The sequence below is a fragment of the Cenococcum geophilum genome (genome assembly GCF_001692895.1).
Source record: "Cenococcum geophilum 1.58 unplaced genomic scaffold K441scaffold_6, whole genome shotgun sequence".
Taxonomy (NCBI): domain Eukaryota; kingdom Fungi; phylum Ascomycota; class Dothideomycetes; order Gloniales; family Gloniaceae; genus Cenococcum; species Cenococcum geophilum.
Genome location: NW_027137564.1, coordinates 766,973 through 835,862, shown reverse-complemented (window position 1 = coordinate 835,862; position 68,890 = coordinate 766,973). Strand labels below are relative to the sequence as shown.

Below are 68,890 nucleotides of genomic sequence, written 5' to 3'. Positions count from 1 at the left end.
ATATAGGAGCCGCAAGAGTATCTATAGTAGGAGAACCTTAAGTTTAAGCTCTTTAGTAGCTTAATAGCTCTATTTAGATTAACTAATTAACAGTAAGCTAATATACGATTTGCTTTAGTAAAGGTACTATAATCTCTTTTAGTATAATTAGGGTCTAAACCCCCTTAGGATATATTACTTTCTATATTATTCTTACAAATACTCTATTTCTATTTTATATTAAAGATATAGATAAATTAAGTATTAGGCTTAATAACCTTAAGAATATACTTATTTAGGGAGATAATTAGGTACCTATTATGCGTAAGTAGGGTTACCCCTAGTTACTCCTTTATTAACTAGAAAAGAGTATTACTTAAAGCTACTTAACTAAGTTAGAATTACGCCAACTATACCGTCGTTTTAGCTACCTATCCATTTATTAATTACTTAGGGTTCTTTAGTAAGTAGGCTATAAAGTTAAGGTTAAGGTAATTAAGTATCTTATAAAGTACTACTATTACTACTAAATAAACTAAAAGTCCCCTAGCCGATTTAAGTTTACCTTTAAAAATAACTATAACTTTAACTTCTATATTATTATTAACGTTATATATCTTAGCGGTAAGCTAGTACTCTAAGTTATTAACTTCTTAACCTCCTTCTAAGCCGCGCGTTTTTTAAAAGATATATTAGCTAAAAACGTATAGGATACCCTTTAGTTATACTAGATTAATATCTATTTAGGACCCCTTAATTAAATTATCTATAATATAAAAAAGAACTTCTTATCTATAGAGTTCCAATAGTAGATAAAGGTAATAGTAATTAAGGTTAAGGAAGTCCCTATTAAGGTATATAATAGTATTAAAAAAGTAAAGTAATATTACGCGCCATTACGCCGTGTATATAAGATTATCTCTTTAGAACTAAAGGACGCTAGTAAAGAACTTACCTTATAAATAGCTATTAAAGCTATTAACGATTCCGCTGGCCCGGATAGACTTATACTAATATTACTAGTCTTTAGCGCCTACCCTTAAATAACTAATAATTCTTTACTATCTCCCTTTATTATATAATAAGCTAAGGCTATTTATAAGGCAATAAAGGAGGTATAACGTCTCTATGCTATATACTAGGTTAATAACGTACTAGAAATAAGAAATAGTCTAAATACCTTAACTATACTTAATCTGCCACTCTAGTCTAAAGTACGCGTATAGCGTAAAAAGGGAGGATAGTTAGGCCTATACTAACTTATTATAATTAATGGCTAAACTTATACTATTTAGATGCCTTACGGACCTATTTAATTCTATTTAACTGTTATTAAGCCTTACTATAAAAATAACAATTCCGAGCCTTTATAGGATACCCTAAAAAATGCCCTAAAGGAGAACTATAATTAACGTACTCTAAAAGGCAACTATAATCCTAATATAATTATAATAAATACGCTATAACTATAACGCGGTAGAGGTCGCCTAAAGGGATTACAAAATCGCTAATATCTTATTAATTTTAAAGAATAATTTGTTGCCGCCATTAAGAATAGAGTTAAGTTATTAATGGCCTTTATAACAGCTAAGGAAAAGGCTAACTTTAAGCTTGCAAAATAGCTTTAAAAGGAAGGTTATATTATAACTTTAGGAGCTCCTTTATAAGCATCTAATAAGTAAGAGATTAACGGTCTTATTATAAGAGAAGTCTTTAAATTTAAGAAGTATAACCCTACTAAGTTTAATAAAGTTNGNATCTTTAAGTTAAGGATANTTAATAANATTAAGGGCAAAGCTACTAANNCCCTATTTAAGAAATTAANGCTTATTATCTAAGGTTATAATAATAATAGTAAAGAGATAATTCTTATATAATCTTCTATAATTTAACAAGCTAGTTAGCAAGTTATTATTATATTAGCTCCCTCCTTAATAAAGAATAGAATAGCGGTTTATTTATAAAATATTACTTAAGCCTATACCTAATTAGAGACGCACCTTTAGCGCTTAATATTAGCATACCTTTTTGTCGGTATACTTGCATTATTAACGTGCACGAATATCACTTGTAGTGGTACGTATACGGTGTTGAAGTTAGTAGTTAATTAATTAATGTTTAGAAATAGGGGTTTGCTCCAAGGTTAGATTAGCTAGTCTCGCTTTGTGGTCTTATAACTACGTTATATAACTAATATTCCGACACTAGAGCAACTCTAAAAAGAAGGCTAATCTGCACTCTAAAGCCAAGTCTGTTTCTAGACTATTTATAGTATATACGCAATAGCTAAAGATCTAATTAATACGTAATAGTTTCCACGCTCCTCTTATAGGTCCGTAATTATATAACTAGTGTTATAGCTTATACCAATACCTCTAAACTAAAGCTTATAGAATGCTGTGTTATAGGGACACTAAGCTAAGAAAAAGAAGGAGAAGAATTGTTAGGGGTAGCAGGTTAATATATCGCGAGGGCCGCTAAGGCGCTAGTAGTAAGCGAGCTAATAGTAATTTTCTATCCCAGGAATGGAAAATCCTAATTAGCTAGTTAAATTTAGGGTCCGTAGAATATGGTAGGTAGTATACCCTAGTACCATTATAACCCGTAAACTACCTTTTATTACTCCTTATACTCCACCTAACCTACAGCCTATATATTAACTTAGTTTATATTAATAAGTCGCTATAGGGTAATGCAAGGCTTCCCCTTAGTTATTACGTCCGTAGGGTTAGCTTCACTATTAATTTATTTAACCTTTATAATCTGCCGACGTTTATAGGCTTATTATAGGCACATTATATTAATTATTAATCGCTTCTCTTATATAGTTCCGAGTTATATAAGATAGTTATATAGTAACTTAGAATTAGTGTAAAGCATAAGCGGGAGGTTAATTTGTAGGACCTTATCTACCGTAGACTTAATGGCAACAGCGATATTAAAGCCGTAAGCTATTCTGTAGAGTTTAGAAGCCAGAACACTTTTAGTAACCCTTTTATACTTAATTAAGCTCTAATAGATGATGTTGGCCTTCTTAGTTATATTAGCTAGTATAATAATATAGCTAATTTATAAAGAGAGGTTCTTATTATTGGTAAAGAAAGCGTTTATAAAAACTAAGAGTTATAGGGTCTTAGCCTCTAATTTAATAAACTTAAGACCTTTATATAAGTTCTAAATCTACTAACTTAGGCGTTTATTTAACTCCTTTACGTCTGCCTCTTTAGGATTAGTTACCTAGGCAGCAAAGGATAAGTTAAATAAAGCCTCTAGTTAACAGACTAAGGCGATATAGGCTTCTCTGGCGCGTTAAGCAATATATTAGTCCTTTAGCGTAAGTAGGCCGCGCGTAATTCCTCTGGAGCTAGTGCTGTCTACTAGCATAGTATTAACCACACTAAGGTTCTTACACTGGCGCTTTTGCGTTAGCGTAATACTCTTATCTTATACTAATTAAATAAGTCCTCCATTAAACTTAACTGGTGTATTAGTGGTTAGTTACTCTTGCTTCTTAGCTATAAATTTAGCCTTATATAGTTCGCTTTATTTAGCCTCTATAAAGGTATCATCTATAAGGAATAGTGTATTATTAGTCTATAAGCCGACGATTCTAAAAGGTTTATTGCTGTAAAGTAAGCAAGGGTTATACGTAGACTGGTCCATTCGCAGCTAATTAACGTAGTATAAATAGTAGGTCTTAAATTAGTGGTTTTTAGCTTTAGGCACTCTATAGAGTGGCTTTATAACCTTTAGAACGAAGTCCTTATTAATTCCTAATTGTTTATTTAGCTCGTGTAGTGGTCATACATAGAACTCGCGGTTTAGGTTTATAGTAGACTAGATATAGGCTTATAAGATATCTTAGAGGTAAAGTTATATCTATAGTAGCATAGCAGCAATATAGAGAATTAGCTACTAGCTAACTTATTAAATTGTTAGTAACTAAGTAAGGACTAGCTCTTTCTCTAAATCATTATAGGCCTATATAATAAATCGTGATTTCTTAAAGGCTTTATTAGTTCCCTTATTCTTAATCTTATTAACAAACTATAAATTAAAGAGTCTAACCCCCTTTAGTATATTATATAGCTTAATAATCTTAAAGACGCCTTTCTTAAGTAGGCCTATAACCTCCTTTTGCCGTAAAGCGCTAAACTGGGTATTACCATCGTTCTATAAGCAAATAGTAGTGTTAGCTATATCTGCGGTATCATTATCCTATAAATAGATAGCAATGTCGGCTATATCTACAATATCACCCGTAAGAGCATCTATATCTATTATAGCATCTATAATAGTTGTATCTGCGACGGCTATAAGTAATAGGTATTTATAGGGGCGACCTCTACCTTGCTTTAGCGGTAGCTATAGTTTAGCCTTAGGTAATGATTGAGGTTCGGCTGGTAAAGGTACTAGTTTATCTAATTTAGCAGACTTTTGTGGTTTAACTGGGTCTTATAGATCTAGTAGGTAAGGTTTTACAACTGTAAAGTAGAAGGTTATAGGCCTATTTAGTAGCTTTACGGTATAGGTCTCGCTGTTAATGGCAAGTAGTATATATAGTCCGTCCCAATAACTACTTTAGCTAGTATTACCTTCTCTCCAGACTAAAACAGGCGAACTAGGTAGAAGGCTATAAATAGCGTTAGTTTGTGGTCCATTTCGCATATTAAGAGCGTTAGCGATCTATCGTTTAGCTTATAGCTTCTAAATTTCCACCATTGCTTTCTTAATGGCCGCAGCTTATTATGTAACTAAAAGTAATAATATATCCAATTTAACCATTTAGGGGTAGGCTCTAAAGACTAGGAGTGTAGGAACTAGGCTTTCTAGGCCGGCCGTATTATTAATAGCTTTAAAGGCCATTTATAGGGCTATCTCCTTACTAATTTTAGGGATTTCAGTCGTAATGATTTGGTAGGCTCGTTATAGCGGACCATAATAGCGTTCTACCATTTCAATAGAATTGTGTAATTTAACTAGAACCGACTTTATAGTTACTCCCATAGTAGTAGCGTAGTGCTTAAACTCCTTACTAATAAAGTTCTTTCCAGCGTCTATAGTAATTAAGTCTGGTAGTCCTAAATAGCTATTAATCTAGCATATTTAAAGAATATCCTAAGTATACTTGGCGCTAATATCTTATAGCCATCTACTAGCTTAAAATTAAGTTGCTTCGTCAACTATATATAGTAGGGGGGAGCCGCTAATATATATAATGTCGATAATAATATTATAGTTAAAATTAATATCGTCTTATAAGGTGAAGCGAAATCTACTTAGAGATCTGCTAAACTTCTAGTAGTAGTGGCAGAGTCTTATTAGCTCTTTAATAGCAGATCTATTAGTATTATAGCTATAGCCAGTCTTATTAAGAAGCTTTTACAGTCTATTAACTAACGGGTAACCAAATCAACAGTATAGACGTTGTAGCTCTACGTTAGTTAAGTAGTAAGGGCTTACATTAAAAGACTTAACTAAATAAGATTGTAAGGAGGAGCTCTATACGAGAAACGGGTGGCTAAATCGTCTAACTACTGGTACCTTTTTAGTACGAGTAATAATGATGTCCTTTAGGTTATTGTATTTAATATAGAGTCTATCTATATCTGCTAAGTAAAGTAGAAAAGGAGTATCTGCTTTAACGATATAGAATTATACCTTGCCTATAGGGCTGTTAATGTCTATAGTTCCGATAAACGTAGAGGCTCCGATCCCAAATTAGACAGTTACTTAGCCCTTAGTTAACGTGTTAAGACTTACAGACTTATCTACAGCCTATAGGGCTTGGAACTAGCCGTAGCCAGCTATAGACTTGCGCGAAGTACCCGTATTAATTATAATTCCCATAAAGACCGTTAAGGTATATTATAACGCTATAGTTGTGGCCATATTATAGGCGAATGGGTTAGTCTCCGTGTAAGGTTCTATAGTAGGCTCCGTAGTAAGTTCTAAAGCTATAAGCAGGTATATATAAGCCTTATTAGCTAGCTCTACGCTTATAGAGGTTGCTTCCTCTATAGTAAGTGTTCTAAAGGTAGTGATATAGGCAGAACTGTCGTTAGGTTCTCTAGTATTGCTCCTAGAGCGGTTAGCGTCGTATATATAGGCTTTAAAGTCTAAGTTATTATCTTTATCTCTTTCGCAAGCAGCGACGTATTACTCAAAGTAGTTATTAAAATTACCCTTATTGCGGCCTTTAATATTAATAAAGCGTCTCTTATAGTCGTCTCTGGACCAATTACATTCCTCCTCTGTATATTTCTATAAGCGGCAGTCCTCCTTCTTATAGACGTAGCATTTAGCCTTTAGTCTGCCGTTAGTTCTATAAAAGCGATTACTACTATAGCGATTGATGTTTTAGTCTTAATTCTAGTTGTTCCGGTAATAGTATCAGTCTATAAAAAAAGCTTAGTAGGACGGTCTTATTAAAGCCTATAAGGGGTATTCTTTTTCCTACGTAATAATAGAGGATTGTAGCTTACTAATTAATTAAGAGAAGTCTTCTAAAGGGTTGGAGATAGTAATACGGCATGCTAGCACTCCCTGGCAAGCAGTAACCAACTTATTTATAAGGATGTAGTTTATATAGAAGTCTAGGTATAGTCTATAATGTTGCTTTAGCAGTTTATCTATAAGCAGTTAGAAGTTCTAATAGGTTAACTTATTAGGGTTCTTATCTATAATACCTTAGAGGGTTATACTGTTCCACTCTATAAGGTTCCTATAGTAGTATTTTAGTCCTTTAAAGAACTGTTATATATAGTTATAGGTTTTAGTAAAAGGTCTTAACTTAAGGTTGCTATTATAGTAGTGGTCCTAAGTAAGTCCCTTTAGCATATTAGGGAATGCCACTCTATAGCCTTCTAGTGGTAAGCCAGATCTCTTACAGATATTATAAAAAATAGTTAGCTTAAAGTTAAAGCTGTCGCTAACTCTATTATACTTTTAGTTATCTGTGTAGATCTTTACAATTATAGCTACCTTTTTACTGTATCTAGGTCCTTACCTAGGTCTTTACTCTATACTAAACACGACCGGTTTGGGTAGTATATATATATATAGCTGCTGCAATTATTGCGGCTGCTATGGTTGCTGCTCCCTTAACTATAGCAATTAGTTAATAAGAGTGTGAATTTAGTTGTAATTGGAGGATTAAAAACCGGGAAGGGTAGTAGGGGTAGCGGGGGCAGCAATTAGGGTAGCTGGCGGTGCAGCGATTAGGGTAGCTAGTGGAATTAGTGGGGTAGCTAGTGGGGGACTATAGAAAGGTGTTAACGCCGGTGGAACTATAGCGAGCTTATCTAAGGTTAGATTGAGTCGATCTTATAAGGTTGTTGTAATTATTAGCTTTACCTCTATAAGGGCTGCGGTAAGCTCCTTATCTGTTTACTAATACTACTCTTCCCATTACATAACCTTAAATAATAGTTTAGATACGGTAACTCTATTAGTATATTTGCCTACGTAAATACCTCTTTTAAGGAGGTGTCTTCGCAGCTTAGATCTAATATCTATGCGTATCTTCTTAAAGCTCTCCACTATAAATCCTTTAAACTGCTCTTAAAAAACAACCTATAAGTCGGTATCTGTAAGTTCTTATATCTTATAAAGATATATTATCGTTTATACGAACTCTACCAGTTCGTCCTTTGTAGCCTTATCTGCGTTAATTCCGTATCCATATTTACTGGCCTTTATAGCCCATTCTTCCTCCATTAGTACCATAGTTGTAATAATATAGAGGTAAGGGTATAAAGGAGGGTATAGAGGGTGTAGAGGTAGGAGTGTAAAGGTGTGTACGTGTCCTATTAACAGATCTACAGTTTTAAAGACTAAAGACGATTTTTAGTAAAGATATAATTCTCTAGGCAATCTAACGCATTAACGGTTAAGCTGATGCGTAGTCTTAAGCTTTAAGGGTAGCGTAGCTTTCTCTTTTAACTGGACGGTTCTTAGCAAAGATATAATTCTCTAGGCAATCTAACGCGTTAGCAGTTAAGCTAATACGTTTGTCTCAAGCTTTAAGGGTAGCATAGCTTTCTTCTTCAACTAAAATAGGGCGATAACTCTACAATCATTAAACACTAGGTAAGTAGTGCTGTTTCTTAAGCTTTGCTATTACGTATTTCCTAATCTATACGTCTACTAATTAGTGTCGGTATACTTACATTATTAACGTGCACGAATATTACTTATAGTGGTACGTATGCGGTGTTAAAGTTAGTAGTTAATTAATTGATGTCTAGAAATAGGGGTTTGCTCCAAGGTCAGATTAGCTAGTCTCGCTTCATGGTCTTATAACCACGTCACATGACTAATATTCCAACACTTTTAGAGTAAATTCGCTACTAGTATTCTAAAGATATAATTATAGTTATGCTTAAGCCATTATATAGAATTGTAGAGGCAGGAACTTACTAGTAGGCTACCTATAGTAAGCACTATAAAGAGAAGCTTTTAATAACTACTTCTATATTTAATCCCTACTTCCTTATTATAACNANNGGAACCCTATTNNGAATTNTTNGTATATAAACTAATAATATAATTATCTTAGGAGACNACCAATTCTTAGCTCTTAAAGAGGATAAGCTAGTAAAGGCAAATCTTATAGTAAAGCTAAAGGAAAAGCTTAATTTAACAACACTATTACTTTTTAATGGATATATCTTCTCCCTAAATAAGAATTTTATTACTTTACGCCAGAAGGGTTAAGGTAAGAAGATTAACGTTATTAACGTTAATTTCCTAAAGTAAGGATACGTAGAGCAACGCGCTTATAAAGCTTATATTACTTCTATCTATTAACCTAAGGCTTTATTTAATCTCTCTATTACCGCCTAATACTAGAAACTAACTAAGGACGACGTTCTTGCCCTAAATAAANNTCTTTNCTNGCAAATAAACCATCTNNATTNGGGACTACTCTATATNCCTATTANTCTTCCTACCGCTAAGCTCTTTATATTTGTTAATAGATCGTTTATAAATAATAAAGATTTTAGCTCCTAGTTAGGATATAAGATTATTATTATAAATAAATTTACTAAAGAGAATAACTTTATAATCTATAGCAATCTTATTTATTAGAGCTTAACTAAGAGTAAGCGCGTTATCTAAAGTATTTTAGCGTTAGAGATATATGGAATAGTTAGCGGAGTTAATATAATAATTACAATTAGAACTACCCTAAAGATAATTATAAATTAACTTAAACTTCCTATTATCCCTATAATCGTATANACNNACTNATATTCCCTCTATAAGTNTTTANTTAANCTTNGTACTATAAAGGAGAAGCGCCTTATAATTAATATTATAGCACTTTAGCAATCCTATAAGCGTTAAGAACTCTTTAAGATTTAATAGATTAATAGCTAAGATAACCTAGTAGATACGATAATAAAGGCAAACCTAAATAAAGCACTAGAGACGTTTGTTAATATAAATACTCTATATATATAAGTTAAAGGTTAGGTTAAAAGGGAGTCCCTAGAAATTTCTTAGTTATATAAGGTCTTAAGATATCTAGGAACTTTAACCGGCGGTTAAAGTTATCTAATTAGTTAGATTCTATAGACCCTAACTTAACCTAGCTAATTAGAATTTTCCATCCCCAGGATAGAAAATCGCTGTTGGCCCGCTTATTACTAGCGCCTTAGCGGCCCTCCGAACACGATATCTATTTACAACTCCTAAGTAAGAAAGCACTACGTGCTAAGAGGCAAATTTTAGAACAGCGAGACTTATATTATAATAGTAATAGTAAGTAAGGAGGATTAATATTTATTACGCTAGTCAAGCGGTATATATATATAGATAGTAACTATAAAAGAAGAGTTGCCAGTGTTGGGAATAAAGGCAAGCAGTCACTATATAAGGCATATTGCCATTACGTGTAGCAAGTTGCCGTTACGTGCGGCAAGTTGCCGTCACATGCCGCCGCGGCACTAGCGTGGTAAGGAACCTTAAGTTCCTTACCCCTTTCTTTAAGATCAAAAACAGAACAACTATTATACTATCTACGAACCGTAGCTACGTGATATTACCTTGTATAACTAATAGGTATTATTCTATAATCGTATTCGCAATTTCAGTTTAACCGTTTATCTTTAGATAAAATATAGTTAAGAGTTATATTTATATACTTAATCGTTTATATAGGGCTTACTAGAAGTCTAAAATAAACTAGCTTCTACGGTTAGATATTATCAAATTAGGAAGTCCGTGTAGCTTAAAGACGTACTTAATAAAATATTTAGCTACTAATATTATATTAATTAAGTCTATAGGAATTATGTGTTACATTTTTATAAGATAGTTAATAACTACTATAATATTCGTAAACCTATTACTATTAGGCAGGTTAACTATAAAGTTAATTAAGATATCTTGCCATCTTTATATTAGAATTGGCAACGGTTAAAGTACTCCTTACTTCTTTATATAAGAGGTCTTTCCATACATGCATATTCTATATACTTAACCGTATTTTCGTATATAGTTATATATTATAGGCTAGTAATAAGCTTATTAAATAATCTTATAGGTCTTTATATAGCTAGGATGCCCTACTATAGGGGAATCGTATATAAATTTAAGTATTTTAAATTATAAGGGTTTGGAATTCGGGACTACTATCTTCTATTAATAGTATAACCGATTATTACAGATTTCGCATTTAGCGAGTGTAATATCCTTATATTACCGTTTTTCTATTTAAATTATTTTTATTATATCTTCTATCTAGGGATTGTTCTTATATTCGTGCTCTATTAATTTATTAATTTCTATATCCCACTTATTAATTTCTAATTTATTCCTATTAAGCTCCGCATTTAGAAACATAGAGTGTAGTTTTTTAAAGCGTTTAGGGGGCAGTAGAATTTGTAATTAATTTATAATCCGTTTATTAATAATAATTTATTGCTTAACGTCCGATTTGGATCCCTATTGGGCCCACGCGGACTACTCCTTATGTATATATAAGGAGAAAACTCTATTTAAGAAAAACCCGTAATCCATCTCCCCGCCTTTTAGGACTTGCCTATAAGGCGCCTATAGGGCGCCTGCGAGTCACCTATAGTGCTCCTACTACCTTACTTTTTAACCTCCTTAGGAACCACTGCTGCCGTAATAAGCCTACGGACGCGCTAGTATTGTATACTTTACTCTACTACTGTAGAGTTATTAGGGGGCGCCCGTTACTTGCCCCCCCGCCCTCTATTACTATTTCCCTTATAACCTAGAACTGGTTTAGTATATTTTAGCTAATAAGCTACTAGGTAACCGCCTTAAGGCCTTTTTATATTAAGAGCAGTATATTATAGTTCTCTATACTAGCTACTAAGAGCATTACTTTTTAGTTAGTGCGTAAGGGGCATAACAGTATTACGTGTTTTGGTGTCTATCTTAGCCAGCTATATTTACATCTTGGGCTACCTACTAGGATACCTACCCAGTAGAGCCAGTCTTTTAGTCCTATTATTTCTATTCTTAAGAGTATTGCTATTGTATTTTCTGCCTTTATTAGGCCTTCTTGGAGCCCTAGAGTATTTACCCCCTATAGCGTTAACTATGCTATAGCTTAGGTTCCTCTTGCCTTAGTTAGCCTCTATACCTTTAACTTCTATATACCTCTTTAGCGTTAGTCCAACCAGTATTATATTGCGGTAGATAGTTTCCTAGCATTCTTTTATACTCTACTTTGGCTCCTTTCCCTCTCTTACTATTATCTTTACTGGCTTCTTACGCGTCTCCCTTCCTCCTTTATATAGGCCTGGGCCCTAAAGTAGCACCATTCTTCTTCTACTTTCTTTACTTGTTTCTCTAATATATCTTCCCTACTTTAGGGTTGTTAGTTTATTCTTCTACGGGGCGCCCTAGGGTTCCTCTATAGTTTATTTAGGCGTGTCTTAATATACTTTATAATATTAGAGTTACGTTTATTTTACGCCCTTTATATTATAGCGGCTTTAATATATAGTTATAGGGGGGGAATATTGGCTTCCTTCTTAAGCAGTGCTGTGGCCGTTTACTTATATACGCCTATTATACTCCAAAGGCAGGCTATTTAGACCTTTTAGAGTGGTTTAAGGAGCGACTTAGGGGGGCCTTTCTTAGATTCTCTAATGGCTTAAATACTAGACCCGTATGTTATGGTTGGCCGGACAACTACTATATATAGTAGGCGTGACCTCTAGAAGTATAGACCCTATATAGAATTAATAATCCTAGATAATGCGATGTACTATGCTTAGCCCTTACGGGCCGCTTGCGCCGCATATGCGCCCCACTAGAGCTTACTGTCTACCCATACTCCTAATACCCTTAGGCCCTAAACTGGTTAACCCCTAAAGCCTTAAATGCGAATTATATGCTAGAGATCTGTAGATTGGTTGCATTTTCTTATAAAATAGATTAGCTAGTATTTCTCTGGTGAGAATTAGACTCTATATTGTCTTGCCCATTCTATATAGGTGTTATAAGCTTTCTCTAGTATTCTACAATTCTCTGCGGCTGTTAGCCCGTATAATCCGTTTATTAGAGGTGTTTATAGGTAAGTTCTATAATTATTATATTAATAAGTTAGGCTTCTAATTAAGTTTACTAGGTTAGTATATAACCTTAAAGTTAAATTATAAAAGGTATTTGGCCTAACAAATTTAGCGCTATATTAATTACTTTATAGTTATAAAGTACTATAGGTTTTTATAGTCTATTAATACACGTATTAGAAATAACAATCCTTTAAGTTTTAGATACTATTATTTAAAGCATCTAATAATTATAAGCAGTTCCTTATTATATATCTTATAGTTTAATTTAATAGGGGTAAGTTTCCGGGAGAGAAAGGCTACTAGGCGCAGCTCGCCGTTCTTATTATATTGCGATAACACTCCTCCTAGTATATCATTAGACGAGTCTGTTTTAATAATATATTTAAGGTCCGGATTAAAGTAGGCAAGAATTAAAGTAGTCGTAAAATGATATTTTAGGTCGTTAAAAGCTTATTTATATTTAGTAGTCTATTTAAATCTTATATTTTTCCTTATTAAGTTTACTAATAGCTAAAAAAATTTTAAGAAGTAATTAATAAATTAATAGTAGAAATTTGCGAATTTTAGAAATCTTTAGATATCTTATATACTACTAGGACTTTCCTAGTTTATAATTACAGCAATTTTCTTAGGGTCTATTTTAATTCCGTTACGGGATATAATTAGGCCTAAGTATATAACTTTGGACGTATAAAACTTGCATTTCTTAATATCGCATTATAGGCCCGCGTCTTATAGGTGTTTAAGGACCATTTAGATGTGCTTCTAATACTTAAAAAGCGAAGATAAATAGATTAAAATATTATTAATATACGCGGTAATAAATATATTAAGGAATTCGCGAAGCGTATTATTAATATATTGCTAAAACGTATTAGGACCATTTTTTATACTAAACGGCATTATTAGGTATTTAAAAAGTCCCTATTATATACAGAAAGTTATATACTTCTTATCTCCTTCATAAACACGGATTTAATTAAAGGCAGTGACTATATTAAGCTTTGTAAAGTATTATACTTTTACTAAGTAGTTAAGCGTTTCTTAAAGTAGAGGAATTGGATATTGGTTTTAAATTATAATTATATTTAGGGCTTAATAATTAATATAGAACCTTAAGCCTCTTTTAGGTTTCTTAATAAATAGTATAAATAAAATAAATAGTAATTAACTAGGGCGAATAAATCCTTTCTCTAGGTATTCTTTAAGGTATTATTATATTATAAGCAGCTCTTCTCGCGACATACCGTATAATAGGCCAAACTTTGGCGTTATACTAGGTTTAAGTTCTATTTTAAAATCGTACTTATCTTAATACGGGGGTAGTTACTTTGCAAATTATTTCTTAAACATATTAATTAGATTGTAATATTCTTTAGGTATAAGGGGTTAGAGGTTAATATATTACTTTAGTTCTAACGCCTTTTTAATATCTTTTAGTATTATAGTAAAGATCTTATAGTTTTATTTTCTTGCTAATAAATAAAAGGGCGTGGCCTGTACTATATGAATTTTAAGGGGTTTTAATATATTATCTTCGCATTCTTTACCGCGATTAGTAGTTATAACTTTATTATATTAGTTTAAGGTTTATAGTAAGGGCAATTTATATTATATTAAATTTAAATAGTTATATACATGTTTATAAGGTAAGTAGTATTTTAAGTAATAACTTTAGCAGTAGGTTATACGGAATTTTAGTATTTCTTTAACCCAGCTAATTAAAGGGTTGTGTTATTTCAGCTATCTATATCTAAGTATTACCTTATAATGCTTTAAGGGTGTTATAAATAGGGAAATATATTTAAGGTATTCGCCTATCCGTATCTTTATAAGAGTGTAGTATATTAGTTTACTATATATTAACGGCTTGCTATTAAAGCCTTATAGGCCTTAGGGCTTATTAAGTTTCTTTAAATTTAAGCATTAAGTTTTCGCGTAGTTTGTATTAATAAAGCCTATACTAGTAGCTTTACTATCTATAAGGATTTATACTTCCTTCTATTTTCTAAATATTTAAATTTCGCTAAGTATATTAAGGGAGTCGTGTTATATATTAGCGCTAGAAGAGCCTAGATACTTATACTCTTCCACTTCTTATCTTAAGGCGCGACTTAGTCTTAGAATAATTTATTTTCTAAATTAACTAAAGGTAAGACGCTTCGTAACGACCGAGTATAATTTATAGAATAAGTATAATTTATAGAATGAGTGCGACTTAAAGACTAAAAGGAGCTACGGCGGACCTTTTTAAAAGGGTAAGTTTAGCAATCCCTTTAAATATATCCCTTTTTTTCTATATCTAAAATATTCTCTATTTACGGCTTATATTCTTTATTTATTGGTTCCTAAGGGTATATAGGATTAAGTGGCATTAAGGTCTATAGGGTTATATATAGGGCTTTTAGGTCTTAAAGACGGATCGTGCTTTAAAGTATATATTAGTTTTATAAAGTTTTAAACGTGAGGTATAGTTAGCTTTAGGGAACGAGTTTATTTATTATATTAAAGGTCCTTATTAATTTGTTAATATATTATAGCAAATTTAGGTAAGTCCTTTAGCAGTTCTCTACCTACTAACTATACTCTAATTTTATCCAAAATAGCTTGGTAGAGGGTAATAACTTTAGCGGCTTTATTCTAATCTAGTTTACTAATAAGGCCTAAAAATTCTAAAAAGAAGCTAGTAAAGTCTCGGTTCCATTATTATAGGTTTTTAAGTTTAGTAATAGCTATATATTTACGGCTGGCGTTATTATATATTTATTCTAGTAAAGAGATAAAGATTTTAAAATTAATAAAGGTGCCGTTATAGAAGAATAGGTCTATAGTTTATATAGCATTTTTACTTAAATAAGATATTCTATAGCTAATCTTACTAGCTTTAGTAGGGTATTAGTTATAGTTTATTAAAAGTTTAAAACGAAGCTTAGTTATAAAGAAACGTAGGTTATTTTAATTTCTATTAAATATTAAAGGGTTAGGAAGCTTTTTAGATTTTATGGTAAGTATTAGGTTTATTATAGGTACGGGTTAAGCTACTATTACTAGTTTAGGGTTTATATGTAATAGGTTAAGTTTATATACAGTTATTTTAATTTCGTTTATAGGTGTTACTATTAAGGTCTCTAACGCGAGTACTTTAGCGTTATAGAGTTCTTTATATATTGCTTTAATTAATTATTAATACTAAGCTTCTAGTATAGTTCGTTATTAGGCTAAGGCATCTATAAAGGACTATTATATTATAGTTATTTATTCCCTTATTAGGGCCATAATAGTTATCGTGGCGGATTTAAGTTTGTTTACTATTTTAAGGGTATTAGTATTAACGTAACGTAATATAAGGGCGTAGAGAGACTTTAGGGAAGATTTAAAGGAATAATATAAATTCTATCTAAATCTAAGGGTATATAGCTCTTGCTAAGAATAAGACATTATATAAAGAAGAGAAAGGAATAATAAGAGAATCATATAATTAAATAGTTAGGGACTTAGTGGTCGATGCGTGCGTATATACGCACGCGGTCTTTAACAGACTTCGGTAATTTAATTAATCTGGCAGAATTCAGTCAAAGCGTCAGAATTCGTCTATCGAGTGTTTTACCGAGACATTCCTACTGTAACTGGGCTAGTCCCGTTATAGACTACGTTTAATATTCGCGAATATTATAGGAGGTCTTAGTATTATATATTACTAAGGTAAATACTACTAAGTAATATATAGACGCTAGTATCTATCTATCGCAGTTACGTAAGGGGATATTTAATTTTTATATAATTAGGAGGTATAGGGCTATAAGGTTGCTCTAGGGCTAGTTTTTAGCAGTTTTACTAGTTTCTAGCACTTAAATCTACTAAGGATTTGCCCTAAAGCGGCTAGATATCCCTAAGCGAAGCTTCTACACCTAATAAGACATTACTGCATTCTGCTATATTCTGCTATATTATTATATTCTGCCAAATTCTGCCACCTTATCGCATTCTACTAAATTCTGCTATATTGTCTTATTCTGCTAAATTCTACCATATTATTATATTCTGCTATATTCTATTAACTCTAAGTTATAAGCTAGCTAATTAGGATTTTCTATACCCGGCATAGAAAATCGTTATTAGCTCGCTTACTATTAGCGCCTTAGTAGCCCTTTTAATATCTTAACCTGCTACCTAGTAATCCTTACGCTAAGAGCAGTACACTACGCTAAAAGTAAGAGTTAAGGTAATAGAGGTTAGTAGTCTTAGTTTTAATATATAGACGAAAGGCTTCTAATAACTACTAACCTAGCTGCTAAATTTGCTAATATAAACACCCTAAATCTTTAGCAAACTAGGTAGCGCCCTAGTGGAAGAAGTAGTTTAAGTAACTACTTAGGTTAATCCCAGTAGCTACTAAATAGGAGGAAAGAATTTTACAAACCCCTAAAGAGGTAAAGGGTTTACCATTAAGACTAAATAAGGGAGAGTTAAGGGGTTAAGGGTCCCTATTAAACAGCTCCACTACAGTAGCAACTAGGTATAATAGGCCGCCTACCACCGTAATAGCAATGTTAACACCCTAGTGTTACTTATTAGCTTTACTCTATTTAAGGCAGAATGTTATTCTACTAGGCGTAAAGGTAATATTATATTAGGTAGCTTTTTTTACTAAAAAGGTTGTGTTAACCTAAATTAGGTTATCTACCCCTTATTTCTATTACTACCCCCTTACCCCCTTCTCGTTCTTATTTCCTATACCTTTCCTATATATATATATAGAGGCTCTAAAGCCACTATTTAATAAATAGAGTTATTATTCTTTTCTTATAATTGGTGCACGGATTACTAATTAATAGTTATAAGCCCGGGTTGCTTGCCGTATTACCCTTATTTAACTATTTAATTTAATTAATCTATTTAATTAATATACCCCTTATTAAATTACTACTTACTACTATATCCTTCGACCTTTCTGCAAGCACCTTTTTAAAATAACTTCTTAACTACCTACCTAAGCTATTACCACGACGGTAATATTATCGAGCTAAGCTGATTGGGACGAATAGATTAACTTTATTAGGCTCCGAGCCTAAATAGGAGACGTATAAGAATACGTTAACCCCTTAACTAAACAGGATAAGTTGCCCTAATTAATTAAACCAGTCTTTTCTAGGCCTTAAGACGTGAAGTTAAAAACAATATCCTATACAGCTCTCTCTAAGGACAAGAAGGACGAGCTTTAAATTCTCCGTAAGAGGTATAAAATAGTAAAAAAGGAGTATAAGAAGTAGAAGGCGGCCTTAACTTCTCTATAAAGCTATACCACTGGTGTAGTAGCCAGACATCTAAACACCTATATACTAGGTATTAACTCAGTATACAACGTACTAGTGACTCTTAAGGAGAGGGTTGCCCCTACTAATACTGCATATTAGCTCTACCTATCCACTTAATACGCTAAGGTTAAAAAGGGCCCAAAAAACTAGAAGTTTAAGGCCTAGTTACAGCAGTAGGAGAAGACGTATAACAATTATAAAAAGATTAAATTAATAGACGTAGACGGCGACTAAGCGATTAAAGACTTTCTACTAGTAATAGAGCCAGTATTACCAAATTAGGCCTTAATGTAGAGGGTTAAATTTAATAAATATAACTGGGCTAAGGACCACGTAATATTTATATATTAACTAGTTAATATATATTAAAACTATTAATAATTAAAGACTGCTTAGCAGAAGAATAAAGCTTAGCTTAGTGCTAATAGAGTAAGCTTTTAGAGCAAGCCAATTAATAAGGCTCCTAAGGACGAAGCTTCTAAGGATAAGGCCCTAACTACCCCTTCCAGGACAGTATGGAAGAAAGATACCCTAATATGCTACTGCGGAGCTATTTACTAGTTCTAGGACTGTCCTTATATTAACAAAACGGTTTAATTAAAGGACTGGAAATTAGATAAAGCTATGGCTAAGAAGGTTAAGGAAAAGATTACTAACGCCCTAAAATGGCATAAGTAAATACTAGAGAAGGTTAGGAAGCAGTCTTTAAAAAAGGAAGCTCTACAAAACCTAGATAAAAAAAAAGACAATAGTACCTTTTATATATATTAAATAGGCGCCTATAAAGCAGGTACTAACTATAAGCTATATAATAGCGTAATCCTTAATAACGGAACTACTATATATGTTATTAATAATTAATTAAGGTTTGTCGATAAGCTCTAACTAAGTAATAACTTTATATATACTAGGACGGGTATAGATCCAGTTAAGGGTATAGGGACGGCGGTAATTACTATCCGGACGCCATTAGGTTTTAGAAAGATCTTCTTAGCTAATATAGCTTATATACTAGGTTTTTATATAAATTTAGCCTACCTAAGAAAGTTTAATAATAAGGACATATAGTAGGATAATAAAAAGAACCTACTATATAAAAATGATTATAAGACGTTTATATATTGCGAGCGCTATTATAATTAATTAACCCTAGAGTATAACGAGCTATAACTAAGGACTCTAAGTAAGGCCTTATTTGCAATCTAACGCAAGACCCCCTTCTAGATTAGGAAGTAGATGGCAGACTCTAGTATAAGAGATTAGGCTATATAGAACCCGACATAATTAAGCATTTACCCTAAAAAGTAGGTGGTGTGAAACTTTGAGGTCTAGCGACGATTAACTGCGAGACCTGTACTATCAGCAAGGCTTACGAGATTGTATTAAGAAGACTATCTACCAGTAAGGTAACTAGACCCTTCTACTAAGTGTATATCGACTTATTTCCAAAGATTGTGGCGTATAATAGTTATAACCTAAAGATCGCAATAATTTAAATTAATAGCGAAACGTCTTTAGGTAGCGAGTTTAACACCTAGAGGACCTAAAAAGGAATATTACTAGAGCAGTCGGCCCTATATATAAAGTCTTAGAATAGTTTTACCAAACGTTCTAGGGGGGTAATTATTATTAAGTCTTAATATATATGGATTAAAGCTTAATTACTAAAAGAGCTCTAGCTAGAAATTACTAGGGCTATAGCGTATTTAATTAATCGGATACTAAGCGCCCAGTTTAGCTAGATAACACCTTTTAAAAAGCTTTAGTTAGCACTAGGGCTCTTACTATTAAAGCTAAATATAGCTTACCTATAAATATATAGCTATAGAGCTTACCCACTTAAATATAATATCCTATATATATGAAAGCTTAAGCTAAGGGCTTATATTAGATACCTAGTAGGTACTAGTTAATAAATATCTTTAGGGTTTATATACCTAGTAAAAAGAAGGTAATTTAAATAAAAGATGTGACGTTTAATAAGCAATTACTCTATAATAACAGTTAGCTAGATCTTGTGAATCTACTCTAAAAACGCGCGGATTAAATTTTAGAGGTAATTAATGTGTTAAATATTAATAGGACGCTTTAGGAAGAGCTTGACGAGACGTTAGATAAGATGTTAGATAAGGAGGACAAGGTGGATATTAGTAAAAGTTAATAGGTAGATGCTAATGAAAATTAAGATTAAGCAACAGATTAGGATAATAACGTAATTAGCCTATAAGCCTCTAAGGATAACTCTATACTAGGCCTCTCTACCCTAGCTAAGACGCCAAAACCTTAATTAGATACTATCAATATAGAGCCGTTAAGTACCTCAATTAAGCGAAAACTCCAATTTAAACTCGTTCCTAAAGAATAAGCCTACCTAAGATAGAAGATCCGCGGCAATATAGGCGATATTAATATTATAATAAGTAGAAGAACTAAGAAGCCCTTAATGTGTTAAAAAGCTTACCTTATAGATATTAAGCAATTAAATACCCTTCCTACCTTTTATAGAGCTTTTGCTACTAAAATTAAATATTACTAGAAGCGATTATACCGTAATAAGCTTTTATTACTACCTTATAGCTAAAAGGAGCTTTAAGCTTACCTATATAAAGATAGCTTTGCGGAAGCCGCTAATAAGGAATTTAGTAATCTTAAGCAGCGAGGGACATTTAAGACCGTTAAATAGATAGTGTCGCTTAATGTCTTACCCGTTACCTAGGTATTTACTTATAAGTTTAACACTAATAGATATCTAGTTAAATTTAAAGCCTATCTTTATATATAAGGTGACTTATAACAATTTAGCGAAAAGGATATATATATAGCAACCCTTATAGCAAAAATATTCAGGGCTATAATGGTGATTGTCGCTATATACAATCTGGAGATTTAGTAGTATAACGCAGTTAACGCCTTTGCTAATAGCCTTATTAATAAGACAGTCTATATTAAGTTTCCAAATGGCTTTTAATAGAAGGGTAGGTGTCTACTCCTTTAAAGAGCCTTGTACGGCCTTAGATGATTACTACTACTTTAGCTTAATAAGTTCTTAACTACCCTAACGACCCTAGGTCTAACGGCAGTTAATAGAGAATCGTACCTATTTTATAACGACTGGCTAATTATGTTCTTTTACGTTAATGATATTGTGGTAGCCTACCGTATAGAAGACCTACTAAAGCTTTAACTCTTTAAGGAAGAGCTAATAAAGAAGTATAAGATTAAGAACCTAGGAGAACTAACCTAGTTCTTAGGAATTAGAATTTTTTATAATTGACCTTAACAGAAGCTTTAGCTTTATTAAGATTCCTATATTAATAAAATCGTCAGTACCTTCTATTTAAAAGATTATCGTCTAATATATACGCTAATAAGTACGGATAATCTCCTGCCTAATCTAGAGTAGGCCTCTAAGTAGCAGGTCTATATATATTAGAAGAAGGTCGGCTTACTACTCTACGCTACCTGTATTATATAACCTAATATTGCTTAAGCCTTAAGCAAGCTTATAAAATTCCTTTGTAATCCGTCGCCCCTATATAAAGCTGTAGTCAATTAAGCGATTGTATACCTCTATTAAACGAGAACCCTGGCAATTAAATACTTAAATAGGAATATTAGAAGTTAGATCGTCGTCTATATAAGTAATACTATATTTAGTAATAATTCTATTAGTTAGAAGAGCACCAAAGGCTTTATATTTTCACTATTTGGGGGAGTAATTAACTAGCGCTCTACTAAGTAGAAGATAGTTATAACATTAAGTATTAAAGCTAAACTTAAGGCTCTATTAAATACAGCTACTAAATTAATTTAGTAGCAGCGCTTCTTTTAAGCTATGCGACTTTACACAAATAAGGAGTATATAATTAGCTATAATAACCTATAGATAATTTAACTGCTTACTAAAAACGGACCCTAATTAAATATAAAGCTTTATTACGTAGATATCTACTAGCACTAGCTTCGCTAAAAGGTTTAGAAAGGGTTAATTGTGATTAAGTGGGTTCCTACTACTAATATGACGGCTAATGGTCTTACGAAGGCCCTATTAAGGTAGAAGTATAAAAGTTTTATTTAATAACTAAATCTAATTAATATTAAGACCCTATTATAGTTAGATTTAACTATATTATTTAACCTATTTATACGATTTCCTTATTAAGTTATTGCTTTTAGATGGTTTCTATTTAGTTTAACACTATGGATATTTCCTATTTAGGTATATCCAGCTAATCACCTACTAGTTAATTAGCTGGGGGGGTATGTCAACCTAAATTAGGTTATCTTATCACCAACTTAATAACCTCCCGTTGACTTAGTCATTGACTTAATTATTAACTCAATCATTAACTTGGTTATTAACTCGGTCACCTACCCCTTATTTTTATTACCACCCCCCTACCCCCTTCTCATTCTTATTTCTTATACCTTTCATATATATATATAGAGGCTTTAGAGCCACCATTTAATAGATAGAGATATTATTCTTTTCTTATAATTGGTGCACGGACTACCAATTAACAGGTTGTTTAGTTCTTAAGCTCTGCTATAGTATATATAATCTTACCTATCTATAGAAATCTAGCAAATACGAGGGTAAATATAGCATTAGTGTTAACATCTAGTAGTAATAGGCCGTGTATTACTACCTAGGCTAGAATATCCCTAGTAATAGGTTGCTTATCCTTTTTTACTAAGGAAGAGATAGCGGCTACTTTAGTAAGTAATCGGTGTACTATAGGATCCTTAAATACTATAATTAAGATACTATAATCTATATAGCGTAAGCAAATTACGAAGATATAGGCTTATAAGGTTTCGGCCTTAAGCCTACCTATCTATAGCTAAGAGGTACCAAACGCGTGGCGGGTAATCTATTCGCCTAGTTTACGCGGCTTAGCTAGGTAAAGAGAGACTCTTTTAAGTACGTAGTATAACTCCTAGCTATTAACTGCTAAAAAAATAGTTCCTACGGGTTACTAGCGTAAGGCCGTTCTAAAGAAGGAGTGCGTAGAGGTTAAATAGCGCGTTAATATTATCTTTAAAGTTTATAGGCAGTTATAAGTAGTCCGTTAGGTTTACAGCACCTATTAAAAACTTATTGGCTTTAGTAGTAATAAATTAAGAGCCTAGTATAGGCAGAACTAATAAATAGCCGCGGCCTAGAATTAAGATAGTATATTAACTAAGCTATTTAAATTACCTAGGATCTACTTCGCGGATATTATAATATTATAAGCTATAGCAGCTAGCATAATCTTATGGAGTAATTCGTTTACTACGCCATAGATAATAGTCTTCTTAATGCCCTAGTAAACTACTATACTATTAGTGTAAATAAATAGCGCGCTATACTACTAGTTAGTAAACTATAGATTAAATACATAAGCAATAGCATGTACCTCTTTTAGATTAATATAGTCTACTTATTAACTAGGCTTAGGCAATATACTAAACGCCTAAAATTAAGGGAGGTTGGCTATATACCACTACTAATTATCCTTATATTTAAGTTCTTTAAAAAAGTAAAAGCCGCTAAACCTAAACTAAGTAGAGGCGTTAGCAAAGAGATAAATATAGGTATACTTAACGTTATTAAAGAATAATACCCTATTACTTATAGTAAGTAGGTTAAGCCAGATATATAAGTCACTTCGCAACTTAGTGCTAAATCGCCTAGGTTTATACTTATTTGCTAAAGTCTCTAGCTAAATAGTAATAAAGATTTAAAGGAATCTAGAGTAAGATTAACTAAGTTTAATTACGTAGGCGTACTATATAAGGTAGCCCGCAAGCTACTAAGCTTAAAGGAACAATAATAAGCTGTATTAAAGTACGGTAATAACTTTCTTAATAGTATATAATTGTTTCTATGGTAATAATTACATTTATATTTATATAGTATTAATAGTATATTCTAGGACTTTAATAATAGTTTCTACTATATCTTTAGAGCTATTTTAAGGGATACCTAAGGAGTTAGTAATAGAGATATAAGTCTAGGTAATAGCCGCTAAGTTATTTAGGTTAGTAAGGATAAAAATAAAGTTATCTAGGTAGTATTCTACCTTATAAGGCAGTTATAAATAGAGTATCTAGTACAGGCCTTCCGCGAAGAGGTTAAATATAAGCGGCGCAGTTTAAAAACTAAAGGATAAGCAGTATTCCTAGTAGGTAACACCTTCCTAGGAGAAGCCTATTAATATTCTTACCCTATAAGATAGGGGGACTATATAGAACGCATCTTTAATATATCTTTTAAGCAGTAGACATCTATATTCTTCTAGGATTGTGTTATTAACTTAAAATGCTAGTAAAAAGGAGAGATCGTAAATTTAGCGGTATCCTCCATCTAATTTTAGCACTAGGCTAAGAGGTAAGACTATAATAGGCCCTATCGCGATTCTAATATATCCTTTTTTAAGGTCTAATATTATCTTCTTAGAAATAAGGTCGGCGTTATTTTAAAAGGAGTTATAGTTTTTATAAGATCTTAGGGTAGGAATAGATTTGGCTCCTATTTTATAGCTATAGGTTAGGATGCCTACTAAAATAGCTAGTAGATTGCCTAGGTAGTTAGATAGAAGGGAGTACTATACTAAGATCCTTAGGGGTAATAAAAAGTAGTAGAGAGCCTTTGCCTCTATAAAGGTAGGGAATACAGTAAAATCTCCTTAATACAATATGGGGTATATAACGATAACCTCTACATTACGATCTACACCCCTTAATTAAGCCTTTTTTTGTGTAATATTACGATAATCTAACTTTTGGCAATATCGTTAAGCACCTACTACCAATATCGGTATAACCAGTAGAGAATTTATATGGGAGAGGGCCTTATTTAGCCCGCGAGGTAGACATACTAAGCCTTTTTAGGTATTAAGCTCCTCTTTTTCCTACTTATTTACCTAACACGTGACTCTTAATATAATAATACTATTGGTATTATAATACGCCTGGCCGAACAAACGGTATCGTACTAAAGAGATTTTACTATAATAGTAATATATTAGGCCTAGGTCCTAGGCGTATAATTAAAGTTAATATTATTATTAGGCTAGACCCTACTTTATAAAGTTTGCCTTATTATTCCTAGGCGTAAGCTTTAGATAATATAGTATAGTCTTTACTATACTTTAAGCACTTATACGGGTATTTATAAGCTATATTATCGCAGCCTCTGCTATTAAACTTATAGTAGGTATTAAAGGTATAGAAGGTATTTAACCTAGGTCTCTTTAAGGCGGCAAAGCTGATAGTACTAGATATTATAAGGTATGGCGCTATATATTAGGCTAGTATTTACCAATTAGTAGGCTCTAGTTGGTCATTAGTTATTATAAAGGTGTAGTAGTTAAGTACTAAATTAAGTATATAATCTACCTAAATATACTAGGTTAATAAAGTACGAATTATATTTATTTAGAGAAGTATACTAGCGATAAGGTCCAGCGGGCATATATAAAGGGTGCTAGTAATAACTATATAGTTAGTAAACCCTTTAAACCAGACACCTTTATCTATAAATAGCTTCCTATTTACCTTTACCTTCCTTATAACTAGAGTACTATTCTTAATCTATATCTTATTAGCAATCTTAATTTAAGCGGTATAGACTTAAAGATAGGCGAGGTTTACTAGATTAAAGGTACCCTTAAAAATGTCTAGGTAATCCCTTTTTATAACACTAGAAAGGCGAAGTTTAAGCGACTTTATACTAAAAAGGAGAGGCTTACTAAGGATATTAGCTATAGTAGCTATTATAGTAGCCTATAAGGCCGAAGCGGCTAAGCCTAACTATAATTAAGCCATTTAAGCTAGGTGGTATTTATACTAGTAAGCCTCCTCTACTAGGCGGGCTTTACGCTCTTCCTTATACTTCTAAATCTCCCTTTTATCTTAGGCTTGTTTCCTTTACTCTTTAGTAATTTCGCGCTCTTCTACGGCAGTAGCGCGTATATTAGCCTTAGACAGCATTATAGGACTAATAGAGGAGGGTATAGTGGTTGTAGACGATGGTATAGTTAAGGTAGGTTATCTAGGTAGGTTTATGTAGCTAGAATATATTGCATTGCAATAGGAGGCAAATTGCCACCACGTGTGGCAAGTTGCCGTTACGTGAGGCAAGTTGCCGTCACGTGTCACCGCGGCACTAGCGTGGTAAGGAACCTTAAGTTCCTCACCCTTCTTCGTATTGAAAGACAACATCTATCTACAACACCATATAATACATATTATTGTAATATATGTATTCTACACGTTGTTAAAGCATACCAACAGTTTACTTATTAGGATTATATACGCGTATAAATCTCCTAGTTAGTTATAAGCGGTAATAGTATTATAAAATAATTCTTAAATAAATAAATAATAAATAATAATAAGTTTAGTAATATTAAAAGCGAACTAGCCACGTAGTGACTGCGTTCGATATTCGCGAATATTGTAAGAGGTCTCAGCATTTTGCGTTACTAAGGTGGATGCTGCTAAGTAATATATAGATGCTAGTATATTTTTTAAAGCTACTTAATAGATTATTTTTTAAATTTAATAAGAGGTTTAAAATAGGTATAAAGGGCTAATTATTAAACTTTGGAATTTATTATTAAGCCATTATTAAGATATTAAGGTGCAGTTTTTCCAATTTTTGGTAGTTTTTGGGGTGTTTTACTAACTAGGGTGTCCTACTGACTGGTAAAACACGTTATGGCTAAATCAGCGGCTGAGTCACAATTACGCAGGTTAGGAGGCCCGTGCGTTCAGCGACTATAGATGTTACCCCATATCTATAGTCGATCTTTAATTGCCAGCGACGCCGCGCTCTTAACACCCATTAAGCGCTATGCGTAGAGCCTACTAAGCGCTTTTTACTTATACTAGAATAGTAAGAATCGGCTACGGGTTAATAAAGTTATTTATATTTTAAGTTACGCGCTACTATTGTATAAGCACCCTAAAGCACCCTATTAAACTTATACCGTACTAAAATAAGCCCCTAAGGGGCTATAAATAAAGGCTTTAATAGGGCCCTTTATATAGATAATATATATAACTATTTTAAAGCTTTTTTACCCGCTTAAAGCCGTTTATAAAGCTAATTTAGTAAGTACTATATCTACTCCTACTATAGATTAACTTACTATATAGCTGCTTTCTCGCCAACCTTTTAGGCCTATATAACCTGCTTAATCTCCTTAATAACCTTAAGCCGTAGGGAGTATTATTAGACCTCCTTTTACTAGCTAGCCTACTATCTACTACTCTATTTAGAATTAAGTGCTATAGTAAAATCTCTTTAGTACGATACCGTTTATTCGGCCAGGCGTATCGTAATACTAATAGTATTGTTATATTAAGAGTCACGTGTTAGGTAAATAAGTAGGAAAAAGAGGAGCTTAATACCTAAAAAGGCTTAGGATGTCTACCTCGCGGGCTAAATAGGGCCCTCCCCCATATAAATTCTCTACTGGTTATACCGATATTGGTAGTAGGTGCTTAATAATATTGCCAAAAGTCAGATTATCGTAATATTACACCAAAAAAGGCTTAATTAAGGGGTGTAGATCGTAATGTAGAGGTTATCGTTATATACCCCATATCGTATTAAGGAGATTTTACTGTACTATAAAAGGATTACTTTATAGCCCTTTAGTCTACTTATACTAAAGGGCCTATATAAAGTTTACCGCGTGGCTTATATAGTATATAGGTAAAGGCCTAGACCCTAGCTCTAGCTAGGACTACGGCTCTAGCTATAGCTACGGCTATAATAGTAGTGGCGGTAATAGTGGCGGTAGTAAAGCTATCCCTTGCACTGTTGGATTCGTCCAATAACTTGTGGCCCGTGCGCAACCAATTAATCAACTGCATTCGTAGGCGGTCAGGCGTCATGAAATTGATTTTCCTAAGCGTCGCGCACGGGCCACAGTTTATTGAACACCAGCAGTGCAAGGGATACGGAAAGGAGAGCATATAGCGCTTACCTAGATAGATATATATCTACTAAATCCTATAATAGATAGAGCTAAAGGGGCCGCTTTTATAGGCAAATATAGGGGGTTAGTGGACCGGCCCTAAGGCTATATAGCTACCACTACCGCTATTACCGCCGCCGTAGTTAAAGGGGCTTTTAGTTAAAATATAAGGCCGCTAGATATTAGTAATTAAAGCTATAAAGATTAGGCCCGCTAGAACTTGTCTAAATAGTCTAATAAGCCCTTAACCTTACTGGCTATTTACTTATTTTTAGTATATAGAGCCTTTAGTTAGTTAGTAAGAAGTAGTATAGCCTAATAAAGAATTAATAGCTAGTTTAGGCTTCCCTTCTTTTTCTATATATAGGGCTCTAGCTCCTATATAAAGGCCTTATATACCTTATACTAAAAAATAGGGTAAGTAGAAAAGGTGGGAAAGAGATACCAGTTTTAAGTCGACCTCTATATATTTTCGCACCAAAGGCAAACAAGATAGCGCTTATAATTATAGAGGTTTAATAAAGCTATACCAATTAAGTACTAGTGAGATTTACTGTCTCGTTTGCCGTCTGAGTTACTTACTGAGAAAAGGGTGATAAGAAGAACAGATCTACAGGGTGTACGACCTCCAGTGTCCCCCCCCCTGTGTGCGTGCGCAACACACAGCAATTTCGCTTCGTACGCGCTAGAGAATTTTAAGTTTAACTCTTATAATTAAGCTTAAAAAATTAAAGGCTTTGCCTTTCTTGCGGGTGCACAGCTCTTTTGGCAAGCGCACAGTATCTACGCTGGATGGTGCACTTGACTAGTGATTACCGAAATTGCTGTGTGTGTTGCGCGCGCACACAGGGGGGGGGGGACACTGGCTGTACCTCTAGCTTGCTAATGCGGGAATTAAGCAGGCATGCGGCGTTAAGGCTTCCAAGGCCCTCTACTAAACTAAAAATCTCACTAACTTCCGTATTAGGTAATTAAAGTATAATTATATAATAATCAGAAATCAGGTCTGTGACTATGATTATTTGATTATCAGGGCCGGCCAGAATGCTTTTACATTATGCTACAAGTTCTCCTCAAATTTAGATACACCGTCCTTCGCCACTTTTTTATCAGGGCGCTTGACCCGGAAAGGCTCATATGCAGTACTGTCCTATTATAAAGATGAGCCGAGGAGCTAGGATAAAAGGCCGAGCAACAAGATAACTCACCTGCACCCCTCTGAACCTTGTTTGTGGTGTTTTGGAAAGCAAATGGGGTGTGTCCCGGCTATCCTCCTCAGCGTATGGCTCTTCCATCTGTTGGTATGTGTATGGAATCTTCCCGGCAACACCTCTCCCTTTTCTACCGCGGTTGGATGGCGAACAAAATTGCAGACACCATAGCGTCATGGCGGCGAGAGAAAGTACAGTAGCGGACCAATTGAGGGCGTAGGCAATTCGACCATCTTGTGCTGTGATAGGGATATCTTCGTCATCGGCGCGGCTGACAAGACTATGATAGGTTACCTGTGCCATTATGGAAGTTGCTAGGATGGCGAGAGATGAGGTCTAAAACTGCGTCAGCAGCCCAGATGCGAAGAATAACGTTGCCACAAAAAGTCTTACGATTGCAAGGATGACAACTCCAATCCAGCGGTGGAACATAGAGACGACACTTGCAACAATTTCTAGGACTTTTAGAATCCCAGCTACGGTGTAAGAGATGAACAGCAATCGTGGCCCGTGATCAAGCCAATAAAACCGCACATCCTGCTTGTGAACGCTTACACCCCAACTCTTCCAGAATCCAAAATGGTTGAACAGCAATTGTCTGGCCTTTGAGCAGAAATCGACGTGGCGCATTCCGTTCTGAATAGTGCCGCTGCAATAATTCCAGAGATAAATATCGAAAAAGTCTTTGTGCTTCGAGTAGTCATAGGAATCAGGAAGGCCGTGGAACACGTCGTTCCGCACTGCGACTTCAACTTTTGAGGTATCGACCTAGCTACGTCAATGGAATTCTATGAGAGTTTTAGGTTACGAACTGTTGCAAATTGAAGGCCAGGTCGAGCTCCCGGGAAGACAACGGCCAGAAGGCATGCCAGAGAGACTATGGTCAAAATAATAGGACTTGCAACGAATACACAATGCCTCAGTCTCCCCATGATGGCATGTAAAAATATGCTAATTAGTGGAACAAGAAGATGAACAAAGCCAGAGGAGGGTTCACGCAGTGGGGGTGATGAAGCAAAAAGTAGGTTACGGTACAAGTCTCCGTCTATTCAGCCTTACTTTCGTAGCTGGCGGAAGCCGCAATCTGGACTCTAACAGTTGGTGTGCGCTGGAGGCTGGCATGCAGGCCAAGGCGCTAAGGCGCCACTGGTGAAGACCAAATGTCAGATCTCTTTCTTTGTTATCACCAGCTGAGCATGATGCAGGAATTTGGACCCAACTGCCTGCCTGAATCCATGTGCCTGTGCTCAGCTGGGAACATGCTTCTACCAGTAGCGTTTTCCATGTTTCGATCTCTTTTCTTCTGATTTGTCGTCTGCTGCCAAGGCCGCCAGTCACTACCCTCGACATGGATACAGCTCACCTGTGAAACCGCATAAAGCTAAAGCAGAGGAGCATTAGCCTCTGAAGTGGCTGGCGAGCTGAGTCTCAGGAATGATGGCGGATGAGGCCTGGGCACTCTTATCACCGTGCTCTTTGGTGTAATGCCGTTTTCGTTCTTACTTTTCTACTCATTCATCTCACAATGACCGCTGTTCTTCACTTTTGAGCCATCAATCAGCATGGCCAGCTTTGCCAATCTTCTATTATTATTCTGTATTCTGTATTTTCATCTCAAGTATGTGACTGCACTCTCTCAAGGTATACATGATTATTATGAGGGCAACAAATACTTCTCGCCAGACTACACTCCCGAATTCTCGGAGCATATAGACGCTATTGAAATCGAGTATCTTGAATATTTTACACAGTTAGCGCCCGTCAAGGTGCCTCCAATCGCGCTCTCACCATGCTTAAGTGGGAAGCAAACGAAGGAGAAGCGAGGATTCCTGACTACACTTCCCCATTTTGAAGAATTCGCGCGTCAACTTCCGGGTCTGCTAAATCATGAGATCAATGAAGTTCTTGGCCGTCCACCCATGAAGCCGAAATACGCAGGCTATTGTGTGCCAACATCATTGACTATCAACCTGTATTATCACGTTGTAGCTTCAAACCAGGAAAAGTTTGGTATTGCAAAACCGGAGTGGGTGCAGGCACAGGTGAGTCCTCAAATTTTAGACTTCAAGATGCTTTTATTACGGTAGCAATAGTAACAATTAAATAGACGAAATACATGAATGACATGTATGCGCATTTAAATATCCAGTTCATCCAGCGGGACCTCAATTACCGCATCAATCCAGATTTTGCCACATCTCCAGAAAACCATACTCATCCCCACAGACGAGAAACTCGCTCAGGAAACTACTGGGACCTCAACGTGTGGCTTGTTGAAAATATACCAAATGATCCCGGCGATCCCAATGATGACACTTCAATCGATGGGGTAAATATACACATCCCAGGTCCATTCTTGAACTTCTCTAACCTTAGCTAAGTACTCAGATTTTCCCAATGCCACATCGAACGCGTATCAAAGAACCTTTGATGGGGTTGTGATTGCTGCACGAACTATTACTGGCGCCCCTTACTTCATTGAAGGCTCCACATCTGTCACACTTCCTCATGAAGTGGGACACTGGCTGGGCTTATTCCATGTCTTTAGCAACGATAGAAATGATAAAGGCCAAGGCTTGCAATGCTCTAACGATGATACGGATAAAGTTCTAGACACAGAGCAGTACACCAACGACCAAGATTTCCAGTTCAAGTTCCAACAGATTCCCTGCGGCGGTACCAAGGTCGAGGACGTGACGAATATCATGAGCGTAAGAACTTCCAGATATAGCGAAGTTGAAAGACGCTTCTCTTGCTGACCACAACAGTACTCCACCGCCATGGNTACTGACGGCATCGGATTCACGACTGGCCAAAAAGCCCGCATCTATTCTCACTACTTAGGCATTCGCCGCGGCTTAAAGAACCTGGCAGGATGTCTAACGGCCCCTGTCAAAAAGCGTGACCTACCAGATAACGTCATCGAGATGCTTAAGGAGGACGACCAAAACTGCCTAGCCACTTTCTACGCCCCTCTTAATCCAGATCCAAGTCTAGAACCACCTCCAGACCCGCAATACCCCTTCTACCCCGTCATAGCCGTGCCGCAGCGTGAGCCAATTCCATGGTTGAACCCCGATGACCCTCCCACGGCCGGTTCGGCAGATCCGCTTGGAGGGTATACGGAATTTGAGAACGGGGATGGGAAAGCCGTTACTCAGAACCAGAACCAGAATAATCAGACATGTCCAGCCTCCTGCAACGTCCACCAAAACTCTTGTGATAGGCCTTCTGCACAAACTTGTATTTATCCTAACCCTTTCGCGGCGAACCCGCGCGGCGCATGCGCGTGTCGGCCGGGTTATCGGGCGGCTGATCCGGCCGGCGATGTGAAGAGAATGTGGAGGTTGGACCTCGCGGGGATAGAGCATATGGTCTGGGTGGCGGAGGGGGTACCATGTACGACAATTTGCAAATCATCACCCGGGAATTGTGGGGAGGTGGGGGTGGTACCGAAATTGTGTGCTGGGTGAAGGATATTTCTGGAGTCATGGATGGAAGTGCCATGGTTTAATTAGTTTTTTGTTAATATTTTATTGCGCCTTCCACCCCAGATTAGTGGCGCGAGTGAAACGCCGTTTGAAGCACGAACTTAGCAAACTCAATGTTTAGGAGTGTTGGGATTCGGGAGATTCGGGAGTAGGGTGAAACTCACTTCGTAAGCCACATCATGGTCCGGAGAATATTAGAAAGAGCGTGCATTAGTTTTAAGCATTGCCATTTATCTATGAAAGACATGTGGGGTCCAGTTGGCTTGTTCACGCCCTTTACCCACCAAAAACACAGCGCAAATACATAGAACGGAAGCCATGTCATGCTTGATCAGCCAATACCCATGTCCACCATCACCACCACCATCACCCGTTGCAAGTTCAAATATGCCCTCCGCCCAGCCATTGACTAGCTACTCATGCTCCCCAAACCAGAAAAGAATGAAAGGGGAGGTGACTCAAAAGACCAAAAGAAAGAAGAGATGGAAGGGGAGGTGGCTCTCCCCACCTCCGTTCCCGCATCCCGCCCCGCCCCACACTGTAGGCTGACGTTCTTGATGTAGGAGAATGGGTACAGGGTCAGGGAGGTTCGGTGTCGCCCCCCCCGTGCGCGCAGCAGCGGTGGCATCCAATTTCGCTTGAGCTTCGCCTAAATTAGTATGTAGAGCTAGCAGAATTAGATGTAGTGGCCGCCCCATTTGAAGCTATTCGCAATATCTCTTCCTTACTAATATCATGATATTTGCTCTAGATCTTAGTGTAATAGAGCCTTCCTCTCGTCAATATGACCTCCAAACGTACTGCCGCTGCCGCCGTTGGAGGTTCTTCTCGTCCACCCCTTCAAAGGCCTCGACTTTCGCCAATACTGTCCTTATCTACTCCTTAACTACCTATCTTAACGCCATATTCGACGGAGGCGACGAGAGTTATACTATAATCTAGAATAAAGATCACGATATTAGTAAGGAAGAGATATTGCGAATAGCTTTAAATGGGGCGGCCACTACATCTAATTCTGCTAGCTCTACATACTAATTTAGGCGAAGCTCAAGCGAAATTGGATGCCACCGCTGCTGCGCGCACGGGGGGGGCGACACCGAACCTCCCTGACCCTGTATTCGATTTTGCATCCTGCCGAGTTGTTGTTTATGTAGTATATTACGTAGCACTTTTCCGGCAGCTCCTCCGTCCTTAGGAAGTGAGACATCAGCCAGGGCACATAGGACATCGGAGGGCGGGGACAAGGACAGTCCATCCGACGCGATCCGTGCACGAGTGTCAAAGCTGGTGCAGAGTAGTGCAGTGCGCGGAAAAGATGATGGCCTGACCTTGCCTTCACCTTGCGGTATGGGAATACCATGCCCGAAGGCACTGGCCGTCCCACGCCATCATTGGGTGTGCCAGAGGAACACTTCCCACAAGAGGGAACACTTCTCTCTACTTCTATCGAACGTCGGACAGCAAACCCAACCCTTGCGATGTAGGTTACCGGGCCGACATTCGAGGCGAAGGTAAACTCCGCGATGAAAGAAGAACTACCAACCCGGGGGCCGTCGGCGCACCTCCTCTCTAGTGAGTGTAGTGAGAAGAAACGTGCCCCTATCCCCTCGGCGCGTGGAAATCGGGCATTCCTCGGATAAGGGAACCCGTCTGCTACATCGCCGAGGGGCTCACAGCTCGCCACGGAAAAACTCGGCGTGGTTACAAAGTTCAACGTGGTTAGAACCTTTCTGACCACGCTCATCTTCTGACCACGCTGAGCTTTATGCATATGCAGCGCATATACAAATAATTTTCTTTAGAATAAAAAATATTTAATAAATAAAAAATATTTTATAACGTTTAAGTTGCATGAGCGAGATATATGCTTTCTATTAACTATACCATTAAACAAGCGAGCTATTTTATTATAGTATGTGCTATATATACGCGTTGCATATGCTAGGCATATACTTAACCTACGCGGTTCACCGGTTCTATATAAGGTGGGTTATATATTATCTATATGCTTAATATATGCTAAGTATATGCTAAGTATATACCTATATTATTTACTAATAAACTATTTAACTACCGTAATATAGGTATTTTATAGTTATATAGGTGCATATACTTGCTCTATACACTCTACCGGTTTTATATAATATAGGCTATAATAGTTCCTATATATACTTAGCTTGTGCTGGGTATATACTTAACATATACCTATATATTATTTACTAATAAACTGGTTAACTACCGCGATATATTCTTATATGTATGTATATACTTAGCATATGCACCGTATATTCATTGCATACGGTCGCTAAAGGCAAATTGTGGCTACAGATGCGCGTTCTGTATGGGTAAAGGTGTGGTACCGCCGACCTTTTCCCGGCGCTCCATCGGTGACCACGCTCAGCTTTCGGCGACCCCCATCGGTGACCACGTTCAACTTTTCCGTGACCGTGCTCAGCTGCACCCCGATCGCCGAGTAGTGGCCAGAAGGGCTGCGTCTTGGGAGGTAGGTTACCAACCGGCCACCAACCGGAGCCGGAAGCGCGGCAAACCGCCCTCATCGCTTGTCCGGCACCTGCGCATCCGTCCTCGGACAGAGGAGGCATGTTCACCCTATCGCTAGGGTCTGCATGATGGCCCTCTCCCTCTCCTTAAGACTAGCGACAACCTACTTCGGATCTGCCGGTACGACAAATAGGTCAGTAATGTACAGAGTCGAAGACGATGTGGTAGGAGGGATAATTTCAGAAGACCTATTGAGTACAATTGGCATGAGAGGATCTATCACACGGGAATGCAGGTGTATGAAAGTGTGGACTCCATAAGGTGGAGTCGTCCTAAAGGACGACTCTACGTATATATGTATGTATATATATATATTCTATTATAGCCATGCACTATCTAGGGTATGGGCCGTTATAGAGCGCTAACTAAATACTTCCTACTATTAATATGCATGCTCCAGTTCAGAAGCCAACTATGAGAACTATATATCTATTACCTAACACTATATTTAACTAAGGAAAAAATAAAGGAAAGTAATATGTTACTATTAGAAGAAAGTTAGAGTTTAGAGGCAAGCCTAGGTAAGTAGTTTTCGACGCCTTATGTCCGCAGGGCTATTCTAGCGTTATGCGCTTCTTGATTAGCGACGTACCAGTAGAGGTATGTATAGAGGAGGCTCGCGGTATATTCGGTTAGATAATTAGAGGAGGAATTCTTAAGAGTCTTTACTTATTAACGTCGGCTTCTGTACTCTCTGTATCTTATATACTTAGGTATAAACGTCCGGTCTCTTTTACAAATTTAATTATAGCTTTAATTACGCTAATGTCTGGCTTCTAGCGCTTAATTAGGCCGTTAATATTCCTGCCTCCTTTTTATCTGCGTAAGTAGCCTCCTAATGTATATAATAGATCCCCAAATCGATCTCTATACTGCTCTCTTAGTTTAAACCTCTACTATGTCCACCTCCTATAAGAAAAGAAGAAGTGCTATATTAATTTTATAAGCCCATAGTCGTATAACGCCGTCTTTAATGCATTAATTTTATGGAGATATTCCTTTAGAAATAACTTGCCGGTCTATAGCTGTATAAGGATAGTAGCTTTAGAGCTAATTAGCTGCTGGTATAATCCTATAGCCTTTCTAAGGTAGAGTACTATATTAATCTTCCTTATAAACTTGCCTGTATTAGATCTTCCTAATAGAAGTAGTCCTGTTATTATCTTAGCTTTTTTTAAGGCTTGCGTTACAAGGTACTATAGGAGGCCGTTTCTCTATAGTGGCTCCTCGCTCTTTAGTCTCGTTACTACTTTAGTAAGCTTATTAGCCTTCTTATTTCCTATAAATCCTAAGTGGCTTAGAATCTAGTATAGCGTAATATTGTTTAGCCAGAGCTTCTTTAAAATCTCTATAACTATTTCCTAGTAGGCTCTAGCCCTTTAGCTCTATACTAACAGCAACGTTAATTACAAGTTGGAGAATATTCTTATACTAGAAGTAGGTATTGGAAAACCTACTTAGTCAATAGCCGTGCACGTGGGGTTTTATAGCTAGTTGGCTGCCTTACTAATTACTAGAAGCTCTGTTAAGTGGGCGTCGGCCTACTTAAAGCCCGCCACCGTTTTTAAAAGCGTTGCTTTAGATAGCGTAGTATATACGCCAACTCCTACCCTACTATTGCGCACTAATGTATTAACGTATATATTAACCTGCCCTGGCTTATAGTCTTTAATAATAGCTTAAGCATGCTCTTTATCCTTGCACATTACTACGTTAGGCTTGGCCACCCATAGTGGGCATATATACGGTTTAACCTCTAGCACCCTATTTACCTAAATATCCTTATATATCTCTGCTGTCCTCTAGAGCAGCAACTAGTGCTATTTATAGAGCCTCTGTCTTTGAATTATTTAATAAGGATGTAATTTGCCTAGTTTATAGATTAATACCTAGAACGTAATGGCCTGGTTATATAGCCTTTACTTAAGAGGGAGTAAGCCAGCTTCTACCTCCGCTATTAGTAGAGCAATGGTGCGGAACCCCCTGATAATAGCTTATACTATAATCCTCTACGCCTACTAAAGGAGCTGCTTTAACTCTTATATTATAAGCGGGTACTATATTGGTGACGCGTAGTCTATTACTAGTAGGACTGAGCTCTTAGCTAGCTGCTTAACGCTCTTAGACTATAGTCCCTTTAATCTACACAACGCTAGCGCTATCTTAGTAGCTTTGCCTACCTTATCTACTAGGTGTGCCTTAAACCGTAGCTCCTTATTAAGAATTACCCTAAGGATTTTAACTTCCTATGTTAGGGGGATTCCTTTTCCTTTAAATTAGAGCAGCGTGGTAGTATTCCTGCCCGCTTCTTTATATCTAGTAAGGTAAATAAATAACGTTTTCTTCGCTTTAAATTAAACTCTACTAGTCCTCTCCCATTTCTTAAGCATTAGTATAATCTCGCCCTAGATAATCTACGTGTTTTCCTCTGCTATAGGGCCTATAACCTATACCAAGTAGTTATTAACAAAGGCTATAAAGCTGCCATTTCTAAGTGCGCTTTATATAAGATCCGCGTTAAAGAATAGAAAGAGTATTAGGGCTAGTGCTAATCCCTACGGGAGACCTGCTTATAGGAGCGCCTGTACCTCTAATATATATCTATTAACTAGGATATAGGCTTAACGGTTTATATAAAAGTCCTACACCTATTATATAATCGTCTAAGGTATCTATTACTACCGTAATCTTCTAATTTCCGGCTCTATAGCCATATTATTATACGCACCCTTAATATTAAATAATACTAGAGATAGCGTCTTCTTTCCTCTTTATACTCTAAATACGTCCTCGCAGAGATATAATAGCGCATATATTATTAACCTTTGCTTCCTAGCTTCAAAGTATATCTTAGGTAGTAGGCTGTGTTCCTCTACTAGGTATACTATCCTCTCCACTACTAGCAATTTAAGTGCTTTTCCCAGCGTTAGGAGGAGGGAGATCGGCCTATAGTTGTTTGCTACTATATAGTCCCCCTACTTTAGCTTCTATAGCGGCACAATCTTTACTACCTTCTATTCCTATGGTACTTTCCCTATCTTAAGTAATTTAGTAAAGAGAGTAGTGATCTTACCGCTTAGTACGGGCTATATCTCTCGCCATACCCTAGCTAGTAGGCCGTCCCTTCCTAGAGCCTTATCTAGGCTAGTCCTAAATATAGCTGCCTTGACCTTATATTTGGCGATAGGCTCCTACGGCAATTAGTTATAGCTAGTTATAGCTTCCTCTTCTTATTCGCACGGCGGCGGGACTAGAAAGAATGCCTAGAGTAGTTCTCTTATAATATTATAGTTCTCCGTAATAATCTTTCCCTATCCTTTAACCTTCTTAATTAGCGGTATTCTAGCGAATATAGTTATAGCCTACGGATTAAGGTATTTCGACGCTTTCTATATATTATTACTATTATTAAGGAATTCGTCCTAATAGAGCTTCCTATATCGCCGAATAGTCCTATAAAAGAGCTTCTTTACTCTTGCTACAATATCACGTAGTTTAGGGTTATTCCTTTCTTGCCTCTATATTGCACTATTCCTGTTCCTTTAGTATATATATGACTTCCTTAGCGTTATAAGGTCTTCGTTCCACCATCTTTTTATATATAGTAATGGCTTAGCCCGCTAGCAGTGTGCTTTAAGGGCTTTATTAACCTACCTATTAAGGTAGTTAACTATTTCATCTATATCTTCTAAAGGGAATCCTATCTCTTTTTATCACTCTACGTCTTCTTAAATTTTGTTCTAGTTCGTATTCTTAATAAGTAGCCTCTTTTAGCTCTTTTACGTGTCTATATTAACCTAGAAGCTAGTATAGATAGCTTTATAGTCTAACCTATACTTATGCTTCTAGATGGCGTACTTTGCTAGTTTACTTGCTAGGCCCGGGGTTATAAGTATAAGGTTAATTGTTAATATTCGCCCCGCGTTACTCTTAAATATAGGTACTCCTACTAGAAGTAGGCTTTAAAGTAGCCGGTCCGCTATAAAGTTAATAATTAGCACGCTTTCTTCTTATGTTAATATGGTACTAATATAACTTCCTCCCTATAGCGGATTATGCCAATTAAAGTTGCCTATAATTACTACCTCGGTATATAGGTTACGCAATAGTTTACCCTAAATTAGACTATTGATTATCTCTAGCCTACTAGAGAGCTCCTCTAGGTTCTTTTCCTTAGTTCTCCTTAAATATCTGTCTAGAATATATACCGACATAATTATAAGTCTCCTTTAGCTAACGTGCGCCACCACCGCCGTAATATCTACTAAATCTACTTGTAGCTATATAGCTGCTAGCTCTCTAGATGCCTAGATACATGACCTAACTAGGGAATACCGCTGCTGCCTACCTATTGGGACAAACCTTATCCACCGGGGGTTTGAGCTAGCTAGCACTACTTCCCTATCTAAGAGAAAGTAGTAAGGCTCCTGGCCTAAAATAAAGTGGAAGTCCGCTAGCGCTTCGTCATTATATAGCGTATGCTACGCTTCCCTATACTTCTTTATATTCGCCTAAAGGATTTAGAGTTCTTTATTTATAGCGCTATTATACAAGAATCCTATCTATCTCTTTTCTATATACTGGGTATTTATAGTATAAGGCTTAGTAAGGACCCTAGCAGTTTACGCAGTGTAGATTAACCGTCTTACACTAGAGATAGCCTTCCCGCCTATATATTTCGCACGTATTAGGTTACGTATAGTCTCTAGCCCTATATCCAAACCTTTTACATTTATAGCATGCTATAGGGGTACGTTGCTCCTTAAATAGTGATATAATAATTGCGCCTCCCCTAAATAACACGTTATCTGACATAAGCAGCTTCTCTACATCCTCCTTTATTACCACTTTAATAATCACCGACACGTGCTAGCCGCGTGGCCTTAGTTGTCCTAGCCATCTTATTATATATACCTCTATACCATTCTCTACCCTAAAGCGCTCTATAGCTAACTTACTTACTTTTCCGCTATTAATATCTATTGCTAAAGGTACTTTAATCTAATCCGCCTTAACCATATACCACTTAGGTCTAATAAGCCTCGCGCTAGGGATATGCGGTTTAAGCCATTAAGTAGTTATCTACCTAAACGCAGCTTCTTTATCTTTTTCCACTAAGAATCTAATAATGCTTGCGCTGTCGCTTATTTGCTATACGCGGAAGTCCTTAAGTATAGCTCCCGTAAGCCCCTTAATATTCTTTATACCTTACGCAATAGTTTACTTTACTACTTTAGTAGTAGCTACCCTCTCTATTACCTCTAAACCCGCTTAGCTAACGTCTATTACTAGCTACTAATTAGGTTCCTTAGGGTTCCTAGCGCTTATTATTTATAGCAAGGTTATCTCTAACCCTACTGTGCCTCCACTGGCCGCTATTAATGCCTATAATTATGTTGGAGCTAAGGGAGTGTTTAATTGCGCTTATAAGGACCGGATGGCCTTTTAGAGTTCGGCGTTTTACTTTTTAAGGCTTTACTGTTCCGATTTAATGTCTATAAGGTTATTTCTAATGCTCTTAATAATGCTATTCTGGTTTATAATAATATTGCTCTACTATACTATAGTTTCTTTAAGGCTTTCGATAAGTTAATAAAATTTATTACGGTTAATACCTCCTCCTTTATATTTGGGTAAGGTAGAGACTCTTACTGTAAGGAATAGAGGCAGTATATACTGTGTAGCTTATAGTCCGGTTTATAATACGGTTGTTTGCTATTTAAACTATACTAATATTTAGGCTTATATCCTTAGCGACTACTAGGCCTCTTATACCTTCGCGCTCGGTTTCTTTATACGTCTTAGTAGAGCTACTAGTAGGTCTAGAGGTGGTGTTGCTAATACGCGTTTAGGGGTTAAAGCAGCCATTAGGGCTCTAGGGCTTCGTTTAGTGGGCTATAAGGGCCGCCTTATAGCGGGAACTAGCTAAATAAAAGACTAGGATTTAATTAAAAGAATGTCTAAAATCTTATAGCCTATATATCTAGCTATAGGGTTATAGGGAGGGTACCGGACAACTCTATAAGGGGGTAATACAAATTGCTTAGACGCCCCCCCTGCTAGTATAAAGAGGAAAATAGGCGAGCCCTAAGTAATATAGCAGGGCTAGGTTATTTTATATACCATACTAGTAGGGGGGACGTCTAAGCAATTCGTATTACCCCCTTATATAACTAGCTAATAGTTGGCTTCTGAACTGGAGCAAGCATATTAATAGCAGGAAGTATTTAGTTAGCGCTCTATAACGGCCTATACCTTAAATAGTGCATAGCTATAATAGAATATATATATATATATATATACATACATATAACTAGCTAAGCGATGATCACGTGACCTAAGGAAGCTCCTGTAGATGCCCTAGCCCCCCCCTAACTAATAGGATCTCTCCTACTACTCCTTCTATGTTGACTACTAAGCAGGAACACGATAAATTCAAGAAATCCCCATCTATTAAGGATTTGGACTTGGTCCTGCAGTTTTTAATTGATGCCACTTATAAGTAGGAGGACTTCGTAGGTTATATAGTAATGTAATTAGTCTAGTTGGTTACAAATTTGGCTATAATAACCAACCAACCGCCTAATTAAAGCTCTAAACCAGATAAACCAGATAGATCGTAAGTCTTGGCGTAGTGTTAAGTCAAATCAATTGTTAACAACTATATATTTAACATCTTCCTTATCGCTCTTATTATCGCCATTATCGCAATTGCTCTTACTAAGCTTATCTTCCTCCTTATCCTTTTCCTTATCCGCTTTCTCATCTACTTCCTTATCTACATTACCTATTATATTAGAATCCTTTTTGGCAATAGCTTTGGCAGCAGCTTCTTCCTTATATAAATTGTTAACGTTAGGATTAACGCCTTACTAAAAGGCTTTGGCCTTTAGGCGCCCAAACCAGGACTTTAAGCACTTATTCGCTTTAACGATATTAGCTTTAAAGCAATTATAAGAGTTAGTAATAAGGTGTTTTGCAAAGCTAAATACTCTCTTATATTTAGCGCTTATAAGCGGTATAGCTAGCATATTAAGAGTAAATTAGGTAAGCTCTAGCTGTAAGAAATATAGCAAATTCCAATAAGCTAGAGGATCTAAAGTAGGCTCCTACTCTGCTTAAATATAGCTTTAGTAGGCATTAGCTTTGGTAAGGGGTATAGATTTAATCTACTTATGCGAATATAGCATCGGCAAAATATGGTACCCTTTAAATGGCCTCAATGGTTAGTGGTTGACGCAATTGGCGCGCAGTTGAGGGCATTTGGCAACTCGACCGACTAGCCTATATCGTGTTTTTTTGACACGCAGCCTGCGCGCAGCCTGCGCGCAACCTGCCAGCAATCTGCGCATTTGGCAACCATAATTATATTTACCTCTTTTATACTAATAATATATTTTAAATAAATAAAAGCTATTTTAAAGCTATTTATAAGGCTAGCAAAATAAATATTATTATTTTAGATAATTTAATATAATACAGCGATGGTTCTCTTCTACCTATCTACCTATTGACTTANCTACCTNCCTGCATCGCCTACCTATTTGCATCGCCTACCTATCTATATCTACCTGTCTGCATTTACCTACCTATCTATATCTACCTACCTATCTATATTTACCTACCCGTTAGTATCTACCTACCTATCTGTATCTGCTTACCTATCTATATCTACCTACCTGTTTATATCTACTTATCTGTATCTGCCTACCTATCTATATCTACCTACCTATTAGCATCTACCTACCTATCTATATCTGCTTGCCTATCTGCATCTACTTACCTATTTGCATCTGCCTGCCTATCTATATCTGCTTACCTGTCTGCATCTACCTACCTGTCTACATCTACCTACCCGTCAGCATCTACCTGTTTGTGCCTACCTGTCTGTGCTACCTTAATTCGATCGATCGATCGAATCGTTTATAGTGTTGGCTGGCTAGTCGTTGTCGTCTGGCTCTGGCGACGGTTGTCTGGTTCTGGCGACGGTCGTCTGGTTCTGGCGACGGTCGTCTGGCTCTGGCAACGGTCGTCTAGTCTGGTACGGTCGTCTGGTTCTGGTAACGGTCGTCTGGCTGGCGACGGTCGTCTGGTTCTGGCGACAGTCGTCTGGTTCTGGTAACGGTCGTCTGGCTGGCGACGGTCGTCTGGTTCTGGTAACGGTCGTCTGGCTGGCGACGGTCGTCTGGTTCTGGCGACGATCGTCTGGCTCTGGCAACGGTCGTCTGGTTCTGGCGACGGTCGTCTGGCTGGCGATGGTCGTCTGGTTCTGGTAACGGTCATCTGGTTCTGGCGACGGTCGTCTAGTTCTAGCAACGGTCCTCTGCTGCCTGCCGTTCTGGTGCCTCCTAGGTAGGGAGGATATAAAGAAGGAAGGAAGGGTAAAAATAAGGTGGCTACATAGGGTAGAGGCACGTGTAGAGGCTATCGGGAATATCGGGGACCCGATGCAGAGCTTCGTGTAGAGCTCTGTACGCAGAGCTTCGCGCAGAGCCTCGTGCAGAGCCTCTGTACGCAGAGCTTCTCGCAGAGCCTCGTGCAGAGCCTCTGTACGCAGAGCTTCGCGCAGACCCTCGCGCAGACCCTCGCGCAGACCCTCGCGCAGAGCTTCGTGCAGAGCTTCGCGCAGAGCCTCGTGCAGAGCTTCGTGCAGAGCTTCGTGCAGAGCCTCTGTACGCAGAGCTTCGTGTAGAGCCTCGTGTAGAGCCTTATGCGAAGCTTCGTGCAGATCTTTGTGCAGAGCCTCTATGCGCAGAGCTTCGTGCAGAGCCTCTGTACGCAGAGCTTCGTGTAGAGCTTCGTGTAGAGCCTCTATGCGCAGAGCTTCGTGCAGAGCTCTGTACGCAGAGCTTCGTGTAGAGCCTCGTGCAGAGCCTCCAAGTAATAAGACTATAAGATTGTATGAGATGTATAAGATTGTATAAGATTATATATAATAGTTAAATATATAATATAACTTTACCTTAATCGCACGTAAGAAATATACAGTTAGCTTTTAAAGTTGTTAAGTAGGTTAACTGCATATTAAGTTAAATTTAATATGTTAAGTAGGTTAACTGCGTATTAAGTTAGTTAAATTATATATTAAGTAGGTCAACTACGTGTTAAGTTAGTTAAATTGCATATTAAGTAGGTTAACTGCGTGTTGAGTTAGTTAAATTGTATGTTAAGTAGGTCAACTGCGTGTTAAGTTAGTTAAATTGCATATTAAGTAGGTCAACTGCGTATTAAGTTAGTTAAATTGCATATTAAGTAGGTCAACTACGTGTTAAGTTAGTTAAATTGCATATTAAGTAGGTCAACTGCGTGTTAAGTTAGTTAAATTGCATATTAAGTAGGTCAACTGCGTATTAAATTGGTTAAATTATATGTTAAGTAGGTCAACTGCGTGTTAAGTTAGTTAATTACGTATTGAGTTGGTTAAATTGCATGTTAATTACGCGAAACGCGAAAACCAAAGTCTACTTGAATCTCATCCTGCGAATATTTTCCCGATGTAGCCCACCAAAAGTTTCGCTAGGTGTATACTCCGTAGTAGATAACTGCTAAACGGCCGTAGTAGTATATTTGCCTTTATATTCCTCCTACTAGAGCTCCTCTACAAGGCCTTATATACCACAATCTTTAGGATCCTCGCGGTTGCTATATAGCTAGTTCTTCTTAACCTTATTACCCTTAAATTCTTACTTAAACCATGCCTATTTCTTATCTGGAAGAAGAACTTATATAGCGTAGTAGGCAGCACTCTCATTGGCGTAGTTATAGTATTGCTTATATTTCTCCTATAAAGCAAAAGCTAAAGCTTCTAAGTAGGTATATTCCTTACTATTACTATATTCTTCTCGTAGTTCTTTAAAATTTATCTTTGTATTAAAGAGACACCTAAGGAGCCAATCTATTATAGTAAACTAGTGGCAAAGCGTATGTTTATGGCCCTAGCTATACATAGTTGCCTTATAGAAGGGTTATAGTATAGAGGATAGCTTTTTAAGTAGAAACCAGTAGTAATTTATAAGGGTATTATTTTCTAGGCCTTCGCCACGTTTTAGTATATAGTTATTACAGAAGCTTTAGATACGTTATTTATAGTTAATAGCGCGTATAATAGAGCTAAAGTATAAGTTCTACTGGGTCGAATTGCTTTAAATCAACTATAGAGTAAAAAGTTAGAATATTTTAAATATTAGAAATATTGTAACTATATAGCCTAGGGGAATATATAATCCGACGCTATATTTAATTAAATTAACTCTAGATCTTCGGGCGCTTACCTTAAGCTAATTAAACTCTACCCACTCTCTACTAACTATAATCTTCTTGAACTCCTTATAACATTATAGTAATATCCTAATATACCTTATAATATTGTGTAATCGACTAAGTGCCCCCTACTTCCTCTAAATTGCCATAATAGCATTAAAATCCTACCTGCTGTACGCTAGCTTAAGCTCCTCTAAAGTAGTATCTATAGTCTTGCCTAGAAGGAAGGCCTAGGCAGCTAGATTAACTATATAGCTAAGACACTAAATACAATAACGTTTCCGCTGCTTAGCTGTTATTTAGGGGTAGAGGGTCTTAAGAATTAAGTCGACAGCTATATTATTACTTAACGCGTTATTAAGCACGAAATACCCAAGATAACTACTAATTCTATACTTATTAACTATATTAAGAACTATCTAGGCTATATTAGCGCCGCTATACTTTCCCTTAAGTTATTATAATATAAGGAGCTTTATCTAACGAACTCTGTTGCGATTAATATAATAGGCAACTATCGCGATAATGGCGTAGTAATTTAGTGACGTCTATAAGTTAAAAGATAAATAGATATTTAAATAAGCTTAATATAAGTCCTCTTATAATTACCTCTTCCGTTTCTTAAACTCTCCCATTACCTATTTGCGTACTATATTTTGTAAAGGAAGCAACTTAGCAAGGCCTTTATTTAGATGCTAAATTAGTTTAATAAAGTAGATGTTTTTAATCTAGTAAAATGCAACGTGGCAGTATATAAGCTATTAAATTAGTAGAAGCTTAAAAGCTTTAAACTAGGCCTTCTAAATATAGTCCTGCTGCTTAACGAATTGTATAATCGCGCCTTTAGGTGGAATTATTTTTCCTATCTAATTAATGCGATAAGACCGTTTCTAATGGCCCAATACTATTGAATTACTATTAAGCGCTACCCTAAATTTAGTTAATAGCTATATAAGAGAGCAGAGCAACTTACTAAGAGGCTTATACTTTAGATCCTTCTTCTAATCTAGGTAGTAGCAGTAGTAGTAATATTAAACGCCCGTAGCTTCGTGAATGATCGCATATTCTTTTTCTTCCTCCTATATATACGACTTCTTTATACGGTTCTTACGCTTCTTTATAACATCGTCGTAACGTCTATACCATTGGCCGTGGACTTTAAATCGCTTTTGCTTAGAGGCCTAGCTTACCGCGGGCTTTGGCTCCGGCTTTAAGTCGGATTTAACTTCGTAATAGGTGAGAGGATCTGCTGGAGCTTTATCCGGCTTTATTTTTTAACGCTTCCTTTTTTAGCTTTAAGAGGACTAATGGGCTCGCTTTTTAGGCTTTTTAGGGACGGCAGGAGCCTTGCCCGTAGAACGGCTACTACTTATAAAACTACTACCTCCGCTACGCGACGCTCGACCGGTTAATATAACAAAGGCCTCTATTAAGCTAACGATAGGCAGAAATAAGGGCAGTTAGCAATAAGGATAAAGCGATAAGGGCGACGCGATAAGGACACCGCGTGTATATAGGTAACGTGATATATTGTGTACTACCCTAAGGCTCACCGGATTAATTCGGAAGTCAGCTATATTTAGAATAGCTCTTGAATTAATAGTTAGGAATAAGGGTGTAGATTTTAACAATTAATTGGCTATAGCTCTCGTAAGTGGCGTACTCTCTTACCCAATACCTCAACACCAAAGCTCTATACTAATTTAATTGGTTTAGGTGGTTAACCGGTTACCTGCAATTTCGTATAACTACCCAATTACAAGCCAATCAAAGGCCTTAACTGGTTGCGATTTTAAAGACTTTCTAACTAACTAACCAATTAGTGAACCAGACCAGTTACATCACTAGGGTCATGTGATGATATTAAGTCCCTCACTGATGGGAGACTGTCTAATATGAGTGAGGTCGTCAGCAATCACTCTTTAGATCAATAGGTCAGAGTGGCAAATATATACTAATAAATGGAGCAATAGTAAGAGACTTTATCTCAGACGCAATAAATAGTTGAAGTTTGTTGTATGACTTTACAACAGAACAAAGATCCTGCTCAAGCTAACCCATGCACTTAGAAATCGCAATAAGTGCAGGACAGGGTAGGCAAAAATCCAATCAATCCTTATCGATACGATACGCGAGATCATATCATATCATATTATATCAATTGATCTTTTTTGATCCGCTACTAAATAAGCGAGTAATTATAGCTAAAATATTAACTACTAACATCCTTAGCTTCCCTACTAATTAGGTATCTCCTTTCTACCCTCTTTATTTATACTTTCCTTTATATAAAATATTATAAAATAAAATAAAAATAGTAAAAAAGAGAGGAGATTAAAATTAGTAACTTTTATTTATTTCTTATTATCCTCTAGTTCTATAATCCAATCCTTACCCTAGGAGACTCTAACACTTAATAAAGGGGTAAGGGCCTACTAGACGACGTAGAGTCGCTATATAGGCCTTACAGGGCTAGAGTTAATTAGCTCTCTACCTTATATAAGTAATGTAGGTTACTTATAATTATATTTAGAGATCTACGGCTTTAGATTGGAATTATATTTATATATAAGGGCCTCCCCGTCTATATCTACTTCTTTAATACCCCCCCCACCTAAGCCTCTATATTAATCGCTAGTAAAGCTTCTACCCTCTTCTACTTATTCTAAGAGTAGTTAGTTATATAGGTATATTGTATAGAGAGGGGAGTTTACTTATAGTATAGCAATATTACTAAAGAATCTCTTATACAGGAGGACGGGAAATATACTAGATAATTATATTTCCTAATTCCTAATAAAGGATAATATTAGTAGGATTTGAACTTATAATCTATTAGGTTTAAAGTTAGTATATATTTATCTATGCCACCTATACGCCTTTAGTGGTTACCTTTTACCTAAAATTATTTTATTTATATATCTTATACCCCTATCCCTTAGTATTATATAATATATCTCTTATATACCTTTCTTTATATAACTACTATATTCCTTTTAAAATTCCACTTTAGTACCAGCTCTTTATATACTCCGTCTTCTTAAGGTTTTATAATCTAAGCTATATTCTCTTCTATAATACCGTATAACGCCCTTCTAAAAATACTCTCTTTAGTTTATTACTTATAGCTAGAATTAAAAGTACCTCTTTTATAAAAAGTAAAAGCCATAGCTAGCGCTTTATTTATTGTTCTTAAAACCACTACTAAAGTAGAGAAACTTTAATTTTATATAGTACTTTAGAGTAGTAGTCCTTATACTTATCCTAGCTTGCTAGTTAAGTAACCTTTTTATTTAACCTTTTTATAATTTAATTGTACTTATTAAGTTCCTTATACTTGTCTTATAATAGCTTATTATATAATATTATCTAAAGAGAAATAATAGGCTTTTTTAATTCTTAATATATTTCCTAGAGCTGTTAGACCTTTAAAAGTATTATTTTCTACTACTCCTTCTTCTAAAATGTCTTAATATACTTTATATAACGATTTGGATAAAGAATAAGTGCAGTAGTATAAAGAGGCGAGTTATCTATTCTCTAATAGTATTTATTAAACTTCGCCTATATATTCTTTACTTAAAATAAGAGAGCTTTATTTAATTTAAAGAGTATCTATTATGTAATATTAGCTTTAGCTTAAAATAAAGTAACTAGAAAAAGAGTTATACTAAAAAGTTCTCTATACGTTTAATAAGCATATCTATTATAAAGAGTACTTAATTAAGTGTTATATAATCCCCTTATGTCTTTAGTATTACACGGTAAAATAGCTTTAGAAAGGTATAAATCGTATAAAAAAGCTTCTAGTTTTATAGCAAGATATAATTATCCTTAAACGTATTAAAGTTGCTCTTAATATAGTTATTAATTCCTAACTTATACTTAAGTAAAATACTTAGCATTTAATACTAACTATTCTATTCTATATAATTATTAAGTAAAACTCGTCTTCTAACTAAAGTCTTAAACTCCTTTATATAACTTATTAAGGTATAAAAGTATTTTATAATATTATAAAGCTTACCAAGTGGGCCTATTACTTAAAAAGCCTATTTCTGCTTAATCTCTTCCTTATAACTTCGCTCTTTTCCGCTTATATTATTCCTTTTATATAACTTAATAGCCTTAAGTTTAAGAGTATCTGTATAATTACAGCACCTGTCGTACCAACCGCGTGCTTACGCGCTCGGTACGCCGAGTACGCGTTTACGCGTTTGGTGCACCAACCACCCGCTTACGCGTCTGGTGCACTTCTGAAGCACTGACTAATTAGGGGGGAGGCGCATNAGTATATAGACTACGTAGTCTGCTTNATACAATCGACAGTCACCACCGTCTAAATGAGCATANGATACTATACGTATTTCGTGCCCCTAGACACGACTTACTTGTACTATTAAATTGGTATAAACACTGATTAGTGAGCGCGCACAGATTAGCAATCACTCGACACCTCCCCCCGAGCGATACTCGACAGCGACCACCCGTTTATATCCTAGTACGACCTGCTGGAAGGTCGGAAGTTGGGGATTACGGACCTATCACTAACTCTGTATACTTATTCAAGTCTTAGTACGGTTTACTGGAAGTATAATAGACGCGAATACAAACCTGTATAGGAACCCCCTACCCTTGAACCTCGAACCCCTATCTTTACTACACCTCCCCCAGACCCCTTACGGAGACCCCTTACCCTTCTACGAACCGCTACGGACCCGTTAATTACCTTTACGGACCGTTACAAGCCCTTACAGAAACCCCCTACCCTCCTGCAAACCCTTATGGACCCATTATCCGCCTTTACGGACCACTATAAGACCCTTCTACCCGCTACGTACAATACTACACAGTATGGCAGATATTAGCAAGCAAGTTAGTGAAGGTTAAAAGAAGTGGAGTTAAGGAGTCGACCTTACGTCTACGAACGACGTTAACGACTATATTTAATTTAAACTCCTTGAATATGGATACTTTAAGCCTACGAACGATGACATGTGGGAGCAATATAAGGAAGACTTTGCGGACTTTACGGAAGCTACTTTTAAGGCCTGCAGCCTTATGACCATCCGTAACCTACGAACCCTCCTCCGTAACTACGGCGTATGGGTTGAAAAAGACAAATATGTCATTGTTGTACGGTCTTTATATAATGCAATATATGAGGAGGACCAAACGGAATGGACTAAGGAAGAAATCCTAGACCAGTTTAATACTACTAAGGAACTCTTTGCTTCTTCTAAACTTAATGTAATTGCTGGCCTTATACCTGACCTACTTAACCAAATTCGTCCTATAGACCTAAACGCCTTTGGAATTGATCTTACGGGCTAGAGTACACCTAGTACCTAAGTTACGGACCGTAATACCCCTGTAAACCAAAATATGGACCAAAATACTTCCGCTGCTTAAGCCACAGATCCGCAAACTATATATTCGCAAGCTATAGATCCGTAAGCCACATATCCGTAAGCTATAGATCCGCAAGCTATATATCCGCAAGCTATAGATCCGCAAGCTATAGACCCGCAACCTACCTAAGTAAAGACCTATAGCAAGGAACTAGCCAACCTGGCTAAGCTCTATACCGACGAATCTAAGTATAGCGGTGAAAACGACAACTTTGACTTTAAACTAACTATTTTTACGGACCTCTGTTAGAAGGCTGATATTTCTAAACAAGAGTTTAGCTAAGCCTACTCTACTATGCTGCGCGGCCTAGCATTTAACTACTACTACACCAACCTTAAGAGCAACCCCCTTGGTGTCCCCTTTAATAAGCTATGCGAAGCTACCCGTAACTACTTTGAAGGACCAAAATATAGGCGTGATATCCTTACCTAATGGAATGCGACCAAGCTACGGACTGTAATCGACAAGAACACCGAAAAATCGACTATAGAGTGTCTGCAAATCCTTATTAAAGACCTCCGGCACCTATAGCACGGCCTTGACGCTAAGCTTCGAATAGACGACTTCCTGCATAATAAACTTATTACGGCTTGCTAGAAAGTAGAGCCCTACAAGTACGCCTATTACAAGCCTGCAGACACCTTAGCTGGCCTTATCAATGACCTACGCTCCTCTATTATAATATACGAAGTCTTAAACCCACCAAGTAGCACTTAAGCCTTCGCTACGGATATTTAATATCCGTAAACAGACTTAGAAGCCTATTTTACGGACCGCCGCTACCGCTAGCAGTACCTGTACCGACCAAACCCCACCCGTAACCCCCGCAGTAACCCCCGTACGAAAGCATATCCACGCAGACGAACTAGCTAGAAGTGCTTTGTGTGCGGCAAGGAAGGATGTTGGTCTATAAGGCATACCTAGGAAGAATGTGACAAGTCTAGGAAGAGACTTAATAACCGGATCAACCAGTTTATTTTGGAATACGAAGGAGAGGAAGTAGAGGAGCCCCCTGACGAGTCAATAGAAGCCCTTATAATTGACTTTAACTTAGACGTTTAGGAACAGGAGACCTTAGAGACATTCCTAACTACTTTTGGACCTTTTACGGACAGTCAAGCCTTTAATACTATGACCGTATTAGCCGACCGCTTCTTTATACACTTAATTACACCCGAAAACTGGCCTGTAAGTATACCCGTTGGACCCGTTACGGACGTTACGGACCGCGAATAGGACCTATTTGTATATATTACTACAGAACGCTATACCCCTAAAGAATTCTATAGCGTTATGATCGATATAGGTGCCTCTAAGAAGTCTACTGCAGGTTATGGATAATACCTTGTATATAAGACTACCGTAAATGATAATACGGACATTAACACTATGCAAGCTGGGGCCGTAAACGTCTAATTTGGCATTGGTTTAACCGCATTAATTAGATTAGTTGTAGTTAAGACCCTAATTGGCCTAGTTGACTTCTATATAGTAAAAGCGGACACCCCTTTCTTACTTTGCCTTACGGACATGGACAGGTTATAGGTTTACTATAATAATATTACGGACACCTTAATCGGCCCCGTAACTGCCCTAGGAAGCAAGTATATTACCCTGCCAATTATATGACGATTTGGACACCCGTTCCTTATATAGGGAGAGACTTTATGGACCTATATTCAGGAATCTTTCGACTATAACCCGTGCTACCTTACTAGTACGGAGATCCACCGTCTGCACCGCCGTTTCGGCTACCCGTCAGCCGAAAAGCTATATAGAGTCCTTGAACGCTCTAGACACGACGACGTCGATAGGAAGGCAGTTGATTACCTGACTAAATACTGCTCCTTTTGCTAGAAATACGGACGTTCCCTAGGCCGATTCAAGTTCACCCTTTATAAGGACCTTAACTTCAACCACTTAGTGTACGTAGACATTATGTACATTAACGGCAGCCTAGTATTATATATAATTGACGAGGCAACCCGCTACTAAGCCGCCCGTTGGTTGTAAAATATATCCGTAAAATATACTTGGGACATTTTACGGACCTGCTAGATTGACATATACCTTGGACCCCCTGAGTATATCACCCACGACGCTGGTAGGAACTTTATTAGTAAGGAATTCCAACAGTACGCTATGGCCATGGCTATTTCAACAAAAGCCGTTTTAGTTGAGGCGCACTGGTCTGTTGGACTTGTTGAGCGAGCTTACCTAGCTTTACGGAGAGCTTACCAGATTATTACGGACGAGTGTAAGAATATCCAAAAAGAACTGGCTTTATAGATGGCCGTAAAAGCCGTTAATGATACCGCTGGCCCTAACGGACTGGTACCTACCCTCTTAGTCTACAGAGCCTACCTAAGGATGAGCAAACTGGACCCTTTTGCCCCGTCTGTTACGGATCGAGTAGCTATAATACGGAAGGCAATGGCCGAAATAGTTAAATTACGGGCTAAACAAACTGTTAATAACGCTCTGCACTACCGTAACGGACCTAATACGACCCCAGTACACAACCTCCCGCTTAACTCTGAAGTCCTTGTGTGGCGGGAAAGCGGCAATTGGACTGGACCTTACCGTCTACTGGCTGTAGAAGACGAGACCTGCTGTATATAGCTCCCTAGCGGACCGACAAGCTTTAGAAGCACGTCCGTAAAACCCTATTTTCGGTCCGAAAATACCTATGACGTCGAGCCAGACGAACTAGAAGTAACCGCCGAACCAGATGAACTAGAAACGACTACCGAATTAGATAAACTGGAGGCACCCTTGCCTACCCTAGAGGTCCCCTAGAAACCTACTGAACCTACTAAACCTGCCGTAAAGCGTGGCCGAGGATGCCCCCGTAAGAATCCTGTAACGGAGAACTACTTAACCTTCGCAGGCACATTCGCAAAGTAATCTCCGCCTGTGGATATATTAGTTCTAGTACAGGAAACCCCTTTTACGGACTTACGGCGTAAAGAGATCAACGGACTACTTAAAAAGGGTGTCTTTGCGATCGTAACGGAGAGAGACGTTCCGCAAGGCGTCCGTATATTTAACTTACGCTTCGTTGACGAGATTAAGCACCCTGGTACTGACAAAGCCTTTAAGAAATTAAGGCTCGTTGTATAAGCTTATAATGATTAGGGAAAGGACCTAGTCCTTACGCAATCGCCTACAATTTAACGGGTCAGTTAACGGATTATACTCGCACTTACGCCTGGACTATAGCAAACTAAATCTGTAGCCCTTTACTTACGGGACATCTTATAAGCCTACGTGCAGTCTAATACCTACCTAAGCAGGGATATCTTTATATGACCACCCTATGAGCTTAACCTATAACCAGGAACAATTTTATGGGTCGTAAAACCTCTTTACGGAGTACTAGAAGCCGGAAACCATTGGTTTAAGATATACTACTAGCACCACGTTAGTAAACTTAAAATAGAACAGTTGACCTACGACCCCTGCCTCCTATACAGCCTATTAAACGGCCTTGGTATTGTTGGACTCTAAACAGATAATACCCTCTTCTTAGTAGACCGGATATTTGCGGACGCTAAAGAGACTAAACTGTAAGAAGCTAAGTTCCTGGTAAAGCCGCGAGAGCAATTAACTAAGTAGACTCTAATTAAGTTTAACGGAGGCTTAATTATATAAAAGGGTAACTTAATCTAGCTAACCTAGGAACGCTAAGCTTAAAACCTAAAGCTCGTTACAGTAAAGCCTACGGACCTCACCAGTTCCCGCGGAGAGACCCGTAAGACTGTAAATATAAAGGACTAATACGCTGCATAGTGTGTAAGAGGCGCCTATATTGCTATAGTCTGCTAACCCGAATCTGCCTACGACTTGTCCTTTGCGGCCTAGGCAGTAGATCCGCAAGAAGAAAATATTAAGTAGCTTAATAAGCGCATTCAGTGGCAAATTGACAATGCAGTAAGGGGACTTACTTTCGTACCACTAGACCTAAGTTCCTTTAGCTTACTGGCATTTACGGACGCCTCCTTTACCAATAACAAAGACCTGTTATTATAAATCGGCTTTGTAATTGTACTTACGGACCGCAATCAGGACGCAAATATACTGCACTGGTCTTTAATTAAGTGCAAATGAGTAACCCGTAGTATACTAGCTTCTGAACTATATGCACTAGCTTATGGATTTAATATAGCAGCCGCAATTAAATTAATGGTCCAGAAGATTCTATAACTGGAGCAGTTACCCCTGGTTTTATACACCGATTTAAAGTCCCTTTACGACTGCCTAGTTAAACTAGGTACGATATAAGAGAAGAGGCTTATAGTCGACCTAATGTGCTTACGTTAGGCCTACGAACGACGTGAGATTACGGAGGTTAAATGGATCAGCAGCGGAGACAACCTAGTAGACGCCATGACTAAGGCAAAGCCGTGTTAAGCTCTTAAAACCCTAATTAACACGAATAAGCTCAACCTAAAGGTTATAGAATGGGTAGAGCGAGACTAACGGAGCATTTACGGTTCAGCTATGGCCCGTCGGAAGGCCGTACGGTGCATTCACGGCCCGTTAAAAGGCCGTATAGTTCATTTTACGGACCGTAAGCAGGACTTACGGCTAGCTTGGAGCACCATTTGGAAGGCAACCCAGAAGGCACCTTAGGAGGGATTTCCTATGTATTTTCTTATGTGTTTTATGGTTCTATTAAGACAATTACGGAGGCTATATATAAGTGGTTTTATTTTCCAAGTACCGCCAGTGTATAATTATAGCACCTGTCGTACCAACCGCGTGCTTACGCGCTCGGTACGCCGAGTACGCGTTTACGCGTTTGGTGCACTAACCACCCGCTTACGCGTCTGGTGCACTTCTGAAGCACTGACTAATCAGGGGGGAGGCGCATCAGTATATAGACTACGTAGTCTGCTTCATACAATCGACAGTCACTACCGTCTAAATGAGCATACGATACTATACGTATTTCGTGCCCTTAGACACGACTCACTTGTACCATTAAATTGGTACAAACAGTATCTTTAAAGAGGAAGGCCTAGACGGCAATATTAATAGTATACCCCTAGCAGCGGATATATTATTAGATAGGATTTTAGGTAATATTCTTATTATTAGCAAGATACTTATAGATCATATAATAAAGGGTATTATTTATTATGGGGTTGTCTATAATAATTACTTTAAGCTTTTATATAATCCTATACTCCTCTAGAACTAAAAAAAGAGTATTTTATTATTTAGCTTTATTATAACTAGGTACTATATAAAAGGCAAAAAAAGCTTTTATCTGGTTTTCCTAGCTATTAATAAAGTAGGCGCAAACTGTAAGAAGAAGGTAGTTATTTAGGGACGTCTAGATATTAATAGAAATATAAATACTTATTAACGCTAATTAAACTTATCTTTATACGATGCTTTCTATAACTAAAAGGAATAGGTAATTATCTAAGAAAATTTTATGTGTTATTATTATTAAATTGGATAACTTTAGGTTAGGAGCCTAATAGAAAATATAGAACTCTTTCTACTCTACAATTTAGAATAGAAGGTTTTGTATAATAACTAAGTTAATAAAAGCTTGCTAAATAACTTCCTTATTTAAAGCCTTTATAAGGATTATAGAATTAACTTTGTCTATTTTAAATTTTAAAATTATTTATACCTAAAGTTCCTAAAGCTTTTAAAGCGCTTACTCCTTCGTATAAGGCTATTTTAAGTTAATAAAAATTATATAGTCTTTCGCAAGGTGTTTTTTAATATTTATAGTCAATAGTGCTAAGTAACTTTTGCACTAATTGCAGTATATAAGCCTTTGGTTCTTTTTATTATATATTAGCTTGTTTTTATATAGTAGGCAAGTAAATTTATAGACTAGAGACCGAAGCTGAGCCTATTATATGCCGCAGCTCTTAATTAAGCTAGGGGTATTTTTAAAAAGAGATAAATCCGCTTCTAAAGCTATGTTTCGTACGATATTATAGTAAAAGGTAGTAAATTTAATGGAAGAAAATTTAATGGGGAATGTGTAAGAGGCTAGCCTAACCAGAACGTATAATTATCTAATCAACAGTGTCACCGGTAAGTAGAAGGTAAGTTAAAGGTAAATAAAAGGTAAGTTAAAGGTAGAATAAGTTTCATATATTAAAGAACAAATGCTTCTAACCACTTCTATTTAGAGACTAATCGCTAGTTCTTCTCTAGAGGAGAACTAGCTCCCTATATAATCTTTCTAAGACGCCAGTAAAACCCTTTACCCCTTATTTGTCTAACCGTGTCTTTTAGAACGTAGATAGAATATAGGTAAGACCTCCTTCTAGAATATAGATAAGACCTCCTTCTGGAATATAGATGAGACCTCCTTCTGTCTTATCTAATATATACCTTCTAGGGAATTCTATTACAATTGCCTCCCCTTTAAGGGTCTTAGTCCTCTAAGACTTCGCCTTTACTAAGCTTTTATAAAGTTCCGGCTAAAACTACTGGGGAAATTCTTAGTAGAAAGGTACTCTATAATGCGGCTTATAGCTAGTTCTTTACTAGCGTAGAACCTTACTTTATCCTTAGTTCCTCTACTCTTTTCCCACTATAGTTNCNTATAATGCCTTTATAATGGAACTAAAATAATAATAATAAAAATTGGATGGGATTTACCTTTCTTATTATAAGAGTTTGTTATAAGTTGATCTGGAGGTTATCCTATATAACGCATCTACGAGCCACCATCCCCATTTACCTAAAATGGATTCTGATAATAACGTCTTTATTTTAATTTTCTTCTAGTTTATAAGCTGTCGCCTCTTACGCGTCTTTTTATTAACAACACTATTCGTCTTATCTTTTAGCAGACTATTTCCTCTATATCTCCGCTTTTAGCTTCCGTGTCTCTAGCTATTCTTTTACAGCTACTTTATTCTCTTCTTATAACACGTTTATAAGTAATAGGATCCCCACCTTATCTTCTTATAACAATGCTAACTTCTTAGAGTATTCTCTTATAATGGCTCGTGGTCCCTAGACCGGCGGCAGTGTCGTTAATCTCCCGGTGACGCCCTAAACAGCATCTATTACTCCTACGGCAGTTTCCCTAAAATGCTATTATTACTACATTTATGCTCTTACGCAGGATCCTTTCTATATCTATAAGATGCCTCACTTCGGCGAAAATAAATCTAAATACTCCTATTATTGCAGCAGGAGAAAGACCTACGTCCTGGTATTTCCTATTCCGTCCTATTCTAGATTTCGCTAATTATACTAGATCCCTACTATCCATATATATAAGACTTATAGGCTCCAACGCGCCATCTAAGATTTCCGCCGATATCCTAATAGTGACAGGCGGGGACAGAAGGTGTTTTCCCTCGCTTACAGACTCTTTAATTCCATAAGGGTTTCCACCGCTATAAAGACACAACGTTCTCGGATATATAGTGTCTAGGAGCGTATATGCGAACAGCTCGTCCTTATTAATAATAACATTCATACTCTTACGCGGGCTACTCTGGCCAGGTAAGTTTCTTTAGTAACTTGCTTAGGAACTATACTAACTCCTTTAGCTAATATCTCTCTAATCCCTATTTAGACGCCGATTTAAAACCTAGGGATACTAAGGATAGCGATAACGGTTAAGATAAACATTCTCCTCACCAGTCTCCCGCCCGTGTTAGTCCTTCCAGCACCCATCGTTCTAAGAAGAATATTAGTAGAAGTACTAATGCTTCTAGGGATAGAGGAGCTAATAATACCGTTAATAATAACGTTGAGATGGAAGAGGAGGCTCCTATTACTGCTGCTAGTGTTTAAGTTATTACCTGGCTCTTTCCTTCTTTTTATAAAATAGCTTTATATAGTGCCTCTTAGGTGCCTCCAGGATGCCCTATTATTAGGAATTAACTTTATACTTTAGGGATGCCTTTGTTTTAAGCTTCGGTAACAATCTATATAAACGCAGTACACTACTATAATCCCCATATATAATAAACGGGTAATATTCCTATAGGTGCCTTACAATTCCTTAAAATTTCTAATTCTTTATAGGCTGTCCTTTTACTCCTCTTTATACTATTAACTCTACTACGTATCTCTGGTACTAGGCCGGATACTCTCCTTTTATCCCTAGGGGATCTTTCTAAATCCCTAAGGCCACTTCTTATAGTACTACTACTCCTTCTTATACAGCGTCTTCTTCAAACAGTATCCCTGGTAGTTCTTTTGTAGGTCCCTATAGGCTTCCTCTTATAGGATTCTAGGATCCCTATTATAATAGCGAAACGTTTTCGTTCTTAATGCCTATGCTTACTCCTATAGTTTTAATTTGCGGGGTCTTCCCTATTGCTTTACCTATGGCATATCCAGAACCATTTCTAAGTCTTTACCTTTGGTTCTTAGGAAGGTTTTAATTGCAGTGTCGCATTCCGGCTAAAGGTACTCCTTAGGTTCCTAACTATTATACGCCTAAAAGTATCCTTCCCAACGAACTAAAAATTCGCGCTTCTTTTAGCGCCATTTTTAGTCTAGAATATCTTCTATATTTCATTCTAGTTCCCCATTAATTTCGCTAGGTAAAGGCGGTTCCGCACCATTTTTTCTCCGGTATAGCTCTAGCAAGGAAATATAAAATATGGGATATATTAGATAAGATTTCGGTAATTCTAATTCGTAGGCTTAGTTTCCTTTAGTTTTCTTAACTATCTTAAAGGGTCCGAGCCACCGGTGATCCAGCTTCTTCTTAATGCGTTTTGTTTGGATATTTTTTATAAATAGTAAGACTTCGTCTCCTATCTTAAATTCTTTCGGCATATATTTTTTGTTATAGTACCTTTTTTATACGGCCTAGGCGTCTAGCAAGTGCTTTTTAAGTTCCTCTCTGCGAATTCTCATTTACTTAATTCTTTCGGACGCCGCCAGTGCCTCTCTTTTAGGAATAATGTCCTTAATATTTTAGGGGTCATTTGCTTTTACCCCAAACAATGCTTTATAAGGGGTCATTTTTGTGCTGCTGTAGATGCTTATATTATACATGTGTTATACTAAAGCCAACCACAATGTCCAATTATCCTGTTAATAATTAATATAGTAGCGGAGGTAGTGTTCCAACAACGCATTTAGACACTCTATTTGCCCGTCTATTTATAGGTAAAAGGTAGTGCTTATCCTTCGCCGTATTTTTAATAAGAGACAGAATAAAGACCAAAATGCACTGTTAAATACGGTGCCTCTGTTAGATATAATTCCCCTTAGCGTGCTAAACAAAAGCCACTGTTCCAAAAATAGGTCTGCTAGTTCTATTACTGTGATCGTTATTATAATAGCAAAGTATCCTAAAAACTTTATATACCTATTAACGATTACTAGAATAGTATTAGCAACCTCTCCAGTTCTTGTCTTAGTAGGGGGTAAGCCTATAATAAAATCCATTATTAATTCTAATATGGGTCCCTACGGAATAGAAAGCACTGATAACTCGCCATATAGGCGATGCCTGGATATTTATATCCTTTGGCACGTATTATACCTTAATATATAGTCCTTAACCTCTTTAGATATTCCGTCCTAAAAGTATTTCCTTTAAACAGCCTTAAGGGTCCTATTAGCACCGTAGTGACCCCTAAGAGGGTCGTTATAAAAGACCTTTAAAATTTCGTCTTAAATTACTTAGTCCTTTAGGACATATATAGCACCCTTAAAGCGCAACAAACCCTTTTAGTCTTGCTGCTATAGCTTCTTAGTAACTCCGGCTAAGTCAGTCTCTACTATATCTTTCTACCTCTCCCTAAAGGCGAAGGCGTCCCTTTATTAAGCTTAAAAGAGAAGATCCGGAAAGGTTTCGTGTAGATCACTTACTTCCGTTTCGCCTACCGCCATTGTAAACTTAAGGCATAGCACGAGACGTTTCGAACCATTAGTGCCAGCAAATTCTCCTACCGTTGTGTAGTGTGCCACGCTATAGATAGGCATCTCGCCTATCCCCCTTAGATCCGAGAACTTATAGCTAATACGCCGTCAAGTTAAAGGTGCCGCGATACCTCTAGCACATCCTATAGAATTCTTGCTAATTCTAGGGTACGCCAACTTTATAACGTCTACTTGGTCTATAACCTAGTTTATAACTATATCCTACGGCTCCATAATCGTGTCGCTTTACAGCTGCATCGCTAGGACCTCTGCCCTACCGCGAAATTCTATAGTTCTAAGAAAAGAGTCTTCTTTCTTCCTAAGCAAATTTTGTAATATAGGGATCATTTCCCCTATACTATCCTAGATCCTCCCTATCTTGTAATCCAGACATCTTAATAACCTATTAGCAGGATTTGTCTTTCCTAGGCGGTACGTAATCTTAAAATCGTACTATAATAGTGCCTCTGCCTACCTAGCTTATCGACCGCTTAACACCTTTATAGTTATAAAGTATTCTAAGTTATTATAGTCTGTGAGGACTTTAATAGGATAATTGCTTCCTATACAATAATGTCGCCAGTGCTTTATTACTGCGATTATCGCGAGTAGCTCCTAGTCGTGCGTTATATAACGCTGCTCTATAGGGGTTATTTTCCTTAACTAAAACGCCACAGGATGCTATTTTCTGTCTTTTAATTAAGATATAATTGCCCCTAGGGCAAAGCCGGATGCATCTGTTTTAAGGTATATATATAGCTCCCAGCAGAAGTATATTAGAATAGGCGCCGATATAAATAAATCCTTTAACTAGTCTATAGCCTACTTAGCAGCTTCCCTAAATACAAAGGGTCCTAACTTCCTACCATTCTTAGATCCTTTTAGTAGATTGGTAATTAGGAGTATTACTTATAAGTAGTAAACAATAAACGTTTGGTAAAAGTTCGCCGTGCCTAAGAAAACCTATACTTCTCTAAATGTTATAGGGTAGGGCCATTCCCTAATGGCGTCCACTTGACTTTTCTCTATTAATACTCCGTTAACGCTAATAATAAAGCCCAAAAAATTAATGCTAGTAATATAGAACGTGCACTTTTTCAGGTTTATATAGAGCTCGTATTCCCACAGTCTTTCTAGTACTATTCGCATATAGTACATATATGCTTTGTAGTTATTAGAGTAAACTATAATGTTATTAAAGTAGACTATATATATCGTATCCAACAGGCCTAACAATGCCTTATTAATATAAGCCTAAAATATTACTAGTGCGTTAGTAAGCCCGAATGGCATTATTAGGTACTTAAAGTGGCCGTACCGTGTTTAAAACGCCGTTTTCCACTTATCGCCGGCTTTAATCCGGATTCGATGGTATATATCTTTTAGATCTAATTTCGTGAATATCTTCGCGCCTAACAGCCTGTTAATAAGCTCCCCTATTAAGGGTAACGGGTAGCAATTCTTCACAGTAATCTTATTTAGCGCCCGATAGTCGACATAAAGGTAAAGGGTCCCGTCCTTCTTAGGTACAAATATAATCGGCGCCCCTACTAGGCTTGTAGAGGGCCAAATCCATCCTCTCTAAAGATTGTCCACTATATATTAACGCAGTACCGCTAGCTTATTTTCTGATAGGTTATATAGCGGTCTAAAAGGAGGTTATTTATTCCCTATATCTATCTTATGCTTAACTAATATAGGGTTAGGTAAGGTTTATACAGCCTCCTTACTAAAAACATCCTCTAAGTCCGCATATTCCTGTGGAATCTCTAGTTCCTTAACTACGCATAGCCGGATATCCAAAAATGAATATCCCGTGTCCCCGTTCTTAGTATTAAAAGTGGCATATATAGTATATGCCCACCCTTCTTCTTATATATAGTTTAAGAAAGTCTCTTAATCTTTAACCACAATACGCGGTTAAGACTTCCGATGTTAATACGAGGCTAAAGGCCAATTAATGTCCGGATTAACTTAGCGAAGCTATAGATATCCCAAAACAAGGTTATACCCCTTAATTTCTGCGGCACAGAAGCGTATCTCCTATATATCCTATAGACCATCGCGGTCCTAGCTGGCTACGGAAAAAGCCTATTCCCCGTAGTATGGAATCCGGTGGCCTCCGATACTTTAAACAGTACGCACCTATAAGCCACTAAGGTCCAAATCTAATTCTTTTACCAGTAATTAAGAAATAAACCCTATACTTACGCCGCTGTCTATAAGGCAGTCTCGCGTTACCCATTTATTATTAACTTAAATAGAGACAGGAATAACCATACAGCAGTTTACTCCCTCCTTCTCTTACTAGCCTAGTGTAAGGGAGTAAAGATCTACTAGGCTGTCTCTTTTCCCAATTAGGCCGACTCTTACTTCTTCTGCCGGCAGAAGCGGCTTATATAGCCCTTCTTACCGCAGTTATAACAGGTATATATCTCCCAGTTCCCCTCCTACGGATTAGGTCTCTACCTATTATTATTTTAGGGTTAACTAGCGTTGCTCTAGGGCTACAAGGCCTACTTATGTTATCCTTCCGCAGAACGGTTAGGTCAGAATCTACCCCTATTGTTAAAGCTAGGTCTAGTCCTACGCTCTTTATCGTTAGCGTCTCGTTCCTTTCGCTTACCTAAATAGTCTCTTTTAGTACTCTTAATCCAAGTAGCTTTAGAGATAAGCTTTTCTTAAGAGGTAGGAATTTCGCCCTTCTCTTATATAGCCTATTAAATCTCAGGTTATAGCTTAGTAAGTAGCTGGTAAAGTTATATAGCGTCATCCCATAGATCTAAGTAGGGTACATTATCTTCTAGTTCTTTTAAGTAGTTTATAAACTAGACCACAGTCTAACTATCCCGCTGTTTAGCGTCGTGGTATCGCTAGTTATAGTCCATCCCTTAATTAGTAGGGTCTTAGACCTAATTAACCAACCAGGTCCTAAGTTCGCTAAATTTAAGGGGTATAGTAAGTTTCTTCTCATAGCGTGTTTATAAACTCTCAACGGTGCTACGCAGGAAGGTAGAAGCAATCAGTGTCTAATTATATTTATTAGAGTAACGTTTCGGATCCAGCTAAAACTTAGTTTTGTATTATCGGATAAAACGATTATAGTTCCGAAGACTATTACCATAGTACTTATTAGGTTCCTTTATACGGAATTTAGGTTTTTCTAACATCACAGCATAGTATAGCGTTACCCCTTCGAGTCCGCTTCGTGTCTAGGGTGTCTATACTTCCCCCAATTGTCCTTACAATTGTTCTTAGTAATCTTAATATACTTATCTTAATCGTATCTCTAACTCCTTTGTTTTTTATAGGGTCTCATATAGCGACCGCTCTAATAACTCCCCAGCGGTAATTGTTTTTAAAGGTCTCGTAAGGTTAGACAGACCAGCCGTGGCTTCTTTATAGGAAGAGGGAATGCGCTCCTCTAGGGAGACTCTTTAAGCCTCTTACGGTAAGGGCGTTGCTTCGTAGGGTATAGGAGTATGGTTCATTATTGTTAATTAATAGCCGTACGTTCCTAACGGATTATAAGTAATTAGAATTGTAAGAGGCCAGCCTAACCGGAATATATAATTATCTAATCGATAGTGTCACTGGTAAGTAGAAGGTAAGTCGAAGGTAAATAGAAGATAAGTTAAAGGTAGAATAAGTTTCATGTATTAAAGAACAAATGCTTCTAACCACTTCTATTTAGAGACTAATCGCTAGTTCTTCTCTAGAGGAGAACCAGCTCCCTATATAATCTTTCTAAGACGCTAGTAAAACCCTTTGCCCCTTATTTATCTGACCGTGTCTTCTGGGACGTAGATGGAACATAGGTGAGACCTCCTTCTGGAATATAGATGAGACCTCCTTCTGGAACATAGATGAGACCTCCTTCTGTCTCATCTAATATGTACCTTCTAGGGAATTCCGTTACAGAATGCTAAGAAATATTATAATACTTTAATACGATATAGGATATCATATTGATAGTGGATCATCGATCGTATCGAGATAAGATTAAATTTTGCCTACCCTAGTGCAGGAAATAAATGAGTAAGATACTGTTAATCGGTAGTCCGTGCACTAATAAGTAAGTAAAGAATAAGGACTCTGTCTATTTAAACTATAAAGAAAAGAAGCTATTTATATATAAGGTAGGTGTCTAAAATAGGAAAGGGAGGGGGGGTATATAATTAAAATAGGAGTAGTAGTATAACCGGAATAGGAATAAGGATAGGGTAATAGGCTAAATTTAACCTAAATTAATATACCTCCCTAGCTTTAAGCCTCTATAGGTTAAAGCTGCATTATAGGTCTTAGTATAGTATTAAGTTAAATTTACCTTTATTAATTTAGATCCTCTCCTTAATATTAACTATAACCGACTACCGGACCCTGCATATTGCTCTGTTTTACTAGCGTCAGCACTACCCTCGTATATCTTAGATACGTTTAAAATAAGGTATAGGCTTTAGAGTTTGGGGTCTACTTTTATGTATTTATATCACTTGATTTCCATAGATTTACAATTAAGTTGCTCGTTCAATACCCACACTGCAAAGCTTACATTAACTAAATTTAATTAATAAATAAATATCTCGTGCTTCTGCCTTAACAGAAGTTTTATTAAGCCGTCTACTACTATTACTATAGTAGGCGTCCAATTAATCTTAATTTAATTATTATATACCTCTTAATATAACTAGTGGTGGTATATATTAATATATTGGAGCTTTATAGATAGCTTTAGTCCGTTCTTTATAAGCAGTTAAATCGTTTATAGATTGTTATAGTTAATCTAATTTCTTTAAAGAAGCAACTCTACTAGATTAATTCCGTTTCTATATACAATAGAGCTATAAGCTCTACCTTAGTACTTAACTTTATTACTAACGTCTGCTTAGTAAAGCACTAGTTAATTAGTCCCCTAAATAAGGTAAATAAATATCCTTCTGTACTACGTCTACTAATTAAGTTATCTCTAAACGCTATATTGCTTACTTCTATAAAGACTTAACTCCCTATATTATATTCTAATGTCACGGAACCCCACCGCAGGGGCCTCTATAGGAGAGCCCCGTGCTCCCACATATACCTTACGTACAGCTTATATTAGCTACGCGTAGGTATATCACCTCCTTACGCCCTCAACCCTTACAATTAATCGCGCAACGCCTTATAGACTCCTCAAATATATACGCTCTGTAGCTACTGCCTCCGTCCTATAACATTACATTGCGCCTTTTTACCACTAACCCTTAGCCTATAACTAATTCTATATCTCTATAATACTGCAGGCGCTGCTAAAAGCAGCGTATCTATAAATTACCTTACTTTATACTTTTAAGGAACCTATAATAGTAAGACAATATTCCTTATTAGCTATTATATTAAACCTAAAAAACAATTTAATACCTATACTTAACCTATAACGCTAATTAATCCCAAAAGAATTTAATTTATTAGCTCTAGCCTTAACCCTTAAGGAGATAGATACTAATAACGTTTTATTTTTTATTAACTATATAACTACGGATAAGTAAATAAAAGGGCTACTACCTATTAAAATAAAAATATAAGATGCTGAGATGTTTACAAAAATAGTAGTATAAGAATTTAATAAATACTACCGCCTTTTATAGAATTACTACCTAAAGCTTATACAAGCTAAGATATATACTACCTAAGATCGCAATATTATCTAAGACCTATAAGCTTATAAGGCGCTCGCCAATAACACATATTAAGAAATTAACCTCCGCGTATCTAAACGCGACATCTAATAGTTAAAGAAGGCTAAGATTATACTAATTGCTACAGTTACTAAAAAAGAGGGCATAATTAAATACCTACAATCTTAGCTTAATAAGCATATTTATAATAACGCTAAATACCTCTTTATTATATATAACGCCACCTAAGTCTTTACCCCCCTGGCAACTTTACCTACTTAATGCTTAACAGAGGGTTAGCGCTAAGCAGCCTTACCTAATAGGAACCTCTACTAAAGCAGTAATAATAAAAGCTACAATAATCGGACCTAAGCTACTACTATAAGGTCTAATATATACTACCTTAATCCCCTAGTCTTTTAGGGAGACTATAAGGAATATAGCTACTAGAAGATATAAATCCATAAACAACTAACTTAGAGCGCCTGCCTTTTTCTAACAGAAGATACTAAGATTAGCTATATTATTAGGCAAATAAAGGGTATATTATTTAACAGACTCTTTGCCTAATAAAAGACTAGTAGCCCCTAAAAGTGGCAGTTCTATTAAGAAGTCCTTAATAATCTTAACCTAATATACCGCGACTATAACCTACTGGCTACTAACTAAGCTAAACTACGTGCCCTAAAGATAAGTCCAACTAAATTATTTAATAAGTTCTATATTAAATTCTAGGAATACACTAAAGCCCTTACCTAAGACAATACTAAAGACTAAAAAGATCTCCTTAAAAAAGTTACTTATTGCCTTAATTACGCAGCCGCTAGCTATAACTATAATAATATTTATAATATGGTAGCAGCCTTATAAAAGATTAAATAATAACTAAATTAGATTGCTACTGCTAACTTTTACCTAAAGACCTCCCTATAAAAGCCCTCTAGACTTACTAAACCTATACACACTAAGCCACTAACGCTTACTACCTTAAATACTACTAGAGCTAATATTAACCTCCCTATACTAACCTTTTTATAAAAACTCCTAAATAGAGAGCGTAAGCTACTTTGGAAACTAGAACGCTACTATAAATACTATTAAGGGGGCTATTATTATAATAACCTAAACTACCTAATAGCTAGTTTTAGTAGCTACCGCCTAATACCTAACCTAATACCCCAAATACTAAATACGTTATTATATATTACTACCATATAAGATAAAGACATAGTAATAGCAGTAGAGTTAGATATAGAAGCGAAAAACGCTAAGTCCTAGCTCTAAGTCGCGGGTTAGAACGCCCTAATAACGGAGGGATTTATATATTAGCTTACTTAATAGATAAATTAGTAAAAATAAATAGATAGAAATAGATAGTTTTACCTATAATAGGAACTACTGCTAAAAAATAATATAAAAGCCATTCTATAATTAATTGCGAAGCTATTAATAAATTTATAAATACCTAATTTGTGCGTACTTATAACCTATCTACCTTACCCCTTACTAAAGCCTACGCCCTATAACTCGCTAATAGTAATTATACTATATAGACGATTACCTATATGGTATAACTTTACCTAGATATAAATAGGCACTAGGAAGAACTCTAGGCCTATATTATACCACTTACTAACTACCCTATTATCCTTAAAATAAACTAGTTTAAATAATATAACCCTACTATTAACTAAAAGAAGAGAGAAATAACCTTTAACTTTAAATACTATAGAGAGACTTGCCTAGGGCATAGCCTAGCCACCTTTATTTACTCCCTAGGATATTAACCTAAGAAACCCCTTATTACCCTACTTATAACCAACTACTACTATATAAGCGCCCTGGCCTTTTACCGTATATTATATAAAAAAGGTTAAACCATTACTATAGCTTCCTAATTATAACTATATAAGCTTAATAAAGAATAAGACTATGTCCTCTATAGTAATAAAATAGATATAGTTAACCTTCTAGAAAATAACGCCTCTATAGAACTTTACGGACTTTTATCTTTAGACTTTAAGAAGTTTATAAAGCTTAAAAAAGGATTTACTAACGAAAAACTCCGCAAGCTCCTCCCTAAGAGGTACTATAACTTTACTAATATATACTTATAAAAGGGCGCAGATATACTCCCCCTATATTAACCTAATAACTATACCATTAATATTAAATAAGGAAAAATGCTACCTTATAAGAGACTTTACTTAATATTAAAAGATAAACTTCTAGTTATAAAAAAGTATATTAATAAGCACCTTAATAAAGGATTTATTTGTCCTAGCATATTACTAGCAGCCACCCCTATCCTTCTTGTTAAGAAGCTAAAAGGAGGTATTTAATTCTATATAGATTATAAAGGACTTAACGCTATTATAATTAAAAACTAATACCTAGTACCGCTTATATATAAGACCCTTAAGCGGCTTAATTAAGCTAAAATCTATACTAAGCTTAATATTATCGCCGCCTTTAACTATCTTTAAATATAGGAAGGTAATAAATAAAAAACCGCATTTATATTACATTTTGGCTAATTTAAATATACCGTTATGCCCTTTAGCATATATAACGGCCCAGG

At 36.5% G+C, this 68,890-nt stretch overlaps 3 protein-coding genes across 3 annotated transcripts; 2 read left to right on the top strand and 1 right to left on the bottom strand.

Moving 5' to 3' along the window:
- Positions 1–28,840: 28,840 nt before the first annotated feature.
- Positions 28,841–30,100, bottom strand: K441DRAFT_693348 (uncharacterized protein). The gene is made up of 4 exons (XM_067652645.1): positions 29,858–30,100; positions 29,439–29,813; positions 29,043–29,381; positions 28,841–28,984 (listed from the first exon to the last, which is right to left on the bottom strand). The coding sequence occupies exons 1-4, from the start codon at positions 29,975–29,977 to the stop codon at positions 28,895–28,897; spliced, it is 924 nt and encodes a 307-aa protein (XP_067508044.1). The 5' UTR covers positions 29,978–30,100; the 3' UTR covers positions 28,841–28,894.
- Positions 30,101–30,894: 794 nt separating this feature from the next.
- Positions 30,895–32,708, top strand: K441DRAFT_653771 (uncharacterized protein). Its single transcript, XM_067647582.1, has 4 exons — positions 30,895–31,087; positions 31,153–31,381; positions 31,431–31,756; positions 31,814–32,708. Exons 1-4 carry the CDS (start codon positions 30,965–30,967, stop codon positions 32,516–32,518), a joined length of 1,383 nt encoding a protein of 460 aa, XP_067508043.1. The 5' UTR covers positions 30,895–30,964; the 3' UTR covers positions 32,519–32,708.
- A 31-nt stretch (positions 32,709–32,739) lies between these two features.
- Positions 32,740–33,118, top strand: K441DRAFT_653770 (uncharacterized protein; the record flags this gene model as incomplete). The annotated part of the gene is made up of 1 exon (XM_067647581.1): positions 32,740–33,118. A coding segment is annotated over exon 1 (226 nt), but the record flags the coding sequence as incomplete, so codon positions are not given.
- Positions 33,119–68,890: the final 35,772 nt, after the last annotated feature.

Excerpts from the sequence above, each read along its gene's own strand:
- K441DRAFT_693348 (XM_067652645.1), bottom strand. The coding sequence starts at position 29,977 with ATGGGGAGACTGAGGCATTGTGTATTCGTTGCAAGTCCTATTATTTTG. Across the intron at positions 29,814-29,857 it reads CTGGCCTTCAATTTGCAACA|GTCGATACCTCAAAAGTTGA; the intron begins GTTCGTAACCTA and ends TGACGTAGCTAG. Across the intron at positions 28,985-29,042 it reads CAAGGTTCAGAGGGGTGCAG|GACAGTACTGCATATGAGCC; the intron begins GTGAGTTATCTT and ends TCTTTATAATAG.